At 37.4% G+C, this 72,089-nt stretch overlaps 2 non-coding genes across 2 annotated transcripts; both read left to right on the top strand.

Annotated features, from left to right (window-relative positions):
* Nucleotides 1–34,747: 34,747 nt before the first annotated feature.
* On the top strand, nucleotides 34,748–34,855 carry LOC112764475 (small nucleolar RNA R71). The gene has a single exon (XR_003183211.1). It is a non-coding gene; the product is annotated as a small nucleolar RNA R71 (small nucleolar RNA).
* Nucleotides 34,856–57,508: 22,653 nt separating this feature from the next.
* LOC112765120 (small nucleolar RNA R71) lies at nucleotides 57,509–57,612 on the top strand. Its single transcript, XR_003183527.1, has one exon. It is a non-coding gene; the product is annotated as a small nucleolar RNA R71 (small nucleolar RNA).
* The last annotated feature ends 14,477 nt before the right edge of the window (nucleotides 57,613–72,089 follow it).

The following is a 72,089-nucleotide window of genomic DNA, read 5'->3' as shown; positions in this document are numbered from 1 at the left end:
GGGGGTTAAAGTAGAAACATTAAAGGTTACGGGTGGTAAAAAGTGAATTTTAAAGGTTAAAAGTAAAAGGTAAGTTAATCATTCGAAAATTAATGATAAAATAATAAACAATAATAAAATATTAAATAATAATATTTAATTAAAAATAATATTTTAATAAAAATAATAAAATAATACAGAAAAGGTAGTTTTCTATAAAAGCTTTAAAAAGACAACTTTAAGTGCAGAATCTCATAATTACCTTCATAAAACACTTAGGGAGTGGTAAGAACATATTAGTGAGGAAAAGATAAAAGAAAGATAAAAAGTTGAAGAAAAGATAAAAATCGAAGAAAAAGTCTGTAAAGTTTTAATGACAGAAAAACAGACAGAGATTAGTGATGGTGTTTTTGTGGAAAAACGAATTTCCAACACACAAATTCAACCGGCAAGTATACCGGGTCGCATCAAGTAGTAATAACTCACAAGAGTGAGGTCGATCCCACAGGGATTGATGGATCAAGCAAGTTTCGTGGGTGATTAGTTTAGTCAAGCTAACATTGAGTGAATTGTGTGAAGTTAATCAACAGAAAGTAAATTTCAAGGAATTTAAAAGATGCAGAAAGTAAAATTGCAAGTAACTTAAAGAACAAGAAAGTAAAATAGCTAAAACTTAAATTGCTAGAAATGTAAATTGCATCAAAAGTAAAGGGGGTTGGGTGCTGGAAATTAAAGAAAGCAATAGATTAAGCAACTAGAAATTTAAATTGCAGAAAATGTAAATGTGCAGGAAATTAAATCAAGCTCAATGTGAACAGAAATGTGAAAGTGTAGAATGCAGGAAAGGAAATTGCAGAAAAGTAAACGTAGCAGAAGAGGAAACCAGCAAGAAGACTTAGATCAATTTTTAATTCTTAAAGAGAAACTAACAATTTCAATGAAATAGTAAAAACAGAAAGGAAGCCAAGAGCTCACTTACTCTCAAGATCAAAACAGAAAGGAAATTGAAGAGGAATGAAACAGAAAGTAAAATGCAGCTCAATTTCAATAGCTAAAGGAAAGTTGAAGATCTCAGGGGTGGAGGAGACTAGAAAAAAAGTCTAGATCTCAATCCCTTCCTTGATCCAACAGTAAACAAGATGCAGGAAAATTAAAGATGAAAGCAATGAAGAAAACTTTGATTCAAATCACAATTCACTTGAAAGTTTGCAGAAGAAGAACAAGAGAGGTTGCAGATAGAGAATGAAAACAGAATTCCTTCCAATCTCAATCCAAGATTCAGAACAGAAATGAAAACTAAGAGAGAGAGATCTCAAATCCTAATGCTCCCTAGTGGAGCTAGCCTCCTCCTAATTGAGCTTTTTTTTCTGAAATGAGAGTGATGCCTTTATATAGGCTTTTTACAAAATGAAAATAAAATGAAATTAAAATTAAAAACAAATTCACAAAATGAAATTCCTAATCTAGCTTCTCTGTGTGCCTTTGAGTCATGTTGAGTGGGCTTTGCTTGCTTTGGATTTGAGGAGAAATGGGTTTGGTTGGCCTTGATTCAATTTGGTGAGGAATTGAATTCAAAGGGAATTTTAATTGAATTTTGGCACATGAGTGTTGCTCCCAGGAGGCTGCTCTGCTCTTGTGGAGGGCAGAGCAGTGAAGCTTTGTGTGGGGATGCATGTTGCGTGCTGAGTATTGTGAGGCATCAGGGGATTGCCCTGCCCTTGTGGAGAGCGGGGCAGCAGTGTGTTGTGCGCGCCTTGCTTCTGCCCGTGCTGTGATGCGCACGCCCAAGCTCCTTTGTGTGCGTCCAAGCATGCGTGCCATGCACCAAGGAATGTTGCTCTGCTATCCTTGTGGGTAGCGCAAAGCTTTCCAAGGGGAGTGCCAAGTTCGAATCCCATGGAGTGCATTGCTTGGCTTTTTCTTCTTGGCACCTAATTCACGCATAAGGCTTGGCTTCCTAGAGATCCTTGGTTCGAAACTTGGTGGAGGAAGTTGCTACAATTTTTTCTTGAATTTTCATGAAGAGAAGCACGACAATGCCCTGCTCTCCAAGAGGGCAGAGCAGAATAATGGGTGCTACTTTGCTTTGGAGTGAGGCTCCAGCTTCGAACCTTGGTGGAAGCACTTTGGTTTATTTTCGCTTATTTTTGGCCCTTAAAGATGCCTTTCACTCATGCCTCAATTGTACGCCAAATATGGATTATCGTTGGAAAGCTTTGAATGTCAGCTTTCCAACGCAACTGAAAGCACATTAATTGGACGTCTGTAGCTCAAGTTATAGCCCTTTGAAGTAGGCATGGTCATGCTGTAAGCACAGATTTTAACTTAGCGAAAATTTGCTTCCAACCTCACTTTGTTTCATCATGATATTGCCCTGCCCTTGGCAAGAGCAGGGCAATGTGCGTGCTGGTTGCTTCCTCCTTTAATTTGGTCATGGGCCACGCTTTTAAAAGCGTGGACTAAGGCTCCAAAGTGTACCCCAACTTCAAAGTGTACCCCAAAGCTCTTTTTTTTCACCTTTTTAGCTTATTTTGTGCTTCTTTGCTTCTTTTTCTTCTTATTTCCTACAAGATTTATAAAATTAAAAGATCAAGAAAATATATCATTTAAGCACAAAAGCATTCAATATTTAAGCACAAATCATCAATTTCTTGTATGAAAAAGCATAGAAAAATATGTATATGATGACTTGTCATCAATTAGTGAACGAACTAGGGCAACATAGTTAGTTCTTGAGTTCCGACTAGGGTTAGGTATAATATTAAAAGGTAAAGTGTTTCAGTATAGACTTAATGAACCTATACTTGGGACAGACTAACTATTCATACCGAAATTTACATAAGCTTTAAATACATATGTTAAGTAGAGAAATCAGAGCAGAGTAAAGAAATATAGAGAACAGAGTAACCAAAGTAGAGTAAAGAGATACAGAGAAAAGAGAAACCAGAACATAGTAAAGAGATATAAGGAGAAAAGAGTAATATAATAAAGAGAATAGAGAACAAGCAGAGGGCCAGTTGAAAGGTCATTTGTGATGTGTGGAAAACGATCCAACACAAAACTCACTGGCAAGTGTACCGGGTCGCATCAAGTAATAAAAACTCACGGGAGTGAGGTCGATCCCACAGGGATTGAAGGATTGAGCAATTTTAGTTTAGTGGTTGATTTAGTCAAGCGAATCAAATATTGGTTGAGTGGTTTATCTTTAACGGAAGCTAAATTGCTTGGAATGTAAAGGGAGAGGGGAGATTTGCAGTAAATTAAGGAACAGGAAAGTAAATTTGTTGAATCTTAAAGAACAAGAAATGTAAATGACTGAAACTTAAAGTGCAAGAAATGTAAATTGCGGTAACTTAAAGTGCAAGAAATGTAAATTGCTTGAATGGAAAAGGGGAATTGAGGATTGGGAATTCAGAAATTCAGCAAGGGAAAGTAAATTGCAACAATTAATAAAGCAGAAGAGGACTCGGAAGTAACTAAAATTCAAACAGAAAATGAAATTAAATTGTAGCAGGGTTCACAGAAGAACCAACAAGGAAAATGGGATCTTAGGACTCAAGAGACTAGATATCAAAGTCTAGATCTCAATTACCTTCCCAGATCCAAGTTCACAAAGTAATTGACAAGAAATTGAAGAGGAAGCAGTAAAGGAAATGAAATTAAGTTCAATTATGCAGAAGAGGGTTTAAAGAGAATTTGAATGGAGATTGAGACAGAATTTCCTCAATTCTTTACACCCAAAACTCAAACAAGAAAAATAAAAATGCCCAAGCAAGAACGAGGAAGAAGAGAGATCAATTCTCCTCTCCAATTCTCTGAAATCTCAGTGAGGTCCCTAAGAGAAAGTTCAAAAGCTCAAAATAAAAGTAAAGGTTCAAAGGAAAATTCAAAGTTCAAAAGTAAGTGAAGGTTTTTTTTTAATTACATCAAACTAGCTCCTATTTATACACTTTCTATTCTTGGATCTTAGGATTTGGATGGGCTTTTGATTTGGTGAAGAAATGAATTTTATTGGATTTTTAATCCAATTTTAGCCCATGAAGGATTGCTTCCAGGAGGCTGCCCTGCCCTTGTGGAGGGCAGGGCAGGATTTGATGCGTGCGGCCTGGGTGCGAGCGTGGTGTGCGAGCTTGGTGCGCAGGATGCTGCCCTGCCCTCGCGGAGGGCAGGGCAGAAATTTTTGGTGCGCCAGTTTGGTGCCTGGCCGTGCTGCTGGTGCTGCCGAGTGATGCCTTGGTGCGCCAGGTTGGTGCGCCGGCCGTGCCACAACAAAATGCTGCCCTGCCCTTGCGGAGGGCAGGGCAATGTGCCAAAGCTGAAGCTTCCGTGTTCGAGACTTGGGTGACGCGCACGCTACCTATTTTCCTTGGTTCTCTTGGTACCAAAGTGAGGCTTAATTCCTTGCTTCCTCATGGTGCCGTGTTCGATTCTTGTGGCAATCATTGGTAGGCTTTTTCCTTTGATTTATTTTCCATGAAGGCCCGATACTGCCCTTGTGGAGGGCAGGGCAAGGTTTTTCTCTTCTTTGATCCAAGGCACAATTTTGTGCTCTGCCCTTGTCGTGGGCAGGGCAGAGTTGCCTCTCAAGCCTTGTTTCCTTATGTTGCCCTCCTAGAGGGCAGTGTGCCCTTGTGGAGGGCAATGTTTGCACTCCTCCTTTATGCGCCACGCCTTTTTCTCCTTTGGCCACACTTTCTTAGGCCACGCTTTCTCTTTTCTTCTTTTCTTCACCTACAATCAACTAAAACAACCACTCAAAGTATCACTAAATTCACAAGGCTTATAAATCAATTAAAATTCAATTAAAATTAGCTTAAACCTCATGAGTTAGCATCAAATTAATAGTAGTTGCTTGATTTAAAGAAGTTATGCATTTACACTCCAAATCACTTACTTAGGATGCAAGAAAGTGCATAAAGACTAACAAAACAAGTGAAATTAGCTTGAAAAATGGGTATATGATGACTTGTCATCACAACACCAAACTTAAATCTTGCTTGTCCCCAAGCAATCATCAAAACTAAGAAAAAATGAAGTGAACAAGAAAAGAACACATATCCTTATTAGGCATATAGCAGAACTTGATTTATGGAGTCTTTATGCAGACAATGATAACTTAATTATTGTTGCTGTTACATAATATACATTTTTCCTCAAAGGCTTGCTAAACTTGCTGCTATAAGACTTACTTTTTAATTATTCCCTTGCTAACTTTTCTTTTCTTATAATGCTTAACAAGCTTGTTATTCTTTTGGAGGTTTGGTGTCTAATGTTGCAGTAATATCCTTTGGCTTTATTATTTTTTTCTTTTACTCAACATCTTTCCACCATAGACACATGGCTCACTATTTCTTCCTAGGATCATTGATGCCCAGCATCTCTTTGGATAACTAAATGTTCTGTATCTAAGTTGCTCTTTATTGTGGACTTTCAATTGGTCATCCCAAATCAGTTGATCTAAGTGACCGGGTTTTAAAATACCCCTTAGAATTTACTTATCCAAGCATATCTTAGTACAAGAACACCACAGGCATATGTCCTAGGGTCCAAGCTATTGGTGTCCAACCTTTATTCTTTGTTTTTCTTGCCACTTTGGCCTTTTCTTCTTCCTTTTCTTTCTGTAATCTTTTCAACAGCAAGCTAACTCACACTTGAATGAGAATGATATTATGCAACAATTATTTCATGAGTTATGCATTTAATCAAACACATATACCACCATTAACTTCCATTCTTACTTATGCAACATTGGATATTTCACTTTTCAATTCAAACAATTCTCTTTTATTCAAGCATGTGGGATACAAAACAAATTTCAAGCTAAGTGATGAATGACAAGCATTTTGCAGATTTAACATTCTTAACAAATAATTCCACTTGCAACTAGATACACACTTTAGCAGGATATACAATGGTTTCCAGATTCAAAACACTTCACAGCAGCAAGGATTAAGTTTAGATACAACCTTTGAAGTTGCAGCCCTTTGATTCTTCCTTCTGTTGTGTTCTCTTTGAGTTAAGATGCATAATAGCTTCAATTGTTGACTCATGTCCTGCATAATTCTCAAAGTTGCTTGCTTTTCAAGCCCTTAATTACTTGGTTAGTATGCATAGTGTGGCTCCTGGATTTATTTTGGTGTGGGAACACCAAACTTAATTGTTTGCCACTGCCTCTTATGCAACAATTTAACCATATGTGAAACTTTGTGTCCTTGCTAAAGGTTAATGAAATTAAAGCTAGAAAGCAATTAAACAGTTGAATAATGTGTTTGGTTGCTTGGAGCTAACATCATGCAGGAGGTGAGAATGTGTTTTTAAATGATATTTTTGGTGGAACACCAAACTTAGAATCTTTCATTCTTCCCTCAAATTGTTTTGGTGTGCAACACCAAACTTAGCTCCTTGCAATCTATATCAATTATTCAACATTTTTATTGAAAAAGCTATGAAAAGAAAACTACCTCAGGTTGGGTTGCCTCCCAACAAGCGCTCTTTTATTGTCACTAGCTTGACATTCCTCCATTCTGCTGATCATGAAGATTGAAAATCACAGTGCCTTAGCTTGTCTTTCTTCACTGTGAACTTCCTTCCAGTTTCCTCTTTGATAACCTCTATAAATTCCTGTGGAAGGATCTTAGTTACAATGTATTGATCAGACAGCTGTGGGGACACCTTCATGGTTTGACTGTTTATCATTACTCTATCCCCTAGTGAAAATTTTCTAGTGGGGATTTTCTACTTTTCTTTAATTCTATCCTCTGTCTCTCCTTGTAAGAATTTGTTGTGTTTTTCTTGGCTGGTATTTTCTTCGTCCCAGATTTTCTTACTTTCCTCTTTGATCTTTTTCCATCCTTCCTTACTTGTAACATCTTCATTGTTAGTCAGTTTGTCTTCAGTGGCTCTGGGGAAAGTATTTACCCTCTTCTCACCCATTTCTGCAACATGCTTCACCAGTTGAGCTAATTGCCCCTCAATTCCTCTGATTGAAATCTCCTGGTTCTTTGTTATCTCCTCTTGGTGTTTCAGCATTCTCTCCATTAAGATCTCCAGGTTAGTGATTCTCTGAGAGTCTTGTGAGATTGGTTGGTTGTGGAATGTTAAAGTTTGGAGGGGTGGGTGTTGTGGTGGCATGTAGTGGTTGTTGTTACCATAATGGTGTCTTTGTTGGTTTGTGAAGCTAGGGTTGTTCCTTCTCCAGTTGGGATGAGTCTGGGAGTGTCTGTGTTGTGAGTATTGGCTTTGAGTGGTATTAGTGGGTGAGTGATATTGATTGTTTGTGGTCATGGAGCTGCCCTGGTTGAAACTTCCTTGTTCCTGATGTTGAGACTCCCTCATCTTCAGATAAGAATGGGGTCTCCATGGTGGAAATTGGGCATTCACTGCAGCAGTTTGCAGGCAATCAACTTTTCTTTCTCTCAGCTCCATGTTTTGCTGTGTTTGATGGTGCATTTGTTTGTTTAGGTCCTTGAACGCATTCACCCCTTCAATATTCATCACTTCTTTTTCTGAGTTTGCATTCTGTGGTTTCTCACATGAATGTTGGTTGTTGACTCCTTTGTCATTGAAGTTTGCAATTCCTTGGGTAGTTGTTGTTGCTCTGAGTAGGCCATCTGAGAAGTAGTCCACTGCTTTTCTTGTTTCTGGGGTCAATCCTTCATAAAAAGCTCGGAAGCCCACTTTATCAGTTGCTTTCTTGTATCTTTCCCATGCCTCGAAGAGTGGTTCTTCTTCTCCTTGTGTGAATGAATATCCCCCCTCTTCCAGCTTGATGATCTGTTGGGATGAGGAGAATTTGGCCAGAAATTTAGTGACCAAATCATTCCAACTAGTGATACTTCCTTGAGGAAAAGTTTCAAGCCATTGTGCAGCTTCACCCCTTAGTGAGAAAGGGAATAACAAGATCTTATAAGTGTCAAGATCTAGACCATCAGTTTTGATAGCACTACAAGTCTTCAGAAAAGTGGATATGTGCTGCTGAGGATCCTCCAATGGATTTCCGTCGTAGGAACAATTGTTCTTGATTAGTGCAATGAATGGTGGCTTCATGTCATGCTATTCTTAATCTGCAGAGACTTCTTTTCCAATGATAGCTTTTTTTCTGACTTCCCTATTTTCCTGTAGCTTGCAAACAATCAGGAAAGACAAACAACAGCACTCTTGAGAATTGAGTGTAGTTAGTTGAGACAAACTCTCAAACCGTTGGCGAGTTGATAGAGGCAATTCTTCAAACAGTTAGTGTGTTAGTCAAAATTAAAGCAACAGAAAAGAAAAAGTGCTTGATCTAGACCTCCACTTCACTTAATCATTGTCAATCTATTTCAATCCCCGGCAACGGTGCCAAAAACTTGATGTGTGGAAAACGATCCAACACAAAACTCACCGGCAAGTGTACCGGGTCGCATCAAGTAATTGCAGGGAAGTATGAATTATTATTGGTTATGCAAAACAGTGTTTTTGGGTTTTGAAAAGGGTGTTGAATGAGAGAAGTGGTTTGCAGAAAATAAGAAATTAATAACTAATAAAACTCTTGGCAAGGTATGAAAACTGGAAGTCCTATCCTAGTTATCCTTATCAATGGTGATGAGAATTATACTGTTGCTCTCACTAAGTCAACCTCTAACTATGAAGGTCAGTTAAGTGGACAAATTAATTTAATACCTAAAGTCCTAGTCAACTCCTTAAGGAAAGACTAGAGTTATAGAAATCTAAATTAATCACCAAGAATAATAATTATCAATCACGATGAGTTTGATAACTCAAGAGTTACCAATTAATCAACCAAAGCCAATAGTAAATAATCTAAATTAAAAATAAGAAAAAGCAATCATGGGTCTGAAATACCTCAAATTATATTTAAATAAAGATGTCAATTCTAACATGGACAAGTTCATAAATCAAATTAGAAAGACAAATAAAAAGGACATTGAACCTGTAATTGAAGAAGTAGAAAATAATCCTAAGTCCTTTAAGAGGAGTCCTAATCCTAAGAGAGAGGATAGAACATCTCTCACTAAAAACTACATCTATATCCTAAAATTGTGTATTATGATTTGATCTGAAGTGATGATTTGAGTCTCTGCATGTTCCCTTTCTTTAATCTATGTTTCTGGGCCAAAACCTAGGTTGAAATGTGGCCCAGACTCTCTGCCAGCGACTTTTGTAATTCTGCAGATTGCGCACGTCATGCGGCCACGTCATCCACGCAATCGCGTCACTCAGCATTTTTCGTACCACGCGTGCGTGTCGTCCACGCATTCGCGTCATTCGCGCAGCTTCCAGTCCGCGTGGTCGCGTCAAACACGCAAACGCGTCACTCTGATTTCTTCCATTTTGCGCGGTCGCGTGAGCCATGTGACCGCGTGACTTCTCGCTGGTCATCTCCTCAATTCCTTGTGTTCCTTCCATTTTTGCATGCTTCCTCTTCATTCCTTACGCCACCCTTTCCCTATGAAGCCTGAAACACTTAACACACAGATTACGGTATCGAATGGTACGAAGGAAAATAAAAATATACAGCTAAAAGGTCTTTAGGAAGCAAGTTTTCAATCATAGAACAATTTGAGAAGGAATTGTAAATACATGCTAATCATATGAATAAGTGGGTGAAAAGCTTGATAAAACCACTCAATCAAACACAATATAAATCATAAAATAATGGTATCCAAATTTTTTTACATGAGTAGGTATCCAAATTTCCCAATATTCAAAATTAGAAACATGATACATTCCCTTATTACATGTTCTCACAATTTCCCCACACTTAGTTGATGTACAACCTCTATCTTAAGCTAACCAAAGATTCAATTGGGATATTTAATTTGTTTTTTTGCTTGAGGCTAGTGATGTGGTTATAGAACAGAAGGAGATTAAAAAGCTCAAAGTGGCTAACAAGGGTGACATAAAAGGGTTGGCTTTATTTGGGATAAGTGAGTTAATAATCAAATATGGCCTCAATTATATGCAGGCATGTAAATACACTAAATATTGGATATATAGATTGGAACAAAATAAAGATTACAATCATAGAGAAGAAAACACATAAGAAAAAAATTTATGGTTAAATAATGTAACCATATAAATAAGCTCAAAATCTCGCAGGTTGTGTATTCTTTGGCTCAAAAACCATGTTCAAAATACAACTTCCAAACAAATTTAACACATAGAAAATTTAAAAAAATTTTTTAGTTTAAATTAGTAAAATTTTTTAAAATAAGGTTTTAAAAAGAAACTTATTATTTTTCAACCAAGTAGTACTTAAATGCAAACAATCAACTACACATGCAATCTATTATGCAATGCAACAATGAACTAATAAAGAAAATAGAATATAGGTGTTGAGAAGAGAATAACTAACCCGTGGAGATCGGTATCGACCTCCCCACACTTAAAGATTGCACCATCCTCGGTGCATGCTAAGATGTACAAGTGGACGGGCTACTCCAACTGATGTCTTTCTCTATAGATTGTGCAGATTGACTTGTCTGTCTCCCCATTAAGAAGCTTTTTCTCTCTCTTCGTGGTGGCCATCCTGAAAGAAGAGAAAAAAGAAGGAAAGAAACCCAAAAATAAAGATAAGAACATAAATAAAATATGGATGTTAATGCCAAATAATAAAGGTCTCAATTACATGGTAGCTACAACATGCAAGTGAGAAAATAGTGGAAGCAAATGGCATATCAATAGTGCAAAAGTTGCAACAATGGAAAAGAGAGTGTGGGTAATGCAAGACAGTGTAAGTGCATATCAATGCAAGAGGAATATCAGTATTATAAAAATTAGCATTGACTTAAGAATAATAATACCCAATTAGAATAAAACAAGTCATGAAGCACCAGAATAATTCAGGAAAAGATGCAATAGTTGAAGAAGAGAATTTTGACACCAATGGAAAAAGAAGAAAGGAGGAAGAAAGAAATAAGAGGGAAAGAAAAGATTTAGATATGGGGAAGAAAAAGATAAGATATTTGGCAGATTTGGATAGGCTGTGCGCCGCTGGTGACGCGGACGCGTGAGTGACGCGTTCGCATGGATAGCGCTTCTATGAAATAACGCGGACACGTCATCCACGCGGTCACATGGATCGATTTGTGCCATTAGCGCGAGGGCAGCCTCGCGGTCGCGAAACTTTCTGTTTGAAACTCATATTGCCAAATCTTTGGGTGACGCGGTCTCGTGGTTGACGCGATCGCGTGGATGGCCTAAATTTGAAAATGGCGCGAATGCGTGGGGCATGCGTACGCGTGGTAGGGCTTGTGATTTTAGCACGAATCCAGCCCAATTCTAGCTCAACTTTCGGCCATATACCCTCCAGCCGCGCTTTCGCGTGACTCTCTGTTCAGTTTTCTTTTCTTTCGAATGCACTTGTGACGCGGACGCATCAGTGACGCTGTCGCGTCGCGTGCAAAATTTTTTTTTTTGATGCATTATGCAGAATACAATGAATGTCATGCAAAATTTCAAATTCAATCAAAACTCAAAAATAGAGTAAAAGGGATAGGGAACGATCATACCATGGTGGGTTGTCTCCCACCCAGCACTTTTAGTTATAGTCCTTAAGTTGGACATTTGGCGAGCTCCTTGTCATGGTGGCTTGTGCTTGAACTCATCCTGAAACTTCCACCAATGCTTGGACTTCCAATAAGCTCTATCAATAACAAGTAAATTTACCAAGCGTTGATGAAGTTCTCCACAAGCTTTGAGCTCCCAAAGTTGATCCTCATATATTCCTGGATCCCAAATCTTGTTTCTACACCCATCTTCAAGTTGATTATCATGATTCCATCTGGGTGGTTCAGCTTTAGAATTCTCACTGAAGCAGTCAAACAACTTCCTAGAAACATTCAATTGAGCTCTGCACCAACCTTTACGTTTAAACTCAAAGCTTCCAACCATAATGAACCTTGTAGGACAATTCTTACCACTGACCATCTTGCTCTTACTCTTAATGCCACAAAGAGCTCTAAGTTGACCATCCGTCTCCAGTAGCCCATATTCAAGTGGAATTAGAAAGCTAAGGGATATGAATTTTACCCACTTGAATGTTGTGAAGGATGATGGCAACTTAGGGGGAGGGGTTTCTAATGAACTTGCAAGCTCCACTCCTTTGTGTTCTTCTTTGACAACTACCACCTCTTTGCAAGCTCCTTCAATATCAACCTCTTCCTCTTGGTAGCTTTCTTCCAATTTAATTTCTTCTTCACTATTCACCAAGGGCATGGGAGGTTGTGCTTCTTCTTCTTTAATCACCATGTCAAGTCCAATGGGAGAGGATTCAAATGTAGATAAGAATTCATTAATGATTGAATCCATCTCTTGATCATCTCCTTCAAAGTCTTCAACCATGATATGCCTTGGAGGTTGTACACCTTCCTCAACATCAACATCAACCACCTTGGAAGAAGGCTCTATGAATAGACTTTCCAATGGAGGCTCAGCATCTCCTAAGTCTTCGACCACTTCTTCTTCTTCAATAGTTTCGACTTCATCTACTTGTTCCAGTAACAAGTCATGATCCTTACTGTCCACTGGAGTCTCTAACATCTCCATCATGCTACGTTTTTCAATAGATTCTCCACATTAAGCCATGGGGTTCCTTGAATGTCCGAACATCAAAAAGGTAATCGATTTATCGCTTGATACAGGTGTTTAAGTATAAAATTGTACTTCTTCTTGATGGTTTCTTTCCTATGACAACTCCCTTCAACTACTCCTTTATCTGCAAAGGTCTCTTCTACCTTCACCTTTAGTGCCTTCTCTAGCTCCTTACGAAGTATGGATTCGCGAGGATGATCCCTTCTCTTTTGTTCCATGTCAATAGCATTATTGGGATCATGTTGCTCTTGGATTGATGGATGTGGGGGCTCTTCCATAGATGGTGGTGATGGGATGGAGAGATCATCCTGTGGTTGAGATGGAAGTGCACTGGAGCTTGAGGGTTGAGTATTTATGGTAGAAGATTGGTCTATGTAGGATATAAGATTTTGGAGTTCAGAGGTGAGACCCCTGAGAGAGGTAAGTGTGTTCTCCATGGAGGTTTGGGATAGATAGGAGGGTTCAGCTTGATAATGATAAGGAGATGGTGTACATTGAGGTGGTGGTTCATGAGAGTAATTGTGTTGGAATGGGGGTGGTTCTATGTATGGTTCATGTGGCTCATACGGTGGTTGGTGTGGTGGATAGGGGTTAGGGTCATATGGAGGTGAATGGTGGAAAGGGGTTTGCAAGTATGGTGGTCCAAAGTCATGTTGAGGAGGGGGTTCATAGGCATATGGTGGTGGTTGTTGATAATCAAAAGAGTGTTCACCATAGCCATTGCCTTGATATGCATCACATAATGGTTGTTGATAGTCCATTGGAGGTGGTTGTTGCCATGAGGGTTGATCAAATCCTTGTGGCTCCTCCCATCTTTGATACTTCCAACCTTGATGCTTGTTGTCATTATAATCTCCTCTTCCTGCAACTTAATTGTAACCAGACTCATAGCCAAAGGGGTGAGAGTTCATAGTAGTGAGAGAAAATAAAAATAAAAATTAACAAAAAAAATATTTTGAAAAAGATGTTATTTTTGAAAAAAAAAAGATAAGATAAGATTTTGAAAAAGATATGATTTTTGAAAAAGGATAAGATAAGATTTTGAAAAAGATATGATTTTTTGAAAAAGATATGATTTTTTTTGAAAAAGATTTGAATTTTGAAAAATAAGATAAGATAAGATAAAAATTTTAAAATCTGAATTTTTTTTTGAAAATATTTATAATAACCAATAATAATGCACACGTTTGCAATTCCCCGGCAACGGCACCATTTTGAAGAGCGGAAGATTGATGGTTTAGAAGTTATAATAAATTCTCGTTGCAAGTATAGTTTCTAAACCAAGCAATCAACCTTTCTTACAAACGTTTTGGTTGTTACAAGTAACAAACCTAATAAAATTTATAAACCGAAGTATTCAAACCTCGGGTCATCTTCTCAAGAAATTGCAGGGAGGTATGAATTATTATTGGTTATGCAAAACAGTGTTTTTGGGTTTTAAAAAGGGTTTTGAATGAGAGAAGTGGTTTGCAGAAATTAAGAAATTAATAACTAATAAAACTCTTGGCAAGGTATGAAAACTGGAAGTCTTATCCTAGTTATCCTTATCAATGGTGATGAGAATTATACTGTTGCTCCCACTAAGTCAACCTCTAACTATGAAGGTCAGTTAAGTGGACAAATTAATTTAATACCTAAAGTCCTAGTCAACTCCTTAAGGAAAGACTAGAGTTATAGGAATCTAAATTAATCAGCAAGAATAATAATTATCAATCACGATGAGTTTGATAACTCAAGAGTTACCAATTAATCAACCAAAGCCCATAGTAAATAATCTAAATTAAAAATAAGGAAAAGCAATCATGAGTCTGAAATACCTCAAATTATATTTAAATAAAGATGTCAATTCTAACATGGACAAGTTCATAAATCAAATTGGAAAGATAAATAAAAAGGACATTGAACCTGTAATTGAAGAAGTAGAAAATAATCCTAAGTCCTTTAAGAGGAGTCCTAATCTTAAGAGAGAGGAGAGAACCTCTCTCACTAAAAACTACAGCTAAATCCTAAAATTGTGTATTATGATCTGATCTGAAGTAATGATTTGAGTCTCTGTATGTTCCCTGACTTTAATCTGTGTTTCTGGGACACTGGGTTGAAATGCGGCCCAGAATCTTTGCCAGCCACTTTTGTAATTCTGCAGATCGCGCACGTCATGCGGCCGCGTCATCCACGCGATCGCATCACTCAGAGTTTTTTGTACCACGCGTGTGCGTCGTTCACGCATTCGCGTCGTTCTTGTAGCTTCCAGTCTGCACGGTTGCGTCAGGCATGCAAACGTGTCACTCTGATTTCTTCCATTTCGCGCGGTCGCGTGAGCCATGCGACCACGAGACTTCTCGTTGGTCATCTCCTCAATTCCTTGTGTTCCTTCCATTTTTGCACGTTTCCTCTTCATTCCTTATGCCATTCTTGCCCTATGAAGCCTGAAACACTTAACACACAGATCACGGCATCGAATGGTACGAAGGAAAATAAAAATATACAACTAAAAGGTCTTTAGGAAGCAAGTTTTCAATCATAGAACAATTTGGGAAGGAATTGTAAATACATGCTAATCATATGAATAATTGGGTGAAAAGCTTGATAAAATCACTCAATCAAACACAATATAAACCATAAAATAATGGTTTATCAATACCTTGCTATAATGCTTTTCTGTAAGACAGAGGTTGCTTACAGAGGTATCGCGATCAGTGTGCTCCTGTAAGACAAAGGTTGCTTACAATGAGTGTGTTGTTGCTCCTGTAAGACAGAGGTTGCTTACAGTGAGTGTGTTGTACTCATGTAAGACAGAGGTTGCTTACAGTGAGTGTGTTATGCTCCTGTAAGATAGAGGTTGCTTACAGCGAGTGTGTTGGGCGTATATCGGCTAATAAGTGCCGCCCTGCAAGACAAAGGTTGCTTGTAGTGGATACCCTACAAGACAAAGGTTGCTTGCAGTGAGTATTGCCAACAGGAAAGCCTTATCCAGACAAAGGTTGTTGGGTAATGTCGGGAGCGGGTATGTAACTGACAAATGAGCTCATTACCTGCACTAAGGCTAGACATGCATCATACTTGGTTGTGCATTTCCTCTGTTATGATTGTTGTATGAGTGTATGCTTTCTTGATTGTATTCTATGATCTGTGTCTATGTTTTATTTTCTTGTATTCTTTTGTTTGTGTTCTACTTTCTGTTTTCTCTAATTTCTCTATTTATCTGCATCTTCTGTTTACTACTTCACTATATTCTGCTATTCGTCTGCGAAACAACACAGAATTAATGAACTTAACTAATAACCCTGACTCTACTAAGAACTCCCAAGTTCTTACCCCTTCTCTCTCCCTTCCCCTTCAGATGGAGGCATGAGTACCCTTTCGTAGTTCACTGACGACCATTCGTAAAAAGGATTCTGCTCTAGGGTGAATCTCGTTCCCTGTTTATATGTATATACTGTGAGACCAGCCAACGTCTGCACCCCGTTTGTACATGAACTTTAACCTAAATCCTGTGTACGAGACTCCTGTTATGTGGCCACTTGATGAGGTACTAGAAAGACGTCATATGGCAATGTCTGATCGTGCAGAGGAGTAATAGATGATGTTCTACCTTTTGATGACGTTCCACCTAACTTGAGTTTTGAAGACTTAGAACGTATTTTCCTTCGCTTTAGTAGTTTAGAGGGACTAGGTGAGTATAGAGTCTAGGCTAGCCTGGGTGCCAGCTTAGGGACTTCTTGAACAGGTTAGGGCCTGAGATATTGTATGTATATATATGTATATAGATATTATTTAGCTATATCTAGAGGTGTTCTAACTAAAAGGCTATACTCTAATAAAGGCTGGATCACGGAATGTTATCAACTGCTTGAGGTGTATTTATTTGTGGTTGTTTATAACCATTTTATCTATTATTATATGTGAATTGCTTATGAATGATTCTGTTTGTTAATCTAAACGTTTTAAAAAAAAAGTACCTCGCAGACTAATTACGCTTTTAACAACGAATCAGGCTCATATAATAAATAATAGATAATAATAAGAAAGACAAGTTAGTAGCACTCAGTTTCTAGTATGATCATGACGTACCAGAAATTGGGTCGTTACAAAAAAGTAGAAACTTACAGAGGTCATGTCGCTGGAATGCCTTATCCGACTTGTGAATTGGATTGCATCGGGTGCGGGTCGAAACTGACAAATGATCTCATTACCTTCAATAGGACTCGGCAGCATCATCCTTGTTGCGCATTTGCATTTTACTTGTTACTATAAAATTGTTTGTGATTGTCTTCTTGTGTTTGTGCATTCCTTAATGGTATTTTGAATTTTTGTGACTAGATATTTCTCTGTGACTCTTGTATATTTGACTGTGAATTAATTGAACTATGATAATCCTAACTTAACTTCTAATCCCAACCCTACTAAGAACTCCCCAGTTCTTATCCTCTATTTTCACCCCCTTTCAGCTACAAGTGCGAAGGTTTAGTGCAGAGCTACAGGAGCATAGAAGATTATGTTTACGAGTTGAGTTGTTGGATTTTTAATTTCCCCTTGTCGTTTATTGTTTTGGGTTCTTATATGGGCAGGAATTGTATTTGAGAATATTTGAATAAGTCTATATATATATATATATATATATATATATATATATATATATATATATATATATATATTTGTAATTAAATGGTTCAAAGTACCGACTCTTTATTTTCTTGGTTAAATTTTTGGTTTGTATTCGCGAAGGCTCAATATTAAATAAAGATATTATAAAATAAAAATGTTATAGAGGTAAGTAATGCCTGGACTCTTAGTACGATCATGAGGTGCTAAAAGTTAGGGTGTTATAAAAAAAATGTAAATTCAAATTATTATGAGAAATATTCAAAATCTTAATAAAAAGAAACATCTAAAATTTAAAATAAAAAATAAAATAATTTTAAAATTTATACAATTTATTTAAAAAATTCAAAATCATTTTAAAAATTCTAAAAATTATTTTGAAAACAATCTCTCTAGGGAACTAACAAGGAGTGCATCTAACTAGTAATTTATTTATTTTGAATTTTATCTTTGGAGCATATGATGCGCCAAAACTTGATGGACTTTAATTTTGCAAGTGCACTAAATTGCTTCAAGTAATACTATGGTGAGTGAATATCGTTCCCAAGAGGATTAAAGGATTGAGCAAGCAACTTCTAATCAAACCTCTAATTAGATCAACATACTTTTGTAGTGGATCAGATCTTGAACAATAATGTATGTGTGAATGGATGCTTATGAATGGATAGAGAAATATATAATGAATGGAGATAATAAGATTTTGGAGATGTTTAATTTTCAGAAAAAGAAACGTTCATGCTTATTCATGCAAGATACTTTCACAACAAATTATATATAATCAAATCTCAATCCCTTGATAATTCAATTTCTCTTTATCTTATTTAATCACTAATTCCTTGGTCAATTAATTAAAAATAAGAGGTTAAGCATAATTCTGATTTAAAGTCACACAACCTTTCAAAAGCGATCTAGTCAGTTTGAAAAATTATTAAAATGAGTTTTAACCTAATCCCGGTATTAAATTTTTCAAGATAATAATGGAATCTAAGACAAAGTTAAAATATTAAATTATTAGAATGATACTTAATTCTTGAAAAAGTATCAATCCATTAATCAAAATAAAAAAACAATCAAATATCATTCCATAAAATCAAACAGAACTATCAACCTTAACAAAAGAGAACTAGTGATTCATGATAAATAGAAAACTAAACTAAACTAAAGAATGCGAGATGTTGGATTCCCCAATCATCCTCAATGAGTCATCGCTCACTTATTTTTATTCTAAATCCTAACCTAAAATTCAAATTCAAACTAAATATAATTTTATCTTATCGAAGAATAAGATAACAAAAACAACAATTCAAATCTTAAGTATTTGGAGTATGTAGACCGAATCAGAAAAAGTGGTGAGCTTAGTCTATGGGCGCTAAACTTGGGCCATGGGCACTGAACTTGGAGTGTTGGTACTAGGTTTTGGAGCACTAAGATGAGTTTGGATAGTTGGCGCTGGACTTTGGAGTACTGGCGCCAGACTTGGAGTTCTGGCATTAGGCGCCAATGTATTTTGGGTCTGGGTGTCGAGAGCTAGCCTTATCTTTCTTCAAATGCAATGAGCTCCAAGGCTTGGGCGCTTGACTTTGGACCCCTGGGAGGTGGAATATAACAACTCAACTTCTAGTATATCTTGATCATATTATAAGATAAGCGTTATGATGAGCGGATAATTTATACGCTTTTTGGCATTGTTTTCATTATGTTTTTAGTATGTTTTAATTAGTTTTTATTATATTTTTTATTAGTTTTTAGTTAAAATTCACTTTTCTGGACTTTACTATGAGTTTGTGTGTTTTTCTGTGATTTCAGGTATTTTCTGGCTGAAATTGAGGGTCCTGAGCAAAAATCTGATTCAGAGGCTGAAAAGGACTGCAGATGCTGTTAGATTCTGACCTCCCTGCACTCGAAGTAGATTTTCTGGAGCTACAGAAGCCCAATTGGCGCGCTCTCAACGGCGTTGGAAAGTAGACATCCTGGGATTTCCATCAATGTATAATAGTCCATACTTTTCCCGAGATTTGATGGCCCAAACTGGCGTTGCAAATCAGCTTCAGAATTCCCAGCGTTTAACGCTAGAACTGGCATAAAAATTGGACTTAAACGCCCAAACTGGCATAAAAGCTGGCGTTTAACTCCAGAAAAGGTCTCTACACATGAAAGCTTCAATGCTCAGCCCAAGCACACACTAAGTGGACCCAGAAGTGGATTTTTACGTCATTTTACGCATTTCTGTATACCCTAGGTTACTAGTTCACTATTAATAGGATCTTTTGACATTGTATCTGTATCTCATGACACTTTACACGTTTCTCATTGTATCTTCTACAGCATGAGTCTCTAAACCCCATAGTTGGGGGTGAGGAGCTCTGCTGTGTCTTGATGGATTAATGCAATTACTACTGTTTTTCATTCAATCATGCTTGCTTCCATTCTAAGATATCACCTATTCTTAAACCTAATGAATGAGATGATCCGTGACACTCATCATCATTCTCAACTATGAACGTGTGCCTGACAACCACCTACGTTCTACCTTAGATTGAGTAGATATCTCTTGGATTCCTTAATCAAAATCTTCGTGGTATAAGCTAGAATTGATGGCGGCATTCAAGAGAATCCGGAAGGTCTAAACCTTGTCTGTGGTATTCTGAGTAGGATTCAAGGATTGAATGACTGTGACGAGCTTCAAACTCCTGAGGGCTGGGCGTTAGTGACAGACGCAAAAGAATCACTGGATTCTATTCCAACCCGATTGAGAACCGACAGATGATTAGCCGTGCTGTGACAGAGCGCGTTGAACATTTTCACTGAGAGGATGGGAGGTAACCATTGACAACGGTGAAACCCTACATACAGCTTGCCATGGAAGGAGCCTTGCGTGCTTGAAGAAGAAGACAGTAGGGAAGCAGAGATTCAGAAGATAGAGCATCTCCAAAACCTCAACCTGTTCTCCATCACTGCAAAACAAGTATTTATTTCATGTTCTTTTACTTTTTACAATCAACCCTGATAATTATTGATATCCTGACTAAGAGTTACAAGATAACCATAGCTTGCTTCAAGACGACAATCTCCGTGGGATCGACCCTTACTCACGTAAGGTATTACTTGGACGACCCAGTGCACTTGCTGGTTAGTTGTGCGGAATTGCAAAAGTGTGATTGCAATTTCGTGCACCAAGTTTTTGGCGCCGTTGTCGGGGATTGTTCGAGTTTGGACAACTGACGGCTTATCTTGTTGCTTAGATTAGGACTGTTTTATTTTTGTTGGTTTAGAGTCTTTTATTTGAGTTTAGTTTCATATTTAAGTTTGGTGTCAATTGCATGCTTTTGTTTTTCTTTTAATTTTCGAATTTGCATGTCCTTAGTCCCTCTTTGATCCTTAAAAATTCTAAGTTTGGTGTCCTCTTTGTGTTTTTCCTTTAAAATTTTTGAAAACTAGTGTTTGATTTTCTAAAAATTTTAAGTTTGGTGTCATTTTGTTGTTTTTCTCTTTCCTCATTTCAAAAAAAAATAAAAAATCAAATCTTTTTCAAAATAATTTTCAATCATATCTTTTTAATTGCCAATTCCAAAATCTTTTTAATTAGTTGATTGATTTAGTTTTCAATTTGCTTTGATTTTATTTTTCTTTTAGTTTTCGACATTTTATTTTATTTTCCTTTTGTTTTATTTTATTATTTTCGGTCATAAAAAAAATTAATCTACTTGCAATCCATATCATTTCCCTTTCTCCATCATGGACCTAAGTGGAATTGAGCAGTCCAGAAGGACTTTGGGGTCATATGCTAACCCCATTACAGCTGCATATGGGAGTAGCATCTGTATACCTCCCATCAAAGCAAGAAGCTTTGAGCTGAACCCTCAACTCATTATCATGGTGCAGCAAAATTGCCAGTATTCCGGTCTTCCACAGGAAGAACCTATTGAGTTTCTGGCACAATTCTTACAACTTGCTGACACAGTACGTGATAAAGAGGTGGATCAGGATGTCTACAGATTATTACTGTTTCCATTTGCTGTAAAAGATCAAGCTAAGAGGTGATTGAATAACCAACCTACAGCAAGCATAAAGACATGGAAACAATTATCAGACAAATTCCTGAATCAATTTTACCCTCCAAAAAGGATGACACAACTAAGGCTGGACATCCAAGGCTTTAAACAAGAGGGTAATGAATCCCTTTATAATGCCTGGGAGAGGTATAGAGGTATGCTAAGAAAATGCCCCTCTGAAATGTTTTCAGAGTGGGTACAGTTAGACATCTTCTACTATGGGCTTACAGAAAAAGCTCAGATGTCTTTAGACCACTCAGCTGGTGGATCTATACACATGAGGAAGACAATTGAAGATGCTCAAGAGCTTATAGATACTGTTGCTAGAAATCAACATTTGTACTCTAGCAATGAGTTCTCTACAAAAGAGGAGGTTATGACAGTAGCCACTGATCCTAATCCTCAAGAACAGATGGTTGAGCTTAATCAGCAATTACACCTGATGACAAAACAGTTAGCAGAATTTAAAGAGATGCTCTAAGAAACTAAAATTGCTAACAAGAACATAGAATCACAGTTGAATCAGGCAAAACAGCAGTTATCTAAACAGATAACAGAAGAATGCCAAGCAGTTCAATTGCGGAGTGGAAAGACATTGAATAACACTGCTCAAAGTAGGCAAAAGCCAATAAAGGAACAATTGACAGAGGATAACCAAACCACTGTCCAAAATCCCTCTGAGGACAGTAAGGGCCCAGAGAGGAATACTCTTGGCGTTCAAACGCCAGAAAGGGGGGAAAGCTGGTGTTAAATGCCCATTCCCTGCCCAGTTCTGGCGTTCAAACGACAGAAAAGGGGGAAAAATTGGCGTTAAACGCCCATTCTTCACCCAATCCTGGCGTTCAAACGCCAATGGGGAATCAGACACCTGAGAGTGCTGATAGTAACCCCTCTAAAAAGGCTTCTCCAACCACCTCTGTAAGGAATAAACCTGCAGCAACTAAGGTTGAAGAATATAAAGCCAAGATGCCTTATCCTCAGAAACTCCGCCAAGCGGAATAGGATAAGCAATTTGCTCGCTTTACAGACTATCTAAGGACTCTTGAAATAAAGATTCCGTTTGCAGAGGCACTTGAGCAAATACCTTCTTATGCTAAGTTCATGAAAGAGATCTTAAGTCATAAGAAGGATTGGAGAGAAACTGAAAAAGTTTTTCTCACTGAAGAATGCAGTGCAGTCATATTAAAGAGCTTACCAGAGAAGCTTAAAGATCCTGGAAGCTTTATGATACCATGCACATTAGAGGGTACTTGTACCAAGAAAGCTCTATGTGATCTTGGGGCAAGTATCAACCTAATACCTGCATCCACTATCAGAAAGCTTGGCTTGACTGAAGAAGTCAAACCAACCAGGATATGTCTCCAACTTGCTGATGGCTCCATTAAATACCCATTAGGCATAATTGAGGACATGATTGTCAAGGTTGGGCCATTTGCCTTTCCCACTGACTTTGTAGTGCTGGAAATGGAGGAGCACAAGAGTGCAACTCTCATTCTAGGAAGACCTTTCCTAGCAACTGGACGGACCCTCATTGATGTCCAAAAAGGGGAATTAACCCTGAGAGTCAATGAGGACGAGTTCAAATTGAATGTTGTCAAAGCTATGCAGCATCCAGACACATCAAATGACTGCATGAGCACTGATATTATTGACTCTTTGGTGGAGGAGGTCAATATGACTGAAAGTCTTGAATCAGAGCTAGATGACATCTTTAAAGATGTTCAGCCTGATCTAGAGGAACTACAGGAAATAAAAGAAATTCTGAAAATTCCTCAGGAAGAAGATAAGCCTCCTAAACCCGAGCTCAAGCCACTACCACCATCCCTGAAATATGCATTTCTGGGAGAAGGTGACACTTTTCCAGTGATCATAAGCTCTGCTTTAAATCCACAGGAAGAGGAAGCACTAATTCAAGTGCTAAGGACACACAAGACAGCTCTTGGATGGTCCATAAGTGATCTTAAGGGCATTAGCCCAGCAAGATGCATGCACAAGATCCTATTGGAGGATGATGCTAAGCCAGTGGTTCAACCACAAAGGCGGCTAAATCCAGCCATGAAGGAGGTGGTGCAGAAAGAGGTCACTAAGTTACTAGAGGCTGAGATTATTTATCCTATTTCTGATAGCCCCTGGGTGAGTCCTGTCCACGTTGTCCCCAAGAAGGGAGGCATAACAGTGGTTCATAATGAAACGAATGAACTGGTTCCTACAAGAACAGTTACAGGATGGCATATGTGTATTGACTACAGAAGGCTCAACACAGCCACCAGGAAGGATCATTTTCCTTTACCATTCATAGACCAGATGCTAGAGAGACTGGCAGGTCATGAATATTACTGTTTTTTGGATAGCTATTCAGGTTACAACCAAATTGCAGTAGATCCTCAGGACCAAGAGAAAACAGCATTTACATGTCCTTCTGGAGTATTTGCCTACAGAAGAATGCCTTTTGGTCTGTGCAATACACCTGCAACCTTTCAGAGGTGCATGCTCTCTATCTTCTCAGATATGGTAGAGAAATTTCTGGAAGTCTTCATGGGTGACTTTTCAGTATTTGGAGACTCATTTAGCTCCTGCCTTAACCATCTAGCACTTGTTCTGAAAAGATGCCAAGAGACCAACCTAGTTTTAAACTGGAAAAAATGTCACTTTATGGTGACTGAAGGGATTGTCCTTGGGCATAAAATTTCAAACAAGGGAATAGAGGTGGATCAAGCTAAAGTTGAAGTAATTGAAAAATTACCACCACCTACCAATGTTAAGGCAATCAGAAGCTTTCTGGGGCATGCAGGATTCTACAGAAGGTTTATAAAGGATTTTTCAAAAATTGCCAAACCTCTGAGTAATCTGCTAGCTGCTGACACGCCATTTATCTTTGATAAGGAGACTCTGCAGGCGTTTGAGACTCTGAAAGCTAAGCTGGTCACAGCACCAGTCATCTCTGCACCAGACTGGACATTACCATTTGAACTAATGTGTGATGCTAGTGACCATGCCATTGGTGCAGTATTAGGACAGAGGCATGGTAAGCTTCTGCACGTCATTTATTATGGCAGCCGTATTCTAAATGATGCACAGAAGAACTACACAACCACAGAAAAGGAGTTACTTACAGTGGTTTATGCCATTGACAAGTTCAGATCTTATTTAGTAGGATCAAAAGTGATTGTGTACACTGACCATGCTGCTCTTAAATATCTACTCACAAAGCAGGATTCAAAACCCAGGCTCATAAGATGGGTGTTGCTTCTGCAAGCGTTTGATATAGAAATAAGAGACAGAAAAGGGACAGAGAATCAAGTAGCTGATCACCTATCCCGGATAGAACCAGTAGCAGGAGCATCCCTCCCTCCTACTGAGATCTCTGAAACCTTTCCGGATGAGCAATTATTTGCTATTCAGGAAGCTCCATGGCTTGCAGACAGTGCAAACTATAAGACTCAAGGTTCTCCTTCTATAACCATGGAGAGGAACCATGAAGAGCTTCTCTCAAAACAGAGTCAAACAGAGCCCCCACAGTCAAACTCTAAGTTTGGTGTTGGGAGGTCACAACCAAACTCTAAGTTTGGTGTTGGAGAGATTCCAACATTGCTCTGAACATCTGTGAGGCTCCATGAGAGCCCACTGTCAAGCTACTGACATTAAAGAAGCGCTTGTTGAGAGGCAACCCAATGTTTTATTTATCTATTTTCCTTTGTTATTTTATGTTTTCTATAGGTTGATGATCATGGAAAGTCACAAAATCAATTGAAAAAGCAAAAACAGAATGAAAAATAGAAAGAAAAATAGCACACCCTGGAGGAAAAGCTTGCTGGCGTTTAAACGCCAGTAAGGGCAGCAAATGGGCGTTTAACGCCCAGTCTGGCACCATTCTGGGCATTTAACGCCAGAAAGGGGCACCAGACTGGCGTTTAACGCCAGGAATGGGCACCAAGCTGGCATTAAACGCCAGAAATGGGCACCAGCCCGGCGTTTAACGCCAGGATTGGCAGAAGGAGCATTTTTGCTCGCCACTTGGTGCAGGGATGAATTATCCTTGACACCTCAGGATCTGTGGACCCCACAGGATCCCTACCTACCCCACCACTCTCTCTCTTCTTCACCCATTCACCAATCACCTCAATACCTCTTCCCCAAAAAACCCCTCACCTATCAAACTCCACCATTCTCTTCACCACTCACATCCATCCTTCATACAACCCCACCTACCCTACCCCTCTCTCCACCCCTCTATAAACCCATCTTCCCCCCTCATTTTCACACATCATACACACTACTTCTCTATCTCCTCCATTTTCGTCTTCTTCTACTCCTTTCTTTCTTCTTTTGCTCGAGGACGAGCAAACCCTCTAAGTTTGGTGTGGTAAAAGCATTGCTTTTTATTTTTCCATAACCATTTATGGCATCTAAGGCCGGAGAAACCTCTAGAAAGAGGAAAAAGAAGGCAAAAGCTTCCACCTTCGAGTCATGGGAGATGGAGAGATTCATCTCAAAAGCTCATCACTAAGAAAAAGATGGAGCAAATAAGAGCTTGAGCAAATTCCTCATCATGAAATCCCTGAGATGCCTCAAGGGATGCACTTTCCTCCACAAAACTATTGGGAGCAAATCAACACCTCCCTAGGAGAATTGAGTTCCAACATGGGACAACTAAGGGTGGAGCACCAAGAACATTCCATCCTCCTCCATGAAATTAAAGAAGATCAAAGAATCATGAGAGAGGAGCAACAAAGGCAAGGAAGAGACATTGAGGAGCAAAAGCACTCCATAGAATCTTCAAGAAGGAGAACTATCCGTCATCACTAAGGTGGACCCGTTCCTTAATTTCCTTGTTCTTATTATTATGTTTTTCGATTTCTATGCTTGATGTTCTAACTATGTTTGTGTCTTCACTACATGAACATTAGTATCTTAGTGTCTATGCCTTAAAGCTATGAATGTCCTATGAATCCATCACCTCTCTTAAATGAAAAATGCTTTAATCACAAAAGAACAAGAAGTACAGGATTTCGAATTCATCTTTGAAACTAGTTGAATTAGTTTGATGTGATGACAATACTTTTGTTTTCTGAATGAATGCTTGAACAGTGCATATGTCTTTTGAATTTGTTGTTTTAAGAATGTTAAAATTGTTGGCTCTTGAAAGAATGATGAAAAAGGAGAAATGTTATTGAAGATCTGAAAAATCATCAAATTGATTCTTGAAGCAAGAAAAAGCAGTGATTCAAAAGTCTAAAAAAAGGAAAAAAAATAGAAAAGAAAGAGAAAAAAAATAAATAAATAAAGTTGTGATCTAAGGCAAAAAGAGTGTGCTTAAGAACCCTGGACACCTTTAATTGGGGACTCTAGCAAAGCTGAGTCACAATCTGAAAAGGTTCACCCAAGTATGTGTCTGTGGCATGTATGTATCCGGTGGTAATACTGGAAGACAGAGTGCTTTGGGCCACAGCCAAGACTCATAAAGTAGCTATGTTCAAGAATCATCATAGTTAACTAGGAGAATCAATAACACTATCTGAGTTATGAGTTCCTATGGATGCCAATCATTCAAGACTTCAAAGGATAAAGTGAGATGCCAAAACTGTTCAGAAGCAAAAAGCTACTAGTCCCGCTCATCTAATTGGAGCTAAGTTTCTTTGATATTTTGGAGTCTATAGTATATTCTCTTCTTTTTATTCTATTTTGATTTTCAGTTGCTTGGGGACAAGCAAAAATTTAAGTTTGGTGTTATGATGAGCGGATAATTTATACGCTTTTTGGCATTGTTTTCAGTATGTTTTTAGTGTGTTTTAATTAGTTTTTATTATATTTTTTATTAGTTTTTAGTTAAAATTCACTTTTCTGGACTTTACTATAAGTTTGTGTGTTTTTCTGTGATTTCAGGTATTTTCTGGCTGAAATTGAGGGTCCTGAACAAAAATCTGATTCAGAGGCTGAAAAGGACTGCAGATGCTGTTGGATTCTAACCTCCCTGCACTCGAAGTAGTTTTCTGGAGCTACAGAAGCCCAATTGGCGCGCTCTCAACGGCGTTGGAAAGTAGACATCCTGGGCTTTCCATCAATGTATAATAGTCCATACTTTTCTCGAGATTTGATGGCCCAAACCGGCGTTGCAAATCAGCTTCAGAATTCCCAGCGTTTAACGCTGGAACTGGCATAAAAATTGGAGTTAAACGCCCAAACTGGCATAAAAGCTGGCGTTTAACTCCAAAAAAAGTCTCTACACATGAAAGCTTCAATGCTCAGCCCAAGCACACACTAAATGGACCCAGAAGTGGATTTTTACGTCATTTTACGCATTTCTGTATACCCTAGGTTACTAGTTCACTATTAATAGGATCTTTTGACATTGTATCTGTATCTCATGACACTTTACACGTTTCTCATTGTATCTTCTACAGCATGAGTCTCTAAACCCCATGGTTGGGGGTGAGGAGCTCTGCTGTGTCTTGATGGATTAATGCAATTACTACTATTTTTCATTCAATCATGCTTGCTTCCATTCTAAGATATCACCTGTTCTTAAACCTGATGAATGTGATGATCCGTGACACTCATCATCATTCTCAACTATGAACGTGTGCCTGACAACCACCTACGTTCTACCTTAGATTGAGTAGATATCTCTTGGATTCCTTAATCAGAATCTTCGTGGTATAAGATAGAATTGATGGCGGCATTCAAGAGAATCCGGAAGGTCTAAACCTTGTCTGTGGTATTCTGAGTAGGATTCAAGAATTGAATGACTGTGACGAGCTTCAAACTCCTGAGGGCTGGGCGTTAGTGACAGACGCAAAAGAATCACTAGATTCTATTCCAACCCGATTGAGAACCGACAGATGATTAGCCGTGCTATGACAGAGCGCGTTGAACATTTTCACTGAGAGGATGGGAGGTAACCATTGACAACGGTGAAACCCTACATACAGCTTGCCATGGAAGGAGCCTTGCGTGCTTGAAGGAGAAGACAGTAGGAAAGTAGAGATTCAGAAGATAGAGCATCTCCAAAACCTCAACCTGTTCTCCATCACTGCAAAACAAGTATTTATTTCATGTTCTTTTACTTTTTACAATCAACCCTGATAATTATTGATATCCTGACTAAGAGTTACAAGATAACCATAGCTTGCTTCAAGCCGACAATCTCCGTGGGATCGACCCTTACTCACGTAAGGTATTACTTGGACGATGGTAGCTCGAAATTGTGATCAATACTTTTCACAACTCAAATAATCCCCGGTGATGAAACCAAAAACTTGGTGTTCACTACCATGGCATAAACACAATTTCGCACAACTAACTAGCAAGTGTACTGGGTCGTCCAAGTAATAAACCTTACGCGAGTAAGGGTCGATCCCACAGAGATTGTTGGTATGAAGCAAGCTATGGTCACCTTGTAAATCTCAGTCAGGCAAACGCAAATGGGTATGGTGATATACGCATAAAACTATAAAGATAAAGATAGAGATACTTATGTAATTCATTGGTAGGAATTTCAGATAAGCGTATGAAGATGCTTGTCCCTTCCGTCTCTCTACTTTCCTACTGTCTTCATCCAATCCTTCTTACTCCTTTCCATGGCAAGCTTATGCAAGGGTTTCACCGTTGTCAGTGGCTACCTCCCATCCTCTCAGTGGAAATGTTCAACGCACCCTGTCACGGCACGGCTATCCATCTGTCGGTTCTCGATCAGGCCGGAATAGAATCCAGTGATTCTTTTGCGTCTGTCACTAACGCCCCGCCTTCAGGAGTTTGAAGCACGTCACAGTCATTCAATCATTGAATCCTACTCAGAATACCACAGACAAGGTTAGACCTTCCGGATTCTCTTGAATGCCGCCATCAGTTCTAGCCTATACCACGAAGACTCTGATCTCACGGAATGGCTGGCTCGGTTGTCAGGTGAGCGCTCGGTTGTCAGGTGATCAACCATGCATCGTGTATCAGGAATCCAAGAGATATTCACCCAATCGAAGGTAGAACGGAGGTGGTTGTCAGTCACACGTTCATAGGTGAGAATGATGATGAGTGTCACGGATCATCACATTCATCAAGTTGAAGAACAAGTGATATCTTAGAACAAGAACAAGCGGAATTGAATAGAAGAACAATAGTAATTGCATTAATGCTCGAGGTACAGCAGAGCTCCACACCTTAATCTATGGTGTGTAGAAACTCCACCGTTGAAAATACATAAGAACAAGGTCTAGGCATGGCCGAATGGCCAGCCTCCCAATGAGGGTTCAATCATCAAAACATGATCAAAAGATCCAAAGATTGAAAGATCCCCAATACAATAGTAAAAGGTCCTACCTATAGAAAACTAGTAGCCTATGGTGTACAGAGATGAGTAAATGACATAAAAATCCACTTCCGGGCCCACTTGGTGTGTGCTTGGGCTGAGCATTGAAGCATTTTCGTGTAGAGACTCTTCTTGGAGTTAAACGCCAGCTTTTGTGCCAGTTTGGGCGTTTAACTCCCATTTTGGTGCCAGTTCCGGCGTTTAACGCTGGAAATTCTGAGGGTGACTTTGAACGGCGGTTTGGGCCATCAAATCTTGGGCAAAGTATGGACTATCATATATTGCTGGAAAGCCCAGGATTCTACTTTCCAACGCCGTTGAGAGCGCGCCAATTGGGCTTCTGTAGCTCCAGAAAATCCACTTCGATTGCAGGGAGGTCAGAATCTAACAGCATCTGCAGTCCTTTTTGGTCTCTGAATCAGATTTTTGCTCAGATCCCTCAATTTCAGCCAGAAAATACCTAAAATCACAGAAAAACACACAAACTCATAGTAAAGTCCAGAAAAGTAAATTTTAACTAAAAACTAATAAAAATATACTAAAAACTAACTAGATCATACTAAAAACATACTAAAAACAATGCCAAAAAGCGTACAAATTATCCGCTCATCACAACACCAAACTTAAATTGTTGCTTGTCCTCAAGCAACTGAAAATCAAATAAGATTGATAGAAGAGAATATGCCATGAATTCCAAAAACATCTATGAAGATCAGTATCAATTAGATGAGCGGGGCTTTAAACTTTTTGCCTCTGAACAGTTTTGGCATCTCACTCTATCCTTTGAAATTCAGAATGGTTGGCTTCTTTAGGAACTCAGAATCCAGATAGTGTTATTGATTCTCCTAGTTAAGTATGATGATTCTTGAACATAGCTACTTATTGAGTCTTGGTCGTGGCCCAAAGCACTCTGTCTTCCAGTATTACCACCGGATACATACATGCCACAGACACATAATTGGGTGAACCTTTTCAGATTGTGACTCAGCTTTGCTAGAGTCCCCAATTAGAGGTGTCCAGGGTTCTTAAGCACACTCTTATTGCCTTGGATCACACCTTTATTTCTCTCTTTCTCTTTTCTTTTTTCGTTTTCCTTTCTCCCCTTTTTTTTCGAAATTTTCTCTCTTTTTTTTGTATTCACTGTCTTTTTTTCTTGCTTCAAGAATCATTTTTATGATTTTTCAGATCCTCAGTAACATGTCTCCTTTTTCATCATTCTTTCAAGAGCCAACATTCATGAACCACAAATTCAAAAGATATATGCATTGTTTAAGCATACATTCAGAAAACAAAAGTATTGCCACCACATCAAAATAATTAAACTGTTATAAATTTCAATTCTTATCTTTTTCAATTAAGCACGTTTTTTTTATTCAAGAAAGGTGATGGATTCATATGACATTCATAACCTTAAGGCATAGACACTAAGACACTAATGATCACAAGACACAAACATAGATAAACATAAGCACTAAAATTCGAAAAACAGAAAAATAAAGAACAAGGAAATTAAAGAACGGGTCCACCTTAGTGATGGCGGCTTGTTCTTCCTCTTGAAGATCCTATGGAGTGCTTGAGCTCCTCAATGTCTCTTCCTTGCCTTTGTTGCTCCTCTCTCATGATTCTTTGATCTTCTCTAATTTCATGGAGGAGGATGGAATGTTCTTGGTGCTCCACCCTTAGTTGTCCCATGTTGGAACTCAATTCTCCTAGGGAGGTGTTTAGTTGCTCCCAATAGTTTTGTGGAGGAAAGTGCATCCCTTGAGGAATCTCAGGGATCTCATGATGAGTGGGGTCTCTTGTGTGCTCCATCCTCTTCTTAGTGATGGGCTTGCCCTCATCAATGGGGATGTCCCCCTCTATGTCAACTCCAACTGAATAACAGAGGTGACAAATGAGATGAGGAAAGGCTAACCTTGCCAAGGTAGAGGACTTATCCGCCACCTTATAAAGTTCTTGGACTATAACCTCATGAACTTCTATTTCTTCTCCAATCATGATGCTATGAATCATGATAGCCTGGTCTATAGTAACTTCGGACCGGTTGCTAGTGGGAATGATTGAGCATTGGATAAACTCCAACCATCCTCTAGCCACGGGCTTGAGGTCATGCCTTCTCAATTGAACCGGCTTTCCTCTTGAATCTCTCTTCCATTGGGCGCCCTCTTCACATATGATTGTGAGGACTTGGTCCAACCTTTGATCAAAGTTGACCCTTCTAGTGTAAGGGTGTTCATCTCCTTGCATCATGGGCAAGTTGAATGCCAACCTTACATTTTCTGGACTAAAATCCAAGTATTTCCCCCGAACCATAGTAAGCCAATTCTTTGGATCCGGGTTCACACTTTGGTCATGGTTCTTAGTGATCCATGCATTGGCATAGAACTCTTGAACCATTAAGATTCCGACTTGTTGAATGGGGTTGGTAAGAACTTCCCAACCTCTTCTTCGGATCTCATGTCGGATCTCCAGATATTCACTCTTTTTGAGTGAAAAAGGGACCTCGGGGATCACCTTCTTCAAGGCCACATCATCATAGAAGTGGTCTTGATGCACCCTTGAGATGAATCTCTCCATCTCCCATGACTCGGAGGTGGAAGCTTTTGCCTTACCTTTCCTCTTTCTAGAGGTTTCTCCGGCCTTGGATGCCATAAATGGTTATGGAAAAACAAAAAGCAATGCTTTTACCACACCAAACTTAAAAGGTTTGCTCGTCCTCGAGCAAAAGAAGAAAGAAGAGAGTAGAAGAAGAAGAAATGAGGAAGAAGGGAATGGCTTTGTGTTTGGCCAAAAAGGGGGAGAAGTAGTGTTTAGGTTGTGTGAAGATGAAGGAGTGAAGATGGGTTTATATAGGAGAGGGGGAAGGGTGATGTTCGGCTATGTGAGGGTGGGTTTGGGTGGGAAAGTGGTTTGAATTTGAATGGTGAGGTAGGTGGGGTTTTATGAAGGATGGATGTGAGTGGTGAAGAGAAAGATGGGATTTGATAGGTGAAGGGTTTTGGGGGAAGAGGTGTTGAGGTGATTGGTGAATGGGTGAAGAAGAGAGAGAGTGGTAGGGTAGGTGGGGATCCTGTGGGGTCCACAGATCCTGAGGTGTCAAGGAAAAGTCATCCCTGCACCAAATGGCATGCAAAATTGCGTTTTTAGCCAATTCTGGCGTTAAACGCCGGGCTGGTGCCCATTTCTGGCGTTTAACGCCAGCTTCTTGCCCTTTTCTGGCGTTTAACGCCAGTCTGGTGCCCCTTTCTGGCGTTAAACGCCCAGAATGGTGCCAGACTGGGCGTTAAACGCCCATCTGCTAGCCTGACTGGCGTTTAAACGCCAGCAGGTTCTTCCTCCAGGGTGTGCTGTTTTTCTTTCTATTTTTCATTCTATTTTTGCTTTTTTCATTGATTTTGTGACTTCTCATGATCATCAACCTACAAAAAACATAAAATAACAAAAGAGAATAGATAAAATATAACATTGGGTTGCCTCCCAACAAGCGCTTCTTTAATGTCATTAGCTTGACAGAGGACTCTCATGGAGCCTCAGAAATGCTCAGAACTATGTTGGAACCTCCCAACACCAAACTTAGAGTTTGAATGTGGGGGTTCAACACCAAACTTAGAAGTTGGTTGTGGCCTCCCAACACCAAACTTAGAGTTTGACTGTGGGGGCTCTGTTTGGCTCTGTTTTGAGAGAAGATCTTTATGCTTCCTCTCCATGGTGACAGAGGGATATCCTTGAGCCTTAAACACAAAGGATTCTTCATTCACTTGAATGATTAATTCTCCTCTATCAACATCAATCACAGCCTTTGCTGTGGCTAGGAAGGGTCTGCCAAGGATGATGGATTCATCCATGCATTTCCCAGTCTCTAGGACTATGAAATCAGTAGGGATGTAATGGTCTTCAACATTTACCAGAACATCCTCTACAAGTCCATAGGCTTGTTTTCTTGAGTTGTCTGCCATCTCTAGTGAGATTTTTACAACTTGCACCTCAAAGATCCCTAACTTCTCCATTACAGAGAGAGAGGCATGAGGTTTACACTTGACCCTAAGTCACACAAGGCCCTCTTGAAGGTCATGGTGCCTATGGTACAAGGTATTGAAAACTTCCCAGGATCCTGTCACTTTTGAGGCAGTTTCTGCCTAGACAAGTCATCCAGTTCTTTGGTGAGCAAAGGGGGTTCATCCTCCCAAGTCTCATTTCCAAATAACTTGTCATTTAGCTTCATGATTGCTCCAAGGTATTTAGCAACTTGCTTTTCAGTGACATATTCATCCTCTTCAGAGGAAGAATACTCATCAAAGCTCATGAATGGCAGAAGTAAGTCCAATGGAATCTCTCTGGTCTCATTTTGAGCCTCAGATTCCCATGGTTCCTCATTTAGGAACTCATTGGAGGCCAGTGGACATCCATTGAGGTCCTCCTCAGTGGCGTTCACTGCCTCTTCTTCCTCCCAAAATTCGGCCATGTTGATGGCCTTGCACTCTCTTTTTGGATTTTCTTCTGTATTGCTTGGAAGAGTACTAGGAGGGAGTTCAGTAATTTTCTTGCTCAGCTGACCCACTTGTCCCTCCAAATTTCTAATGGAGGACCTAGTTTCAGTCATGAAACTTTGAGTGGTTTTGATTAGATCAGAGACCATGGTTGCTAAGTCAGAGTTATTCTGCTTAGAACTCTCTGTCTGTTGCTGAGAAGATGATGGAAAAGGCTTGCCATTGCTAAACCTGTTTCTTCCACCATTACTATTGTTGAAACCTTGTTGAGGTCTCTGTTGATCCTTCCATGAAAAATTTGGATGATTTCTCCATGAAGGATTGTAGGTGTTTCCATAGGGTTCTCCCATGTAATTCACCTCTTCCATTGAAGGGTTCTCAGGATCATAAGCTTCTTCCTCAGATGAAGCTTCCTTAGTACTGCTTGGTGCATTTTGCATCCCAGACAGACTTTGAGAAATCAAATTGACTTGCTGAGTCAATATTTTATTCTGAGCCAATATGGCATTCAGAGTGTCAATCTCAAGAATTCCTTTCTTCTGACTAGTCCCATTGTTCACAGGATTCCTTTCAGAAGTGTACATGAATTGGTTATTTGCAACCATTTCAATCAGCTCTTGAGCTTCTGTAGGCGTCTTCTTCAGATGAAGAGATCCTCCAGCAAAGCTATCCAAAGACATTTTGGATAGTTCAGACAGACCATCATAGAAAATACCTATGATGCTCCATTCAGAAAGCATATCAGATGGACACTTTCTGATTAATTGTTTGTATCTTTCCCAAGCTTCATAGAGGGATTCTCCTTCCTTCTGTCTGAAGGTTTGGACTTTCACTCTAAGCTTACTCAATTTTTGAGGTGGAAAGAACTTTGCCAAGAAGGCATTGACTAGCTTTTCCCAAGAGTCCAGGCTTTCTTTAGGTTGTGAGTCCAACCATGTCCTAGCTCTGTCTCTTACAACAAAAGGGAATAGCATAAGTCTGTAGACCTCAGGGTCAACCCCATTAGTCTTGACAGTGTCACAGATTTGCAAGAATTCAGCTAAGAACTGATGAGGATCTTCCAATGGAAGTCCATGGAACTTGCAATTCTGTTGCATTAGAGAAACTAATTGAGGCTTAAGCTCAAAGTTGTTTGCTCCAATGGCAGGGATAGAGATGCTTCTCCCATAGAAGTCGGGAGTAGGTGCAGTAAAGTCACCCAGCACCTTCCTTGCATTGTTGGCATTGTTGTTTTCGGCTGCCATGAGTTCTTCTTCTTTGAAGAATTCGGTTAGGTCCTCTACAGAAAGTTGTGCCTTAGCTTCTCTTAGCTTTCGCTTCAAGGTCCTTTCAGGTTCAGGATCAGTCTCAACAAGAATGCTTTTGTCTTTGCTCCTGCTCATAAGAAAGAGAAGAAAACAAGAAAATATAGAATCCTCTATGTCACAGTATAGAGATTCCTTGAGGTGTCAGAGGAAAAGAAAAATAGAAGGCAGAAGTAGAAAATTCGAACATGTCAAAGAAGATGGAGTTCGAATTTTGCATCAAGGAATAGTGTTAGTCCATAAATAGAAGGATGTGAGAAGAAGAGAAGTAATTTTCGAAAATTAAGTAAGAAATTTTGAAAACATTTTAAAAAACACTAATTGATTTTCGAAAATAAGAGTGGGAAAGAAGTAAAGTGATTTTTGAAAAAGATTTTGAAATTAGAAATTAAAAAGATATGATTGAAAACTATTTTGAAAAAGATGTGGTTAAGAAGATATGATTGGTTTTAAAAAGATGTGATTGAGAAGATATGATTTGAAAAACATTTTAAAAAGATGTGATTTTGAAAATTAATAACTTGCCTAACAAGAAAAGATATGATTCAAACATTAAACCTTTCTCAACAGATAAGGCAACATACTTGAAATGTTGAATCAAATCATTAATTGATAGCAAGTATCTTTGAAAAAGGAAAGAAATTGATTTTGAAAAAGATTTGATTGAAAAGATTTGATTTGAAAAAGATTTGATTTTGAAAAGCTTTGAAAACTTGAAAAAATTTGATTTTGAAAACAAAATCTTCCCTCTTGTGCCATCCTGGCGTTAAACGCCCAGAATGGTGCACATTCTGGCGTTTAACGCCCAAAACACTACCTTTTTGGGCGTTAAACGCCCAACCAGGTACCCTGGCTGGCGTTTAAACGCCAGTCTGTCTTCCTTACTGGGCGTTTTGAACGCCCAGCTTTTTCTGTGCAATTCCTCTGCAGTATGTTCTGAATCTTCAATTCTCTGTATTATTGACTTGAAAAGACACAAATAAAAAATATTTTTGGATTTTCAATAATAAGGAATAATCAAAATGCAACTAAAATCAAATAACAATGCATGCAAGACACCAGACTTAGCAGTTTGTATACTACTGACACTAGTGAAGATGCATATGAGACACATAAACACTTGATGACTACGCATCATGTTATGTTTTTCTATGCTTTTTCATATAAAAATCAATTCATAATGCTTAATTATGGGAGTGTTTTGGTGATTAAATTGAATATTGCTTTGATTGCTTGAGTTAATAAATTTTGTAGGAAATTATGGAAAATGAAGCAATAAAAGCACTAATAGAGGAAGCACACTCCCAAGGTGGCAAAAAGTTGGAAACAAACTCAAAGAGAAGCAAAGAGGATTTGCAACCCTGACCTCTTCACACTCCAACAAGAATAACTCGAGCTACAAAGCTCCAAATGAAGTGATCTCAGTGTCATTAGAAAGTAGACTTCCAGAGCTTTCCAACCATATATAACACTTTATAGTTGACACTGATTTGAGGGGACAAATTGCTATTCGTTTAGCATCACAATTTCAGCGTAAAACAAGTCCCTGCAGTTCGCCAGACTGACCTCTTCACCTTCAAAAGATCATAACTTGGGCTAGAGAAGTCCAATTGACATGCTTCCAGCGGCGTTGGAAAGCTGAGATCTAGGGCTTTCCAAAGATATATAATAGTCTATAGTGGACATTCAATTTGGAGACCCAAACAGACCAATACTTCAGCGTGTAAGGTTTTTCCAAACCTTCAAAAGCCCAAAATGCCACTTCAATGACACTCCACATTGGGCCACTTCCAAATACTCCAATCCCTTCATTTATTCTTCAATGTTTCAAGCTTCTATGAAGGGAGTTAAAAGTTCACAAGCCCAAGTCAAGCCACAAGTAACAATCAATCAAGGCCACAAGAATCATCTAGAAGTAATTAGGAAATTTGCATTTGATTGTAATTTCATTTGAATTTGTAATTTAGGTAGCTTATAAATAGGGCCTTAGATTCATCATTTTGGAGACACCATGGAGGGGTGGAGGTGACTCCACTCCCCTTTCACTCTCATTCTCTTCTCTTCTTCCATTTTCTTTCATTCACACTTTAGTAAATATTTTTGTTATGATGAGTTTCTAATTTCCAACATTTGGGAAAGAGAGCTCTATTGCAATTTAATGGGTTGATTTATTTTCATTCTTCATCTTCAATTCTTCTTTCATTGTTTCTTTAGAGAGAGTTTTTGTGCTTCAAAGATCTAATTACTATCGAGAGAGGGATTAGATCTATTTAAATTCTATGATGAACTTGAGAAAGGAGTCATAGAATTTAGTTTGAGGCTCTTCTCTCACAACTCTCTTGATTAATAATTCTTAGCTTGATATGTGAGATGTAATCACTTTGAATTGAAATCTTGAGGGTTGTGTGGCAATTAGAGACCATTCTTCATCTCTTCTCATGAGCAATTAGATCAAGAGATTGGCAATTGATCAAGTTAAGAGAAATCAAATCACCAAGAGATTGGGGTTTGATTACTTATGATTTGCCAAGAGATCAATGATTGAATGATTGAAGTAGAGATGAGAATTGTTGATCTTGAGAATGCAATATCTCTTGATCCCAATGTTAATTTCATTCTTAATTCTTGTTATTTACTTCTTGTCTTTAATTCTTGTCATTTAATTGTTCTCTTTAAATTCTTGTCATTTACTTATGCACATTTATGGCTTTCTTTACTTTGGCACATTTATGCCTTCCAAGTGTTTGTAGAAATACTTCACTTGGTTTTACTTTCTAGTCATTTACTTTCTTGCACTTTACTTTCTTGTACTTTCTATTCCTTGCAATTTACATTCTTGCACTTTAATTTTTAGCACTTTAATTTCTTGTCATTTACTTTCCTTGCACTTTATTGCTTTTATTTAATTTCAAGTCATTTACATTTCTTGTTGCTTATCACTCAAACATGAATCGTCTAACTAGAACAATTAATTAACTATTGCTTGCTTAATCCATTAATCCTCGTGGGATCGACCTCACTCTAAGTGAGTTTTATTACTTGATGCGACCCGGTACACTTGCCGGTTGTACGTGAAATCTAATTTTTACGTATCAAGTTTTTGGCGCCGTTGCCGGGGATTAATTGTGATTAACAAACTACCGGTTGATTAACTTTCTAGATTAGACATTTTTTTCCGTTTTTACTTTATTTTTTATTTTTATTTCTCTTTTCTTATTGGAAGTTAAGTGTTTGTGTTATTGCCTCACTAAGAATTCTTTAGTTGTGACACAAGGAATTTCAATTTTTCTTGGTGGTTGTGTTTGATACAACATTTTTTAATTAAAATGGAGTTTACCTCACATGTTGATCAATCATATTACATGGGATATTGCCCACCACCACAAAATGATTCATGTCATTATCCTCATGGTGGATGGGAATATCAACAAGAAATGATGGATCATGAGCAATCAACCCAAATGGGACATGCCCCTAGGTCACACAATGATCAAGCAAGTTACATGGGGTATTTTTCACCACCACAAAATGATTCAAGTTACTATACTAATTGTGGTTGGGAAAATCAAGATCAAGGAATGATGGGGTTTGAGCAATCAAACCAAATGGGATACTTTCCAAGAACACAAAATGATTCATACTCCTATGAATGGGACAACTATCCAAATTGTGATTGGGAAGGACAAAACCAAAGAGAATTCAATATTTCCTATCCCATCCATCAAGAGCCCTCACCTCTTAATTATCCAACCTCATCTCCAAATTTTTCATATCAAAATTCTTCACCACTTGAGTTTGCCTCAACACAAAATTCTTTCCAAAATCCATACAATTCAATTCATCAACCACAAAATTCATTTCACTATACAGAAAACTCATTTCAAAATTCACAAAATTCATTTCACAACTCACAAAACTCCTTTCATACTCCCCAAAATGACTTCACCACAACACATCCATATCCACAAAATTACTCCCAACCTTCATCTTTGGAGCTAATAGTTGAGGATCACCTTCAATGGTCTAGAGAAATATTAGAATCTTGGAAAGAACAAGAAATCCTCTGCAAGAAAATAGATGGGCACTTAGAGCAAATAAGGAAACACTTCGGGTTGCCAAGCAGTGAGGATGAAGACCAATTTGTGGGTGAGGAAGTGGAAAAAGAAGAACAAAAGGTCCATGTGTCAAGTGAAATTTCAATGAAGAATGAGGTGATTGAGAATGAAATTGAACTTGAGGTGATAAAGGAACATGAACATTCACAACCCTCACAAACTTCCCTTGAATTTGTGATCAAAAAATATGAAGAGGAGATGAAGAAATCTTGGGAAGATCAACAAACCTCCTCCATAGAAGCGCTATTAAAGCAAATGTTTAGTGTAAAAGAGGAATTGGAAGAGCAAGAAAAAGAGGCCCCTATACCAAGTAAAATCCCAATGAAGAATGAGGTTGTAAGGGAGGAAAACAACCAAGGGAGTCCACACTCCAATGAAGTAGAAAGTTGTATGGAAGATGATTTAATTGAACCATCAATCCAAGAGGTTCTTGATGAAGAGGACACTCCAACCATCACACAACACCTAAGTCTTGAAATCAAGGAAGTGAAGGCAATCAATAAAAACATTCAAAGAAGGATTGTGACCAAGAAACAAAAGACAACATCCATGAAAAAGAGAAGGTCAACAAAAAGCAATCCAACCCCCACCCCAACAAGCAAGAGGAATCAAGCTAATAACAACAAAAGAAGGCTTGTTAGGAGACAATCAAATCAAGGGGCATCAATTTTCTCTTCTTCTCCCTTGAAGTCATTTCTTTTAACCAATTGGAAGAAGAGGAAGAAAATTAAGAACCACATGTCAAGCTAATGACATTAAAAGAGCGCTTGTTGGGAGGCAACCCAACTGTTGGTAACATTTTCTTTCCTTGCTTAGTTTACTTTCAATAATTTGGCATATGATTGCATTCTAAGTTTGGTGTTGCATGCAACAATTTGATCTTCAATCTTTAGTGGGTACTTGCATCATTCTAAAATGAAAGTGTCACACTAAGTTTGGTGTTGCCACTTACCTTTCATGCATAGTACCATGCACAACTCACTTATTGATGTAATCATATTGTCTCTTTTCTTTGTGCCTTGATTGTCATCTTTAATTTTTGCTTGCTTAAACACATGCATTACTTACATCTCTTTCTTGAAGACATTCATGATTAATCATAAATTCCACCACCATTATTTTATTTGTTGCTTGAGGACAAGCAATCATTCTAAGTTTGGTGTTGGGGAAGGAAGGAGTAGGAGGAAAATGACAATAACAAAGATGAAGATCTACAAGGTGGTTAAGTTCTTTTTCCTCTTATTTATCTTCTATACTTTCAATTGCATGATTGTCTTCCATTTCTTTTATATGCATGCGTGTTCTTCTTTTTGGAAAAGCATAGCTTGATATTTGAATTGCAACATGTTGCTTTTACATCATAACTACCATTTTGAATTTTGTGAGTCAAAGTAATTAAGTATCATGATCATAAACAAATAAGGTAATTATAGAAGAATCTAGCATGAGCATATAAGTATTGGAAGGCTAGCATGACTATTGTTGCTCAATTACATTTGAATTTGTTTAATTGAAGTTTTCATCTAGGACATTTTATGAAATGTTTGAAATATTGAAAACCTTGAACAAGCAAATCAATTAAAAGATTAAGAAAGAAAAAGGGAAAAATGAGAAAGTTGAAGACTCTGAGTACCAATGACATTTCATTAGTCAAGTACTTGTGGTGTTTATGTATCAAGCAAAAAGCTTGAAAACAAAACACTTAGAGTCAAGACTAGGCTCAAGTGCAAAGCACTCCCTCAAAGCTCAAGGCTCTAAGCACCAATGATTAGAAGGAAAGTAAAGAAAAGGAATAAATGAGCTTAAAAAGTCCTCTAATTAAAAAGTCCTCTAATTTTTACGTATCAACACTCAAGTCAAGAGAATTCAAAGATTAGAGTAAGAAATCATCAAGAGCAACTTGAAGATCCTTAAGACACATGAATGAATGCATGCAATTGACACCATACTTAAAATGAAACACTAGATTCAAACAAGAAATATTTTTGGATTTTATGATTTTGTAATTTTTTTGTGTTTTTTCGAAAATTAAGTGGAAAAAGGTATCAAAATTCTTAATGAGAATTCCAGGAATCATGCAATGTTTAGTCTAAGACTCCGGTCCAGGAATTAGACATGGCTTCGCAGCCAGCCAAGCTTTCAAAGAAAGCTTCGGTCCAAAACACTAGTCAAGGCCAATGGCCAGCCAAGCCTTAGCAGATCACTGCTCCAATAGCAAGATTGATAGAAATCAACAAGCTCTTGTGATGATAAGTTGAAACCTCGGTCCAATGAGATTAGACATGGCTTCACAGCCAGCCAGACTTCAACAGATCATCATGAAACTCTAGAATTCATCTTCAAGAATTCTGAAGAAAAAATACCTAATCTAAGCAACAAGATGAACCTTCAGTTGTCCATACTCAACAATCCCCGGCAACGGCGCCAAAAACTTGGTAGCGCAAAATTGTGATCAATACTTTTCACAACTCAAATAATCCCCGGTGATGAAACCAAAAACTTGGTGTTCACTACCATGGCATAAACACAATTTCGCACAACTAACCAGCAAGTGTACTGGTCGTCCAAGTAATAAACCTTACGCGAGTAAGGGTCGATCCCACAGAGATTGTTGGTATGAAGCAAGCTATGGTCACCTTGTAAATCTCAGTCAGGCAAACTCAAATGGGTATGGTGATATACGCATAAAACTATAAAGATAAAGATAGAGATACTTATGTAATTCATTGGTAGGAATTTCAGATAAGCGTATGAAGATGCTTGTCCCTTCCGTCTCTCTGCTTTCCTACTGTCTTCATCTAATCCTTCTTACTCCTTTCCATGGCAAGCTTATGCAAGGGTTTCACCGTTGTCAGTGGCTACCTCCCATCCTCTCAGTGGAAATGTTCAACGCACCCTGTCACGGCACGGCTATCCATCTGTCGGTTCTCGATCAGGCCGGAATAGAATCCAGTGATTCTTTTGCGTCTGTCACTAACGCCCCGCCTTCAGGAGTTTGAAGCACGTCACAGTCATTCAATCATTGAATCCTACTCAGAATACCAAAGACAAGATTAGACCTTCCGGATTCTCTTGAATGCCGCCATCAGTTCTAGCCTATACCACGAAGACTCTGATCTCACGGAATGGCTGGCTCGGTTGTCAGGCGAGCGCTCGGTTGTCAGGCGATCAACCATGCATCGTGTATCAGGAATCCAAGAGATATTCACCCAATCGAAGGTAGAACGGAGGTGGTTGTCAGTCACACATTCATAGGTGAGAATGATGATGAGTGTCACGGATCATCACATTCATCAAGTTGAAGAACAAGTGATATCTTAGAACAAGAACAAGCGGAATTGAATAGAAGAACAATAGTAATTGCATTAATGCTCGAGGTACAGCAGAGCTCCACACCTTAATCTATGGTGTGTAGAAACTCCACCGTTGAAAATACATAAGAACAAGGTCTAGGCATGGCCGAATGGCCAGCCTCCCAATGAGGGTTCAATCATCAAAACATGATCAAAAGATCCAAAGATTGAAAGATCCCCAATACAATAGTAAAAGGTCCTACTTATAGAAAACTAGTAGCCTAGGGTGTACAGAGATGAGTAAATGACATAAAAATCCACTTCTGGGCCCCCTTGGTGTGTGCTTGGGCTGAGCATTGAAGCATTTTTGTGTAGAGACTCTTCTTGGAGTTAAACGCCAGCTTTTGTGCCAGTTTGGGCGTTTAACTCCCATTTTGGTGCCAGTTCTGGCGTTTAACGCTGGAAATTCTGAGGGTGACTTTGAACGCCGGTTTGGGCCATCAAATCTTGGGCAAAGTATAAACTATCATATATTGCTGGAAAGCCCAGGATATGTACTTTCCAACGCCGTTGAGAGCGCGCCAATTGGGCTTCTGTAGCTCCAGAAAATCCACTTCGAGTGCAGGGAGGTCAGAATCCAACAGCATCTGCAGTCCTTTTTGGTCTCTGAATCAGATTTTTGCTCAGGTCCCTCAATTTCAGCCAGAAAATATCTGAAATCACAGAAAAACACACAAACTCATTGTAAAGTCCAGAAAAGTGAATTTTAACTAAAAACTAATAAAAATATACTAAAAACTAACTAGATCATACTAAAAACATACTAAAAACAATGCCAAAAAGCGTACAAATTATCCGCTCATCAGACGACCCAGTGCACTTGCTGGTTAGTTGTGCGAAATTGCAAAAGTGTGATTGCAATTTCGTGCACCACGTTACTAACTCGCCTCCCTAATTATTAACTATTATTTATTATATGAGCCTGATTCACTATTAAAATGTGATTACTTGTCGGATAATTTTTTTGAAAACGTTTGTATTGACAAGTAGAAACATTCATAGACAAAATCTCAAATAATAATAAACAAAATAGTTACAAGCAACCATACATGAGTACATCTCAAATAGTTGACAGCGTTCAATCATCCATCCTTTAGCGATATTTGAATCTCAGATAGGACACCCCTAAAAGTAGCTAGATAATAACTATATGCATATTGGTGCACGAAAATGTGATCTCTAATAATGGCATTCAACTTGGTATGCGCGTTTATAACTCAGTACTTTCTTCACAACCTCGCACAACTAACCAGCAAGTGCACTAGGTCGTCCAAGTAATAAACCTTACATGAGTAAGCGTCGATCCCACGGAGATTGTTGGTATGAAGCAAGCTATGGTCATCTTGAAATTCTCAGTTAGGCGGATAATATATGGTTATGGAGTTTTTGAATAATAATAATAAATAAATAGAAAATAAAGATAGAAATACTTATGTAAATCATTGGTGGGAATTTCAGATAGGCGTATGAAGATGTTGTGCTCCTTTTGAATCTCTGCTTTCCTATTCCCTTCATCCAATCCTTCCTACTCCTTTTCGTGGCAAGCTGTATGTAGGGCATCACCGTTGTCAATGGCTACATCCCATCCTCTCAGTGAAAATAGTCCAAATGCTCTATCACAACACGGCTAATCATCTGTTGGTTTTCGATCATGCCGGAATAGAATCCATTGATTCTTTTGCGTTTGTCATCACGGCCAACAATCGCGAGTTTGAAGCTCATCACAGTCATTCAATCCCTGAATCCAACTTGGAATACCACAGACAAAGTTTAGACTTTCCGGATTCTCATGAATGCCGCCATCAATTCTATCTTATACCACGAAGATTCTGATTAAGGAATCCAAGAGATATGTGCTCGGTCTAAGGTAGAACGGAGGTGGTTGTCAATCACGCGTTCATAGGTGAGAATGATGATGAGTTTCATAGATCATCACATTCATCATGGTGAAGTGCAACGAATATCTTAGAACAGGAATAAACTGAATTGAATAGAAAATAGTAGTAATTGCATTAAAACTCAAGGTACAGCAGAGCTCCACACCCTTAATCTATGGTGTGTAGAAATTCCACCGTTGAAAATACATAAGTGATGGTGGTCCAGGCATGGCCGAATGGCCATCCCCCAAAACGTGATCACCGGATCAAAAATACAATCCAGGATGTTGATACGTAAAAATGAGATTTCACGTATAACCGGCAAGTATACCGGGTCGCATCAAGTAATAAAACTCACTTAGAGTGAGGTCGATCCCACGAGGATTAATGGATTAAGCAAGCAATAGTTAATTAATTGTTCTAGTTAGACGATTCATGTTTGAGTGATAAGCAACAAGAAATGTAAATGACTTGAAATTAAATAAAAGCAATAAAGTGCAAGGAAAGTAAATGACAAGAAATTAAAGTGCTAAAAATTAAAGTGCAAGAATGTAAATTGCAAGGAATAGAAAGTACAAGAAAGTAAAGTGCAAGACAGTAAATGACTAGAAAGTAAAACCAAGTGAAGTATTTCTACAAACACTTGGAAGGCATAAATGTGCCAAAGTAAAGAAAGCCATAAATGTGCATAAGTAAATGACAAGAATTTAAAGAGAACAATTAAATGACAAGAATTAAAGACAAGAAGTAAATAACAAGAATTAAGAATGAAATTAACATTGGGATCAAGAGATATTGCATTCTCAAGATCAACAATTCTCATCTCCACTTCAATCATTCAATCATTGATCTCTTGGCAAATCATAAGTAATCAAACCCCAATCTCTTGGTGATTTGATTTCTCTTAACTTGATCAATTGCCAATCTCTTGATCTAATTGCTCATGAGAAGAGATGAAGAATGGTCTCTAATTGTCACACAACCCTCAAGATTTCAATTCAAAGTGATTACATCTCACATATCAAGCTAAGAATTATCAATCAAGAGAGTTGTGAGAGAAGAGCCTCAAACTAAATTCTATGACTCCTTTCTCAAGTTCATCATAGAATTTAAATAGATCTAATCCCTCTCTCGATAGTAATTAGATCTTTGAAGCACAAAGACTCTCTCTAAAGAAACAATGAAAGAAGAATTGAAGATGAAGAATGAAAATAAATCAACCCATTAAATTGCAATAGAGCTCTCTTTCCCAAATGTTGGAAATTAGAAACTCATCATAACAAAAATATTTACTAAAGTGTGAATGAAAGAAAATGGAAGAAGAGAAGAGAATGAGAGTGAAAGGGGAGTGGAGTCACCTCCACCCCTCCATGGTGTCCCTCAAATGATGAATCTAAGGCCCTATTTATAAGCTACCTAAATTACAAATTCAAATGAAATTACAATCAAATGCAAATTTCCTAATTACTTCTAGATGATTCTTGTGGCCTTGATTGATTGTTACTTGTGGCTTGACTTGGGCTTGTGAACTTTTAACTCCCTTCATAGAAGCTTGAAACATTGAAGAATAAATGAAGGGATTGGAGTATTTGGAAGTGGCCCAATGTGAAGTGTCATTGAAGTGGCATTTTGGGCTTTTGAAGGTTTGGAAAAACCTTACACGCTGAAGTATTGGTCTGTTTGGGTCTCCAAATTGAATGTCCACTATAGACTATTATATATCTTTAGAAAGCCCTAGATCTCAGCTTTCCAACGCCGCTGAAAGCATGTCAATTGGACTTCTCTAGCCCAAGTTATGATCTTTTGAAGGTGAAGAGGTCAGTCTGGCGAACTGCAGGGACTTGTTTTACGCTGAAATTGTGAAGCTAAACGAATAGCAATTTGTCCCCTCAAATCAGTGTCAACTATAAAGTGTTATATATGGTTGGAAAGCTCTAGAAGTCTACTTTCTAATGACACTGAGATCACTTCATTTGGAGCTTTATAGCTCGAGTTATTCTTGTTGGAGTGTGAAGAGGTCAGGGTTGCAAATCCTCTTTGCTTCTCTTTGAGTTTGTTTCCAACTTTTTGCCACCTTGGGAGTGTGCTTCCTCTATTAGTGCTTTTATTGCTTCATTTTTCATAATTTCCTACAAAATTTATTAACTCAAGCAATCAAAGCAATATTCAATTTAATCACCAAAACACTCCCATAATTAAGCATTATGAATTGATTTTTATATGAAAAAGCATAGAAAAACATAACATGATGCGTAGTCATCACAACACCAAACTTAAACTTTGCTTGTCCTCAAGCAAACAAAGAATCATTCAATAAAGATTGACAATCCAAGGTGAGAAGAATAGCAATTAAATGTTCATGGTTGGCTAGTTTATTATGCATGCTACAATCTCAAAAGAAATTCAAATGATTGATGCTTCTATCTAGCTCATTTTATGAAATATTTTTCTTTATGTTCCTTACTTGAAACAAGCTTTTCATCTTTTTCTTAGCTTAGCTTCTTGGGTGCTTTGCACCATTAGTTAAAAGCTTTGACTCTAAATGCTTTGTTTTCAAGTATTACCACTTGATACATAAGCACCACAAGCATTTAATTAGAGGACTTTTTAAGCTCATTTATTCCTTTTCTTTACTTTCCTTCTAATCATTGGTGCTTAGAGCCTTGAGCTTTGAGGGAGTGCTTTGCACTTGAGCCTAGTCTTGACTCTAAGTGTTTTGTTTTCAAGCTTTTTGCTTGATACATAAACACCACAAGTACTTGACTAATGAAATGTCATTGGTACTCAGAGTCTTCAACTTTCTCATTTTTCCCTTTTTCTTTCTTAATCTTTTAATTGATTTGCTTGTTCAAGGTTTTCAATATTTCAAACATTTCATAAAATGTCCTAGATGAAAACTTCAATTAAACAAATTCAAATGTAATTGAGCAACAATAGTCATGCTAGCCTTCCAATACTTATATGCTCATGCTAGATTCTTCTATAATTACCTTATTTGTTTATGATCATGATACTTAATTACTTTGACTCACAAAATTCAAAATGGTAGTTATGATGTAAAAGCAACATGTTGCAATTCAAATATCAAGCTATGCTTTTCCAAAAAGAAGAACACGCATGCATATAAAAGAAATGGAAGACAATCATGCAATTGAAAGTATAGAAGATAAATAAGAGGAAAAAGAACTTAACCACCTTGTAGATCTTCATCTTTGTTATTGTCATTTTCCTCCTACTCCTTCCTTCCCCAACACCAAACTTAGAATGATTGCTTGTCCTCAAGCAACAAATAAAATAATGGTGGTGGAATTTATGATTAATCATGAATGTCTTCAAGAAAGAGATGTAAGTAATGCATGTGTTTAAGCAAGCAAAAATTAAAGATGACAATCAAGGCACAAAGAAAAGAGACAATATGATTACATCAATAAGTGAGTTGTGCATGGTACTATGCATGAAAGGTAAGTGGCAACACCAAACTTAGTGTGACACTTTCATTTTAGAATGATGCAAGTACCCACTAAAGATTGAAGATCAAATTGTTGCATGCAACACCAAACTTAGAATGCAATCATATGCCAAATTATTGAAAGTAAACTAAGCAAGGAAAGAAAATGTTACCAACAGTTGGGTTGCCTCCCAACAAGCGCTCTTTTAATGTCATTAGCTTGACATGTGGTTCTTAATTTTCTTCCTCTTCTTCCAATTGGTTAAAAGAAATGACTTCAAGGGAGAAGAAGAGAAAATTGATGCCCCTTGATTTGATTGTCTCCTAACAAGCCTTCTTTTGTTGTTATTAGCTTGATTCCTCTTGCTTGTTGGGGTGGGGGTTGGATTGCTTTTTGTTGACCTTCTCTTTTTCATGGATGTTGTCTTTTGTTTCTTGGTCACAATCCTTCTTTGAATGTTTTTATTGATTGCCTTCACTTCCTTGATTTCAAGACTTAGGTGTTGTGTGATGGTTGGAGTGTCCTCTTCATCAAGAACCTCTTGGATTGATGGTTCAATTAAATCATCTTCCATACAACTTTCTACTTCATTGGAGTGTGGACTCCCTTGGTTGTTTTCCTCCCTTACAACCTCATTCTTCATTGGGATTTTACTTGGTATAGGGGCCTCTTTTTCTTGCTCTTCCAATTCCTCTTTTACACTAAACATTTGCTTTAATAGCTCTTCTATGGAGGAGGTTTGTTGATCTTCCCAAGATTTCTTCATCTCCTCTTCATATTTTTCGATCACAAATTCAAGGGAAGTTTGTGAGGGTTGTGAATGTTCATGTTCCTTTATCACCTCAAGTTCAATTTCATTCTCAATCACCTCATTCTTCATTGAAATTTCACTTGACACATGGACCTTTTGTTCTTCTTTTTCCACTTCCTCACCCACAAATTGGTCTTCATCCTCACTGCTTGGCAACCCGAAGTGTTTCCTTATTTGCTCTAAGTGCCCATCTATTTTCTTGCAGAGGATTTCTTGTTCTTTCCAAGATTCTAATATTTCTCTAGACCATTGAAGGTGATCCTCAACTATTAGCTCCAAAGATGAAGGTTGGGAGTAATTTTGTGGATATGGATGTGTTGTGGTGAAGTCATTTTGGGGAGTATGAAAGGAGTTTTGTGAGTTGTGAAATGAATTTTGTGAATTTTGAAATGAGTTTTCTGTATAGTGAAATGAATTTTGTGGTTGATGAATTGAATTGTATGGATTTTGGAAAGAATTTTGTGTTGAGGCAAACTCAAGTGGTGAAGAATTTTGATATGAAAAATTTGGAGATGAGGTTGGATAATTAAGAGGTGAGGGCTCTTGATGGATGGGATAGGAAATATTGAATTCTCTTTGGTTTTGTCCTTCCCAATCACAATTTGGATAGTTGTCCCATTCATAGGAGTATGAATCATTTTGTGTTCTTGGGAAGTATCCCATTTGGTTTGATTGCTCAAACCCCATCATTCCTTGATCTTGATTTTCCCAACCACAATTAGTATAGTAACTTGAATCATTTTGTGGTGGTGAAAAATACCCCATGTAACTTGCTTGATCATTGTGTGACCTAGGGGCATGTCCCATTTGGGTTGATTGCTCATGATCCATCATTTCTTGTTGATATTCCCATCCACCATGAGGATAATGACATGAATCATTTTGTGGTGGTGGGCAATATCCCATGTAATATGATTGATCAACATGTGAGGTAAACTCCATTTTAATTGAAAAATGTTGTATCAAACACAACCACCAAGAAAAATTGAAATTCCTTGTGTCACAACTAAAGAATTCTTAGTGAGGCAATAACACAAACACTTAACTTGCAATAAGAAAAGAGAAATAAAAATAAAAAAATAAAGTAAAAACGGAAAAAAATGTCTAATCTAGAAAATTAATCAACCGGTAGTTTGTTAATCACAATTAATCCCCGGCAACGGCGCCAAAAACTTGATACGTAAAAATGAGATTTCACGTATAACCGGCAAGTATACCGGGTCGCATCAAGTAATAAAACTCACTTAGAGTGAGGTCGATCCCACGAGGATTAATGGATTAAGCAAGCAATAGTTAATTAATTGTTCTAGTTAGACGATTCATGTTTGAGTGATAAGCAACAAGAAATGTAAATGACTTGAAATTAAATAAAAGCAATAAAGTGCAAGGAAAGTAAATGACAAGAAATTAAAGTGCTAAAAATTAAAGTGCAAGAATGTAAATTGCAAGGAATAGAAAGTACAAGAAAGTAAAGTGCAAGAAAGTAAATGACTAGAAAGTAAAACCAAGTGAAGTATTTCTACAAACACTTGGAAGGCATAAATGTGCCAAAGTAAAGAAAGCCATAAATGTGCATAAGTAAATGACAAGAATTTAAAGAGAACAATTAAATGACAAGAATTAAAGACAAGAAGTAAATAACAAGAATTAAGAATGAAATTAACATTGGGATCAAGAGATATTGCATTCTCAAGATCAACAATTCTCATCTCCACTTCAATCATTCAATCATTGATCTCTTGGCAAATCATAAGTAATCAAACCCCAATCTCTTGGTGATTTGATTTCTCTTAACTTGATCAATTGCCAATCTCTTGATCTAATTGCTCATGAGAAGAGATGAAGAATGGTCTCTAATTGCCACACAACCCTCAAGATTTCAATTCAAAGTGATTACATCTCACATATCAAGCTAAGAATTATCAATCAAGAGAGTTGTGAGAGAAGAGCCTCAAACTAAATTCTATGACTCCTTTCTCAAGTTCATCATAGAATTTAAATAGATCTAATCCCTCTCTCGATAGTAATTAGATCTTTGAAGCACAAAGACTCTCTCTAAAGAAACAATGAAAGAAGAATTGAAGATGAAGAATGAAAATAAATCAACCCATTAAATTGCAATAGAGCTCTCTTTCCCAAATGTTGGAAATTAGAAACTCATCATAACAAAAATATTTACTAAAGTGTGAATGAAAGAAAATGGAAGAAGAGAAGAGAATGAGAGTGAAAGGGGAGTGGAGTCACCTCCACCCCTCCATGGTGTCCCTCAAATGATGAATCTAAGGCCCTATTTATAAGCTACCTAAATTACAAATTCAAATGAAATTACAATCAAATGCAAATTTCCTAATTACTTCTAGATGATTCTTGTGGCCTTGATTGATTGTTACTTGTGGCTTGACTTGGGCTTGTGAACTTTTAACTCCCTTCATAGAAGCTTGAAACATTGAAGAATAAATGAAGGGATTGGAGTATTTGGAAGTGGCCCAATGTGAAGTGTCATTGAAGTGGCATTTTGGGCTTTTGAAGGTTTGGAAAAACCTTACACGCTGAAGTATTGGTCTGTTTGGGTCTCCAAATTGAATGTCCACTATAGACTATTATATATCTTTAGAAAGCCCTAGATCTCAGCTTTCCAACGCCGCTGGAAGCATGTCAATTGGACTTCTCTAGCCCAAGTTATGATCTTTTGAAGGTGAAGAGGTCAGTCTGGCGAACTGCAGGGACTTGTTTTACGCTGAAATTGTGAAGCTAAACGAATAGCAATTTGTCCCCTCAAATCCGTGTCAACTATAAAGTGTTATATATGGTTGGAAAGCTCTAGAAGTCTACTTTCTAATGACACTGAGATCACTTCATTTGGAGCTTTGTAGCTCGAGTTAGTTTTGTTGGAGTGTGAAGAGGTCAGGGTTGCAAATCCTCTTTGCTTCTCTTTGAGTTTGTTTCCAACTTTTTGCCACCTTGGGAGTGTGCTTCCTCTATTAGTGCTTTTATTGCTTCATTTTCCATAATTTCCTACAAAATTTATTAACTCAAGCAATCAAAGCAATATTCAATTTAATCACCAAAACACTCCCATAATTAAGCATTATGAATTGATTTTTATATGAAAAAGCATAGAAAAACATAACATGATGCGTAGTCATCAGATGTCTAATACAATAATAAAATGTCCTATTTATACTAGACTAGCTACTAGGATTTACAGAAGTAAGTAATTGATGTAGAAATCCACTTCCGGGACCCACTTGGTGTGTGCTTGGGCTGAGCTTGAGATTTACACGTGCAGAAGATTCTTTTGGAGTTGAACGCCAAGTTACAACTGTGTTTTTGGCGTTCAACTCTGGTTCATGACGTGTTTCTGGCGTTTGACTCCAAAATGCAGCATGGAACTGGTGTTGAGAACCAGTTTATGTCATCTAATCACGAATAAAGTATGGACTATTATATTTTTCTGGAAAGCTCTAGATGTCTACTTTCCAACGCCGTTGAGAGCGCACCATTTGGAGTTCTGTAGCTCCAGAAAATCCATTTCGAGTGCAGGCAGGTCAGAATCCAATAGCATCAGCAGTCCTTTGTCAGCCTTCTTATCAGAGTTTTGCTCAGATCTCTCAATTTCAGCCAGAAAATACCTGAAATCACAGAAAAACACACAAACTCATAGTAAAGTTAAGAAATGTGAATTTAGCATAAAAACTAATGAAAACATCCCTAAAAGTAGCTAGATCTTACCAAAAAGCGTATAAATTATCCGCTCATCACAACACCAAACTTAAATTGTTGCTTGTCCCCAAGCAACTGAAAATCAATTAGGATAAAAAGAAGAGAATATACTATAAAGCTCAGAATATCAATGAATATTAATTCTAATTAGATGAGCGGGACTTGTAGCTTTTTGCTTCTGAACAGTTTTGGCATCTCACTTTATCCTTTGAAGTTTAGAATGATTGGCATCTCTAGGAACTTAGAATTTCAGATAGTGTTATTGATTCTTCTAGTTAAGTTTGTTGATTCTTGAACACAGCTACTTTCATGAGTCTTTGCCATGGCCCTAAGCACTTTGTTTTCCAGTATTACCACCGAATACATAAATGCCACAGACACATGATTGGGTGAACCTTTTCAGATTGTGACTCGCTTTGCTAAAGTCCCCTGTTAGAGGTGTCCAGAGCTCTTAAGCACGCTCTTTTTGATTTGGATCATGACTTTAACCACTCAGTCTCAATCTTTTCACTTGGACCTGCATGCCACAAGCACATAGTTAGGGACAGCTTGATTTAGCCGCTTAGGCCTGGATGTTATTTCCTTGGGCCCTCCTATCCATTGATGCTCAAAGCCTTGGATCCTTTTTACCCTTGCCTTTTGGTTTTAAGGGCTATTGGCTTTTTCTGCTTGCTTTTTCTCTTTTTTTTTGCCACTTTTTTTTCGCAAGCTTTTGCAATTCACTGCTTTTTCTTGCTTCAAGAATCAATTTCATGATTTTTCAGATTATCAATAGCGTTTCTCTTTGTTCATCATTCTTTCAAGAGCCAACAATTTTAACATTCATGCACAACAAGATCAAAAATATTCACTGTTCAAGCATTCATTCAGAAAATAAAAAGTATTGTCACCACGTCAATATAATTAAACTAAATTCAAGGATAAATTCGAAACTCATGTACTTCTTGTTCTTTTGTATTAAAAACATGTTTCATTTAAGAAAGGTGAAAGATTCATGGAATTATTCATAGCTTTAAGACATAGTTACTACATACTAATGATCATGTAATAAAGACACAAACATAGATAACTTAAAGCTTAAAAATCGAAAAATAAAGAAATAAGAACAAGGAATGAGTCCACCTTAGAGATGGTGACGCTTTCTTCTTGAAGAACCAATGATGTCCTTGAGCTCTTCTATGTCTCTTCCTTACCTTTGTTGCTCCTCCCTCATTGCTATTTGATCTTCTCTAATTTCATGGAGAATGATGGAGTGTTCTTGATGTTCCACCCTTAATTGATCCATATTGTAACTTAAGTCTTCTAGGGAAGTGTTGAGTTGTTCCCAATAGTTGTTGGGAGGAAAGTGCATCCCTTGAGGTATCTCCAGAATTTCTTGGTGATGAGCTTCCTCATGCGTCTCTTGGGATCCATGAGTGGGCTCTCTTGTTTGCTCCATCCTGTTCTTAGTGATGGGCTTATCCTCCTCAATGGGGATGTCTCCTTCTATGATAACTCCAGCTGAGTAACATAGATGGCAAATAAGATGAGAAAAAACTAGCCTTGCCATGGTGGAGGACTTTTCGACTATTTTGTAGAATTCAAGGGGGATGACTTCATGAATTTCTACTTCCTCTCCATTCATGATGCTATGAATCATGATGGCCCGATCTACAGTAACTTTGGATCGGTTGCTAGTGGGGATGATGGAGCGTTGGATGAACTCCAACCATCCTTTAGCCACAAGCTTGAGGTCCAGTCTTCTTAATTAAACCGGTTTGCCTTTGGAGTCTCTTTTTCATTGAGCTCCTTCCACACATATGTCCATAAGGACTTGGTCCAACCTTTGATCAAAGTTGACCCTTCTAGTGTAGGGGCGTGTATCTCCTTGCATCATGGGCAAGTTGAACGCCAACCTCACATTTTCCATACTAAAATCTAAGTATTTCCCCCGAACCATTGTAAGATAATTCTTTGGATTCGGGTTCACACTTTGATCATGTTCCTAGTGATCCATGCATTGGCATAGAACTCTTGAACCATTAAGATTCCAACTTGTTGAATGGGGTTGGTCAGAACTTCTCAACCTCTTCTTTGGATCTCATGTCGGATCTCTAGATACTCATTTTTATTGAGCTTGAAAGGGACCTCGGGGATCACCTTCTTCTTGGCCAAAACTTCATAGAAGTGGTCTTGATGGGCTTTGGAGATGAATTTCTCCATCTTCCATGACTTGGAGGTGAAAGCTTTTGTCTTCCCTTTCCCTTTTCTAGAGGTTTCTCCGGCCTTAGGTGCCATCAATGGTTATGGAAAAACAAAAAAAGCTATGCTTTTACCACACCAAACTTAGAATATTGCTCGCCCTCGAGCAAGAGAAGAAAGAAGAAGAAGAAGAGGAGGAAAATATGGAAGAAAGGGAGAAGTGTGTGGTTTCGGCCAAGGTGAAGAAGAGAGGGTTGTGGTGTGTGAAAATGAAGAAGGATAGAGGGGTTTATATAGTGAAGGGAGAGGGAGTAGGTTCGGCTATTTAGGGTGGGTTTGGGTGGGAAGGAGATTTTGATATTTGAAGGTAGGTGGGATTTTTGGGGAAGAGTGGATGGATGTGAGTGGTAAAGAGGTATTGGGGAAGAGCGATTGAGGTGATTGGTGAAGGGTTTTGCTGAAGAGTGTTTATTGGGTTGTGTGAAAAAGAGAGAGGGGATGAGTTGAGGTAGGTGGGGATCCTGTGGGGTCCACAGATCCTGAGGTGTCAAGGATTTACATCCCTGCACCAATGAGGTGTGTAAAACGCCCTTTTCATGCAATACTGGCGTTCAACGCCAGATTGATGCTTGTTTCTGGCGTTGAACGCCAGTTCCATGCTTGTTTCTGGCGTTCAGTGCCAGCTCTCCTCAGGGTGTTTTTCCTGGCATTTAAACGCCAGGATGTTGCTTGTTTCTGGCGTTCAACGCCAGATCCATGCTCTATTCTGGCGTTGAACGCCAGCCAGATGCTCCTTACTAGCGTTTAAATGCCAGTAAGCCTTTCCCCCAGGGTGTACTTTTTCTTCTGCTGTTTTTTATTTTGTTTTTAATTTTAGTATTTATTTGTGACTCCACATGATCATGAACCTAATAAAACATAAAAGAACATTAAAAGAAAAATAAAATTAGATAAATAAAAATTGGGTTAGCTCCCAATAAGCGCTTCTTTAATGTCAATAGCTTGACAGTGGGCTCTCATGGAGCCACACAGGTGATCAGGTCAATGTTGTAGACTCCTAACAGCAAACTTAGAGTTTGGATATGGGGATTCAACACCAAACTTAGAGTTTGGCTGTGGCCTCTCAACACCAAACTTAGAGTTTGATTGTAGGGGCTTTGTTTGACTCTGTACTAAGAGAAGCTTTTCATGCTTCCTCTCCATGTATACAGAAGAATGCCCTTGGGTCTTAAACACAAGGTATTCCCCATTCAATTGAAGGACTAATTCTCCTCTGTTAACATCTATCATAGCTCCTGCTGTGGCTAGGAAAGGTCTTCCAAGGATGATGCATTCATCCTCCTCCTTCCTAGTGTCTAAGATTATGAAATCAGTAGGGATGTAAAGGCCTTCAACCTTTACCAACACGTCCTCTACCAATCCATAAGCTTGTCTTACTGACTTGTCTGCCATTTGCAATGAGAATATGGCGGGCTGTACCTCAATGATCCCCAGCTTCTCCATTACAGAGAGTGGCATAAGATTTATGCCTGACCTTAAGTCACACAGAGCCTTTTTTTCAAAGGTCATGGTGCCTATGGTACAAGGTATTAAGAATTTACCAGGATCTTGTTTCTTTTGAGGTAAAGTGTGCTGAACCCATATATCTAGTTCACCAATGAGCAAGGGAGGTTCACCTTCCCAAGTCTCATTACCAAACAACTTGGCATTCAGCTTCATGATAGCTCCTAGATATTGAGCAACTTGCTCTCCAGTTACATCTTCATCCTCTTCAGAGGAAGAATAGTTTTCGGAGCTCATGAATGGCAGAAAGAGGTTTAATGGGATCTCTATGGTCTCTATATGACCTTCAGATTCCTTTAAGTCCTCAATAAGGAACTTCTTCTTGCTTGAGAGACGTCCCCTGAGGCCTTCCCCATTGGGATTCACATCCTCTCCTTCCTCTCTAGGTTCGGCCATGTTGATTATGTCAATGGCCTTGCACTCTCTTTTTGGATTCTCTTCAGTATTGCTTGGGAGAGTACTAGGAGGAGTTTCAGTGACTTTCTTACTCAGCTGGCCCACTTGTGCCTCCAAATTTCTGATGGAGGACCTTGTTTCACTCATGAAGCTTAAAGTGGCCTTAGACAGATCAGAGACTATATTTGCTAACTTAGAAGTGCTCTGCTCAGAATTCTCTGTCTGTTGCTGAGAAGATGATGAAAAAAGCTTGCTATTGCTAAACCTGTTTCTTCCACCATTATTAAAGCCTAGTTGAGGCTTTTGTTGATCCTTTCATGAGAAATTTGTATGATTTCTTCATGAGGGATTATAGGTGTTGCCAAAGGCTTCCCCCATGTAATTTACCTCTGCCATTGCAGGATTTTCAGGATCATAAACGTCTTCTTCAGACTTTGAGAAATCATGTTGACTTGCTGAGTCAACATTTTATTCTGAGCCAATATGGCATTTAGAGCATCAATTTTTTCAAGAACTCCCTTCCTCTGAGGCGTCCCATTATTCACAGAATTACTCTCAGAAGTGTACATGAATTGGTTATTTGCAACCATTTCAATAAGTTCCTGAGCTTTTGCAGGCGTTTTCTTTAGGTGAATGGATTCACCTACAGAATGGTCCAGTGACATCTTAGAGAACTCAGACAGACCATAATAGAATATATCTATCATGGTCCACTCTGAAAACATGTCAGAAGGACACTTTTTGGTCATCTGCTTGTATCTTTCCCAAGCTTCATAGAGGGATTCACCATCTTTTTGCTTGAATGTCTGAACATCCACTCTAAGCTTGCTCAGCTTTCAAGGAGGAAAGAATTTAACCAAGAAGGTCATGACTAGCTTAACCCAAGAGTCCAGGCTATCCTTAGGTTGTGAGTCCAACCATGTTCTAGCTCTGTCTCTTACAGCAAAAGGGAAAAGCATGAGCCTGTAGACTTCAGGATCTACTCCATTAGTCTTAATAGTCTCACAGATCTGCAAGAACTCGGTTAAAAACTGGTAGGGATCTTCTGATGGAAGTCCATGAAACTTGCAGTTTTGTTGCATTAGAGCAACTAGTTGAGATTTCAGCTCAAAATTGTTTACTCCAATGGCAGGAATTGAGATGCTTCTTCCATCAAACTTGGAAGTAGGTGTAGTATAATCACCAAGCATCCTCCTTGCATTATTGTTGTTGGGTTCGGCTGCCATATCCTTTTCTTGTTCGAAAATTTTAGTAAGGTTGTCTCTGGATTGTTGTAATGTAGCTTCTCTTAGTTTCCTCTTCAGAGTCCTTTCAGGTTCAGGATCAGCTTCAACAAGAATGTCTTTTTCCTTGTTCCTGCTCATATGAGAAAGAAGAGAACAGAAAAAGAAGAGAAATCCTCTATGTCATAGTATAGATATTCCTTTATGTTAGTAGAAGAAGAAAGGGAATAAGAGTGAGGAAGAATGAATAATCCAAACACAAGGGTGAGGATAGGAGCAGAGATTTGAGGTGAAGAGAAGTGTTAGTAAATAAATAAATAAATAGAATAAAATGAGAGAGAGAAGTTTTCGAAAATAATTTTTGAAAAGGAGTTAATGATTTTCGAAAATTAAAGGAAGAATTAAAATTAAAATTAAAATTTAAAACAATTAATTAATTAAAAAAAATTTAAAAAGGAAGGATAAGTTTTCAAAAATTATAGAGGGAAAAGTAGTTAGGTGGTTTTGAAAAAGATAAGAAACAAACAAAAAGTCAATTAGTTAGTTGAAAAAGATTTGAAAATCAAATTTAAAAAGATAAGAAGTTAGAAAAGATGTTTTGAAATCAAATTTTTGAAAGAGATATGATTTAAAAAGATATGATAAAAAGATATGATTAAAAAATATGGTTGAAAAAGATTTAATTTTTAAAAATTAAAATTAATTACTTGACTAACAATAAACTAAAAGATATGATTCTAAAATTTAAAGATTAAACCTTTCTTAACAAAAAAGTAACAAACTTCAAATTTTTGAATCAATCACATTACTTGTTAGTTAAGTTTCAAAAATTTGAAAAAGATTTTGAAAAATAGATTTAAATTTTCGAAAATCATAAGATAAAAGTAAAAGAGATTTGATTTTTGAAAAAGATTTTGAAAATATAAGATTTTTATAATTGAAAATTTGACTTGACTTATAAGAACTAACTAATTTTAAAAAATTTTGACTAAGTCAACTCAAATTTTCGAAATTTTGAGAGAAAAAAGGAAAAGATATATTTTTTATTTTTAAATTTTTAATGATGAGAGAGAAAAACACAATTATGACCCAAAACATGAAAATTTTGGATGAAAACACATGATGCATGCAAGAACACTATGAATGTCAAGATGAACACCAAGAACACTTTGAAGATCATGATGAACATCAAGAACATATTTTTGAAAAAATTTTGATGCAAAGAAAACATGCAAGACACCAAACTTAGAAATCTTTAATGCTTAGACACTATGAATGCAAAAATGCACATGAAAAATATCATACAACACAAAACAAGAAAATTTAAAGATCAAACAAGAAGACTTACCAAGAACAACTTGAAGATCATGAAGAACACTATGAATGCATGAATTTTCGAAAAATGCAAGAACAAGATGAATATGCAATTGACACCAAACTTAAAATATGACACAAGACTCAAACAAGAAACACAAAATATTTTTGGTTTTTATGATTTTATAAATTTCTTTTGTATTTTATTTTATTTTTTTTCGAAAAATATAGGAAAAAGGAAGTAATGAATTCAAAGTCCTCAATCAAAATTCCAGGAATCATACCAGGTTAGTCTAAAGCTTGATAGCCAGCTAAGCTTCAGCATACCATTTTGAAACTAAAGAATTCATTCTTAAAAACTCTGAAGGATTATTCGAAAACAGAGGGAGAAAATATTTTTTTTTTTGAAAAATTTTTGAAAATAAAACAGAAAAAGAAAACTACCTAATCTGAGCAACAAGATGAACCGTCAGTTGTCCAAACTCGAACAATCCCCGCAACGGTGCCAAAACCTTGGTGCACGAAATTGTGATCTCTAATAACGTCATTCAACTTGGTATGCGCGTTTATAACTCAGCACTTTCTTCACAACCTCGCACAACTAACAAGCAAGTGCACTGGGTCATCCAAGTAATAAACCTTACGTGAGTAAGGGTCGATCCTACGGAGATTGTTGGTATGAAGCAAGCTATGGTCATCTTGAAATTCTCAGTTAGGCGGATAATATATGGTTATGGACTTTTTGAATAATAATAATAAATAAACAGAGAATAAAAATAGAAATACTTATTTAAATCATTAGTGGGAATTTCAGATAGGTGTATGAAGATGTTGTGCTCCTTTTGAATCTCTGCTTTCCTACTACCTTCATCCAATCCTTCCTACTCCTTTCCATGGCAAGCTGTATGTAGGGCATCACCATTGTCAATGGCTACATCCCATCCTCTCAGTGAAAATGGTCCAAATGCTCTGTCACAGCACGGCTAATCATCTGTCGGTTCTCGATCATGCCAAAATAGAATCCATTGATTCTTTTGCGTTTGTCATCACGCCCAACAATCGCGTGTCTGAAGCTCGTCACAGTCATTCAATCCCTGAATCCTACTCGGAACACCATAGACAAGGTTTAGACTTTCCGGATTCTCATGAATGCCGCCATCAATTCTAGCTTATACCACGAAGATTCTGATTAAGGAATCCAAGAGATATGCGCTCGGTCTAAGGTAGAACGGAGGTGGTTGTCAATCACGCGTTCATAGGTGAGAATGATGATGAGTATCACGGATCATCACATTCATCATGGTGAAGTGCAACGAATATCTTAGAATAGGAATAAACTGAATTGAATAGAAAATAGTAGTAATTACATTAAAACTCGAGGTACAGCAGAGCTCCACACCCTTAATCTTTGATGTGTAGAAACTCCCCCGTTGAAAATACATAAGTGATGGTGGTCCAGGCATGGCCGAATGGCCAGCCCACAAAACGTGATCACTGGATCAAAAATACAATCCAGGATGTCTAATACAATAATAAAATGTCCTATTTATACTAGACTAGCTACTAGGATTTACAGAAGTAAGTAATTGATGCAGAAATCCACTTCCGGGGCCCACTTGGTGTGTGCTTGGGCTGAGCTTGAGCTTTACACGTGCAGAGGCTTCTTTTGGAGTTGAATGCCAAGTTGTAACGTGTTTTTGGCGTTCAACTCTGGTTCGTAACGTGTTTCTGTCGTTTGACTCCAGAATGCAGCATGGAACTGGCGTTGAGCGCCAGTTTACGTCATCAAATCATGAATAAAGTATGGACTATTATATATTGCTGGAAAGCTCTGGATGTCTAATTTCCAATGCCGTTAAGAGCGTGCCATTTTCATTTCTGTAGCTCCAGAAAATTCATTTCGAGTGCAGGGAGGTCAGAATCCAACAGCATCAGCAATCCTTTGTCAGCCTTCTTATCAGAGTTTTGCTCAGGTCCCTCAATTTCAGCCAGAAAATACCTGAAATCACAGAAAAATACACAAACTCATAGTAAAGTCTAGAAATGTGAATTTAGCATAAAAACTAATGAAAACATCCCTAAAAGTAGCTAGATCCTACTAAAAACTACCTAAAAACAATGCCAAAAAGCATATAAATTATCCGCTCATCACATATATACATACAACATCCCAAGCCCTGACCTGTTCAAAAAATTCCTAAACGGACACCCAGGCTAGCCAAGACTCTATACTCACTTAATCCTTCGAGTCTACGAAAGCGAGAGAAAATACGTTTTAGGTCTTCAAAACTCGGGCCAAGTTGGACATTATCAATAAGCAGAATATCATCCACTACTCCTCTGGATGAGAAACCGTCATCATTGAGCAACCTACTGGTACTCCATCATGTAGCCATATTAGAAGAAACTTTTACAGATGATCCATATTAAAGTTTGGGATAAACGAGATGTAAAAAGCGACCAGTCTCACAATATATACAAACAGAAATGAGGCTCGCCCTAGATTCAGAAGATTACCCAGAGTGGGACGCTCATACAAAATGTGATTTAGCAATTCATGAAAAAGGACTCCCATCTCCATCTGTGGGGAAACTATTGGGGTATGAAATTGGGGGTTCTTAGTAAGGTTGGGTTTGCGAGTTAAGTTCATTAATTCTTTGTTGTTTAACTGACAAATAGCATAATGCAGAAAAATAGTAAACAGACAAAGAATACAGAAAAACCTCACACAAAAATAGAATGCAAAGAACACACACATTCACACAGAAAACAAAACAGAGGAATATGCGCAAACAAAGATAATGTATGTCTAGTCCTATGCAGGCCACGAGCTCATCTGTCGGTTGACTACCTGCAACTCGATCGACATTACCTAGAAACAAGTCTTAGATATAATTTTCCCATTGCATCAGTTGCATATCGATCGTATAGCTGAAGCCACATTAGTTGACTTTAATATGTATACCCCTAGAAAATAGTTCGATCTCAGTAGACGTTCTCACTATACATTTTAATTCTCCTTTTTTGTAAGCTTCTTTTTTTTAGTTTCTTTCTCTGTTTTTCTTCCTTAGCCATTCCTTTTTGTTACAAGTTTTCAATATCTAGTTATGTTTATTACATGACTTTGTCCTTTTTTTGTTATCTTTTAATGTTTTAACTTAATCTTTACCTTTTTTTTTACCTTACTATAGGTCTTTTATGAAGAGACTTATGAGCTTCTAAGCTTTAAATTGTCTTTCTAAGGCTTTCAAAAAAAATTATTATTTTGCCCCTAGTCTCTAAGTCAATTACTATTTTTCTCTTTGATTATTATATTATTATTAATATTTTAATGTTATTAATAAAATAATATCATTTAATATTTTATTATTAATGATCATTTAATATTATTTTATCCTTAAACTTTTAAAAATTATAAATTGGCCTAAAAGTTTTAGCTATTTATTTTTTGACCCCAAAATTTTTAATAATTATATTTTTGTCCCAATATTTTAAATAATTATCAAAATACTCCTACAAATTTTTATAACAACCAAAATAACGCTGTATTTTTTTGTAAAATACCCATTTTATCCCTAAATTTTTATTTAATATCTAAAATATCCCAAAACTTATGAAATTACTATTTTACCCTCAATCTTTTAATTAATTACTTTCATATCTCCAAAAATAGTTTCAACTGCAACTGGTTTCTTGTTCATCAAGAAAACCGAACAGTCACCATGTTTAATCATGTTTTTGGCTTAGTTTTTAACCCATTTTTCAAGCTTTTTGGTAACTAATTTTAATCAATTTTTTTATACAACTTTTCAGCTACCAAAACCCCTCAAATCCTTCATGATACAAGCTTTAAAACAGCTCCATATAAGGCTGAAATAGTTCGGTTTTCATGCATCTCCATGAAACCAAACTGTTTATCTTATAAATCACCAACTTCCCATAAAAAATGAAACATATAAACATCCAATTTTAAACATCAATCATCAATTAAACATTCACACATCAAGAACAAAATTAAGCAATTTTAATTTAGCCAAACCTTACCTCTTGATTCAGCCACCAAAAACCGATTTTCTTAAGTGATTCTTAACTCACTTTTTCACCTAGTTTTCAATGAAAATAAACTTTCAAACGATAGAACTCACAAAAGCCGAACCTTCATCATAAATTTAGGAGGAATTTCTCACCTTTCTCAAGCTAAAAATTATATTTTGTTGATGCACAAGGTTCCTAGACAAGAGATCTTAAGAAAAACATTAAGAACATCAAGTTCTTCCATGGTGCTACCATGGCTGGACCTTTAAGGGAGTTTTTTGTTGAAAATACAAAAGCTTATCTTGTGAAATTTGGTATAGTTATGAAAAGACAGAAGAGAGTTTAGATTTTTTAGTGGAGATTTAGAAAGCTAAAGATATGAGCTTGATAGCCTAGAGTTCATGGAGTTTTCTAGCCCTAGATGTACTAGAACATAAGTAATAATACATCTAGAGATAAACATATGAGCTACTAGTATAAATGATACTAGTATCATGATAATATTGAAGATAAAAGATCTAAATGAAGCATTAGTAGAGCTAAGTTCATCAGAAAGTGACGGTATTAACTCATACCGGTAGATTTTAAACCCAGATAAAATAATATTATCAAAGAATATCTTGATACTAAAATATTATTATTTATTTTTCTATGTATTCGAAATTGGCACGTTAAACGGAATTTAACCATGTTGCTCAGATTTTTTAAATTTCTAGTCGAAGTGGCTTGAAAACACAGTTTTTTGCTAGTTTAGTAACTGATGACGTCGCAAGGTACTTGATGATACAGTAGAGGTGCCTGCTATGCTGAACTTTTGAAAAAATTCTGCTTCTTTTAGAAAAAGTTCCATTTTACCGAAAACTAGGTCGTTACATGAAAAATCATTTGAAGTTGGGCTCCAAAGCATGGGTGCTGGGCACCCAGTATGTTGAAAATTTGCTGAAGTTAGTGACAAAGAGAATTACGATGGTTTGGAAATTTAGCAAAACAATTTCTTCGTCGGTAGCATAGTCCAAACTGACAAGTAACCCTCCCAATCTAAGTTTAATTCAAATTAAAATAATCGAGAGTAGTTAAACCTCGAGTCGTCTTCCCTAGGAACTAATGCCTGAGAGTGCACAATTTTGGTTATGGAAAGCAAATGGGTTTTCAATAATGAAGCAAGCAATTATGAAATAAAAGAACGTTAAAAATTACAATTAATAAATTAATAAAAGAACCAAAGAACTATATATGTAACATGAACAAGTAAGACTTAAAATTGATGGAAATGTGGTTCAAAACATAAATGGAGTCTTGACTTGGGATGAGTTATGGAATTCCTTCATTGCCATAACCACAACTATGATAATTATGATGGATTAATCTCACTTAGTCAACCCTTAACATCAAAGAATAAGTCAAGTGAGCATAATTGTTATTAACCCACAAATCTTAGCTAACTTACTAATTACCTTAGTAAAAAGCTACCGTTAGTGGAAACAATAACTAACAACCCAAGAATTATCACTAAATGTCAGACATTATGACTCTAGCATTCCATAAACTCATTTTCCCAAGTCAAGGGGTGAAAATCTACCCCATCATCAAAATTGACATTTCATCAAACATATGGTGGGCATAATCATAAAACATGGCAAAATTGAAAAAATGATAAAAACTATGAACAACCAAATGATCAAAATCAACAAGGACAACTCAATAAACATATAATAACCATCAAACATCAAATTCATTAATTAAAACTCAAAATTGCAAAACTATATATATATTGACAAAGGAAAGTATAATATAAGAAACTGTAGAACAAGTAGTGTAATAAAAGAGAAAATTAAGAAATACTTACAAGAAAATAAGCTAGGATCCAAAATTAAAATTGGAGAATGAAAACTTGTAGCATAAACCTAATTAAACCCTAAGGAAAATTGAGAGAAAACCTAACCTAAACTACCCTAAAACTAACTAACTGTATTCTATAATGTATTATATCTTCTATGGTATGAGTGGGTGTTGCTAGCCTCTTCAAATATGCTCCAAAATCATCAGAATTAGGCCAAAAAGTCCCCCAAATTGTGAGCCACGTGACTTTTTAATGAAGTCATATGCTGGTACTTGTGCGTACGCACACTTGCTGATTTTCATCATGTGCGTACGCACACTTGCTGATCTCCATCTTGTGCGTACGCACAGATATATGTGTACGCACACTTGCTGATTTCGTCACTCGTGCGTACGCACAAGGATGTTGTGTGTATGCACACTTAGCTGTGTGCTTCTCCTTTGTTTTCCTCATGTTTTCTCCCAATTGCATGCTTCTCTTCCACTCTTATCAAGTCATTCCTACCTATTACACCTGAAATCACTCATCAAAACCATCAAGGCATCGAATGGAATGAAAGTGAAATAAAATTGATTAGAATAAGCACGAAATAGTATGTTTTCACAATTAGGCACACTTTAGGGAGAGAACACAAAAGCATGCTATTTAGATGAATAAATGTGGAATTATATGATGAAATCCACTCAAATCAATCAAAAATATATCGTCAAATATGGACTCATTAGTTAGGCACCCAAATATTGAAGTTGGGTGCCAATCACTGGCGCCGGGATCCAACCTTAGAGTTAGAAGCCAGTTTTCTTTCCTTCTTTGCTGGCGCTGGGTCCAATCTTGTAGTTAGGCGCCAGGTTTTTGAGTTCCTTCACATGTGTTCAACTTAGGTTCTTTCATATTTACTTCTCTTTACCTGATTTCTTTGAAGAATAATCCTGAACACAATAATTTTAAAGCAACTTCAAATATATAGATTAGCTATGAAAATTTCAATTAAAATTTAAAAACTTTAATTTAAACATGAGAAAATTACTAAAAAGATATGTAAAAATTACTAAAGATGCCAAGGTATCACAACACCAAACTTAAAACTTACTTGTCCTCAAATAAAAGAAGAATGCAAAGAGTTTATCTTAGGGATAAGAATTGAAGAATTAAGTGAAACACAATTTAAGTTTAAAGTGGGGTTTATAATAATTTATGTGATCACATGTGGACTTTCATTACCCTTGTGAATTCTCCATATTTATAACTCAGAATATTCAAAAATATAATTCGGATGATATTAGGGTATCTTTTTTATCGTTTTACGACCTTGAAAGTAGTTCTTTTTGAAAGATTTAACAATTTTTCTTAATCGGGGAGGATACTTAAAATTTTGACACTAAGTGTTTTGTTTTAAGGCAGTTCTTTAGTGTAGGTTTTCAATCAATAATCCTGAACCAGATGGCTTAAATTATCTGGTGATATAGCATCCCACAGATTTAATCATCCAAGCCTCTCCTTGACACAATCAACACCATAAGCACATAACTAGGAGAATCTTTTCATATATCTCAGACATAGGTGCCCACAACCTCTTTGGACTCTAAATGCTTTATCTCAAGGAAACTCTTAATATAGGTTTTCAATTGATACTCTCAAACCAGTTGGTTTGAGGTATCAGGTGATTAAGCACCCTTCGGATTTATTTACCCAAGTCTCTCCTTGACACAATAGAACCATAGGCACTTAACTAAATCCTAGTCATTGGTGCTCAGAGCCTTGTTATTCTTCTGTTTTCGATCTTCCTCTTCTTTTTTTTGTGAAACTGCTTCAATGTTCAGAGTGTGGATTTTCATAATTGATGAGCGGATAATTTATACGCTTTTTGGCATTGTTTTTAGGTAGTTTTTAGTAGGATCTAGCTACTTTTAGGGATGTCTTCTTTAGTTTTTATGCTAAATTCACATTTCTGGACTTTACTATGAGTTTGTGTGTTTTTCTATGGTTTCAGGTAATTTCTGACTGAAATTGAGGGACCTGAGCAAAACTATGATAAAAGGCTGACAAAGGACTGCTGATGCTGTTGGATTCTGACCTCCCTGTACTCGAAATGAATTTTCTGGAGATACAGAACTCCAAATAGCACGCTCTCAATGGCGTTAAAAAGTAGACATCCAGAGCTTTCCAGCAATATATAATAGTTCATACTTTATTTGAGATTAGATGACGCAAACTGGCGCTCAACGCCAGTTCTACGCTGCATTCTGGAGTCAAACGCCAGAAACATGTCACGAATCAGTGTTGAACGCAAAAAACACGTTACAACTTGGCGTTCAACTCCAATAGATGTCTTAGCTCGTGTAAAGTTCAAGCTCAGCCCAAGCACACACCAAGTGGGCCCTGGAAGTGGATTTCTGCATCAATTACTTACTTCTGTAAACCCTAGTAGCTAGTCTAGTAAAAATAGGACTTTTTACTATTATATTTTCATCGTGGATTGTATTTTTGATCCTGTGATCACGTTTTGGGGGCTGGCCTCTCGGCCATTCCTGGACCTTCATCACTTATGTATTTTCAACGGTGGAGTTTCTACAGACCATAGATTAAGGGTGTGGAGCTCTGCTGTACCTCGAGTTTTAATGCAAGTACTTCTATTTTTTATCCAATTCGACTTATTCTTGTTCTAAGATATTCATTGCACTTCAACTTGATGAATGTGATGATCCGTGACACTCATCATCATTCTCAACTATGAACGCGCGTGACTGACAACCACTTCCGTTCTACCTTAGACCGGGCGCATATCTCTTGGATTCCTTAATCAGAATCTTCATGGTATAAGCTAGAATTCATGGCGGCATTCATGAAAATCCGGAAAGTCTAACCTTGTCTGTGGTATTCTGAGTAAGACTCCGGGATTGAATGACTGTGACGAGCTTCAAACTCGCGATTGCTGGGCGTGATGACAAACGCAAAAGAATCAAGGGATTCTATTCCAACATGATCGAGAACTAACAGATGATTAGTCGTACTGTGATAGAGCATTTTGACCATTTTCACTGAGAGGATGGGATGTAGCCATTGACAACGGTGATGCCCTACATACAGCTTGTCATGGAAAGGATTAAGAAGGATTGGATGAAAGCAGTAGGAAAGCAGAGATTCAACAGGGACAAGCACCTCCATACACTTGTCTGAAATTCTCACCAATGATTTACATAAGTATTTCTATCTTTATTTTCTGTTTATCTATTATTATTATTCGAAAACTCCATAACCTTTTATTATCCGCCTAACTGAGATTTACAAGATGACCATAGCTTGCTTCATACCAACAATCTCCGTGGGATCGACCCTTACTCACGTAAGGTATTACTTGGATGACCTAGTGCACTTGCTGGTTAGTTGTGCGGAGTTGTGACTAAGTGTGATTCACGTTTGAGAGTGCTACCATGTTTATTGGCGCCATTGTTGATGATCACAATTTCGTGCACCAATAATATTTTTGTTTCTAAATATTCTATCTTTCCTTCTATAAGTTTCATATGTATTGCGTCCATTAATGTAATCACATCCTTTCACACGTGATCCACTTTTATTAAATTTCTTTTTTTTTTATTCATCTTCAATTCTTTTCATTTAGATACTCTTATCACATAAGCAATTGCTAGAAAAAATAAGCAAACACAATTTAAACAACTAAAACTTACAAAAAAAAAAGAAAAAAATAAAACATAATTAAAATAGAAAATAAATGGAAAAAAAGGGAAATAAGGATTATTATGCATGCAATATTTTCAAAAAATCCATAAGAAAGACTGAGTAGAGATACTTAAAGGGGGCGCTAGGCATGGATTATTGGCATTCGACCCTAATCAATGTAAGTGAGGAGGGCCTTCGAAGGCGCTGGGCGCAATAAATTGACGCTGGGCACCACTTCATCTTCTTTACTGGCGCTAGACTCCAACTTCTTGAAGCTGGGTGCCCGTGTTATGGCTCTTAAGGGCGCTGGGCACCCGAACCAGGCGCTAGGCGCCAAGCTTTTTCATTTTCATGGGCTCTGAGTGCCTATGTTGGAGTTAAACGTCATTGTCTATTTTTCTTAAGGATCCAACCCAGTTATAAAATTTAACTAAATAAAAGACAAGAGTTAAATGAAAAAGAGAAGAAAGGATACTAATTAGTTGGGTTGTCTCTCAACAAGTACTCTTTTAACGTCACTAACTTAACTCACAGCACTTCTAGGATGGAAGTTGGATCGATTTTTGTTGATTTTTTTTCTTTTCTTACATGAGGCTTAAATCTTTGTTTGTTGACTATGAGCCTTATTATAGTGCTTTCCTCCCTTGAATGCACATCTTCTCACTCTTCTTTTTTTTTCTAAACTTATGTGCAATAAAAAGTTTTCAGGAACTCCTTTGTTAAAAATTTTTTGGACTAACATATCTATTAGATCAACCTCATATAGCTTTTAGATTCATTAGGGTGTTGCATGACTTTAAAAATATTAAAAACCATTTGTTCATTATAAACTTTTAGTGTTAGCTCACTTTTTTTAACGTCTATGATAGTTCATTCGGTAGCTAAAAAAAATCTCCCTAAAATAATAGAAGCCATCTATTAACTCCAAAAAAATAAAAAAAATTAACCATCTATTAACTAAAAAATAGCTATAAGTAATATAATAAATATGAATCAAATTAAACATTACTTGTTTTTAACTTTTCAAAAGTTGAGTTCTATCCAACTCCCTCTAAATCAACATGTAAATTACCCCCTGACGTGGTACATTTTAATTGGATGTTTAGTTTTAGTTTGAGTTAACTTAACTCAACAAGAGTTAATATCTTAATAAAGTAGGACAACTTTGTAATTAAATATTTTTATAAGAAGGGTGAAAATATAATTTCTGTAAACATTAAAAAGTAAAGTTATATTTCTTAGAAGCTCAATGCCCCTTTGCCACATTCCTCTCTGAAATTGAAAGAAAAAATAACTCAACCTGTACCCACCTATTGACCCAGCCCCGCCGCCCGCAGCCCGCAGCCAGCAGCCACGCCAACCACCGCAGCCATCTCAACCCCACAGCTCCGTTGCATGTACAGGCATCGCGTGTGGAAGGTCAGCATCGTCGCAGGAGCTTGAAGTCGTCTCCTCTGTTCGAGAGCGCTCTCTATGTGTTCACCGTGCCTTCGTCACCGTCACTGTAACCGTCACTGTCAAGAACTTCTCCGTGCTTCCCTCGCCACCTGACATCTCTGTTCGTTTTGTCTTCATCCGTTAGTCGGAACCTTCCCTCGCCGCCAACATCTTTGTTCATTCTGTTCGTGCTTCAGGTAGGTCTTCTCCTTTTCTCCATTTTGAAAGAGTGATCCTTCTTGGTATTTAATGAAAATTTCCCTTTTCATTTATATGGCAGTGTGTTCCTTGAATTTGAGAAATTTTCATTTCAAACTTTCTTTGACTATACAATTTTCAAATCACTCTATAAAATTTAGCTAAAGTCATTATCATGGCATTACTTCAATGTTCAACTGCATTTACTCATAATTTTCTTTAATTATAGCAATTTGAATGTAATAGAAACAGTAATCTAGAGGTAGAACAAGAGGCTTCTACCCTTTTTGATATGTGTTTTGGAGTTATAAGTAAATAAATACAAACTCTTAATTAAATAAATTCAGCTCCATTTTGATATGATGCCCAATTTTTTTTCTCATAACCTTTTAATCTATTGACTCTAGAAAGGAGTGGAGAATTTTAATATGCACAAGTACTGTCAAACATGTTACATACTTAATGATTCTCATGAACTGAAAAATGAGCTAAAAATTATGTTTTGTGATACTGAAGTCGCTCTTGTTGTCTTCTCCAGCCTTGGCTGTTTGTATGAGTATGCTAACAACAGAAATCCTCTCGAAGTAAGCTGTTGATTTTCTGTCATATTAAGTGTGCTTAGGTATTTCCTTAATACTCTATCTTACTTGTGCATATTTTCTTTGGTAATTTTCACCAACTATTTGTCTATTTTGCAGGAAACAGTTCCAATTAGAGATTTTGGACCATGGAGTACTAACTTTGTTGAAGAATTAGCTTGAGCCACTTTTTGATGGAAGCTTGTCAAATATTAACATTCGCACAGCAATTTTGAGTATTTTAAATGATGTACTGTGTTTTCACCATTATAAATATTTTTTTATTCAATTGCCCTTCTCCAACAAAATGTTAAAGGAACTAAAGTGCATAAGGGCATTTTAGACGAAAGCAAATTCTACTATGCAAGTTGAGTAGAATTAGAAGTCAATTGATAATTATCAGGGATTTTAATGGTTTGTACTTTGTATATTCTGAATCATAGTTACTAAGTATTTTTTGGATTTTCTTGTATTGGTAGATGCAAGTTCAAACATAAATAATTGGAAAGTTATAATGACATTCACCAAAACTAAGTAATTCCTCACAAATTGTATTTGCTTGTATTCTAGATCTTGATCACATCAAACCAAATTCAACTTCAACTTACTAAAAGCTCAAAAGTTGGCTCGAGCTTTTTTTATATTAAAATAATTATAGATGTATAGATGTGTATATAATACAAAATATAGAGCTCAACTTCAAGCTTAAACATAGCTCATAACTTGCATATAGATCACTTTTAAAAAGGTTAAACTACTAGAAGAATGAATTAGTGATGTTAGCCTCTCATAACTTGCTGGCAAATTCATCAACCGTGATTCCCTCTATTTGATAGGAAGCAGATTTTGAGGCAAGTTCCCTCAGCTGTGATACGCTTCTTCCCAATTTCATTGCCACCTTCATTTCAAGGAGCTCCCCATTTTCTCTTTTCTCCAGATCACTTTCTTCCAAAGTTGATTCAATGGAGGTTTCTAACTGCTAGAAGAGGCCAGCAGAG

Source organism: Arachis hypogaea, chromosome 2 (genome assembly GCF_003086295.3).
Source record: "Arachis hypogaea cultivar Tifrunner chromosome 2, arahy.Tifrunner.gnm2.J5K5, whole genome shotgun sequence".
Taxonomy (NCBI): domain Eukaryota; kingdom Viridiplantae; phylum Streptophyta; class Magnoliopsida; order Fabales; family Fabaceae; genus Arachis; species Arachis hypogaea.
This window is presented reverse-complemented; position numbering and strand designations above follow the sequence as displayed.